Source organism: Cinclus cinclus, chromosome 2 (assembly GCF_963662255.1).
Source record: "Cinclus cinclus chromosome 2, bCinCin1.1, whole genome shotgun sequence".
NCBI lineage: Eukaryota > Metazoa > Chordata > Aves > Passeriformes > Cinclidae > Cinclus > Cinclus cinclus.
In genome coordinates, this window is record NC_085047.1 from 81,684,109 (window position 1) to 81,756,197 (window position 72,089).

Sequence of the window (72,089 nt, forward strand, 5' to 3'; positions counted from 1 at the left end):
TAGGACATTTCTCAGTATCATTGTATCTATCACATATGAATGCATGTATGCACCTTTCTGTTCTCACAACTCTCTAACAACTGTGCTGCCAGTGACTGTATTCAGCTACCAGTACTTCTGATCGTGTTCTTTGTTGTTAGATTAAGATTCTGTATTTTTGAAGCCTAATTTATCATGTTATAATTTCTCTCAAAATAGAGAAGTATCTTCAAAAAGTATCTCAGAATAAATCCATTTCAGTAAAAAAAAAAAATAAATGAGAAAATTGTAGAAAAGTAAGCTACTCTCAAAGCAATCTCTGTCTTTTAATGAACACTGAAAAGGGCATGAAATTTTTGCAATCCTAGGAAAAATACGACAATGAAAATAGTAAAGAAAAAGCACATGAAAAAGACAAAATTAATATTTTAAAATACTGTTAGTAAGATTCTAACCATAGTTTCGATTTTAATAGGTTAAATTGAACCTGTAATTTTGTAGGGTTTTATTGATTTAGGGTGGTTTATTTTTTGGGTTTTTTTTTTAGTTGGGACAAGTTTGGAGGTAGGGTGGTATTTTTTAAAAGTCTATTTTTTCTCCTTTAAAATTGTAGTTTATCTGCCACAACTTTTAACAGCATTTTATTAACTAATTACTGATTTAATGCATGCAGAATATTTCTATAAACCTAATGCTTCATAGGGCCTGTTACTTTTGCAGACTTATAACTGTTTCATTTAATAGTTTGCCCATATCTGATCAGTTAGAAGTTAATAGAAAGCATCATGAATCTAAGGAACATGACAATGCTTTAGCAAACATGGAGGGTGAGCTCAGTCTTTGTGTTTGATGAGTCAAAGGCTGTCTTTCTGAGTCAAACAAAGAAAGTAATACAGATCTGTGCAGCATTTGTGTAAGCCTTGAATACAGCACTGACCATGTCAAGCTGATATTTCAGAGGTTTGATAAACATCATCCATTTTCAAGCACGGGAAAAGTGGAATTCAAATAACCTTACTTTTTTCTTCACATAATATGGAAAAGTTAGGTTAGAGGTTACTTTTTGCAGTCAAAGACTCAAACCTAAAACAAATGGCCATGAGGGTTAAGACTTGTGGTTAGATCAAAGAACAAACATTGATACTACAAGTATCTACACAATCCCTGTCTTACATACAGTCAGAGGTGAATACGACCCACAGCTTTTTCTCAGGTTTCTGTCATAGCAACTGTAAATCACAAGGATATTTGGGAAAATATGACTACGCTGCTGACTCATCCCTGGCCTTAGGTTACCCTGTGAAGCAAGATGTGAGGAATAAATTGGTGGATGGTCACGTTTTAGTGGAACTTGGCAAGCTTTAGGCTTGTTGTTGTACTCAATCTTAAAGGTCTTTTTGAACCTAAAGGATTCTGTGGTTCTAAAAAGCACCCAGAGGTAGCTGTTAGCATCACGAGAAAAAGATGAATATCATGAGCACATAAGGGGGAGTTATTTGAAAAGTGACTCAGCTTTGTATGAAGTTGAGGAAGAAGACTGGGAAACCTTCTGGAGAGCAAAATCTTTTAAGGCCAGTAACCTAGGCAACCATACCAGTAATAACATACAAGGATGAGATTGCCAACGTAACTGTATCAAAAATACTTATTTTTCTACAGATAAGAAAACTGGGACAAGCCACAATTACAGACTCATCATAGAACTGTTACAGTTGGGAGAGACCTTCACAGGTGAAATTGTTATGCTCCTTCTGCCATGTGCAGACATCTTTCACCAGATCAAGTTGCCCAAAGCCTCATCCAAGCTGATCTGAAAAACTGCCAGAGACGAAGCATCAGTGGCTTCTCTGGGCAACTTGTTCCTAGGTCTCACCACCCTAACCATAAAGAATTTCTTCCTTACACGTAATTTTAACCTATCATCTTTAAAACTATTAATCCTTTTTCTATTGTTGTGGGGCCTGGAAAAATATCTCTCTCCATCTTTCTTATAAGCCCCCTTTATACACTGAAAGGCAAAAACAAGGTCTTCCAAGAGCTTTCTGTTCTCAAGGTTTAACCCCAACTCTCTCATCCTTTTTACACAGGCTTGCTCCAGCCTTCTCATCATTTTCATGACCCTCCTTGGGACTCACTATAAAAGGTCTTTCTTACCCTGGGAACCACAGAGCTGGATGCAGTACTCCAAGTGGAGGCACAGTAAAGCAGACGAGAGGGACAGAATTAGCTCACTTGATCTTCTGGCCACAGTTATTTTTATGTGGCCCAAGACAGGGTTGACTTTCTGGGCTGCATGCACATTCGTGTCTTTCAGCATATTGTATGTTTCAAACTTCTGCATCTTCCTAAGAGATGATGAAATAATTTTTCTACTATTGGCAGTCTCCTGCAGAGTAGGCAACTGGTTCTCTAGAAGGGAAACCAATGGAATGGTGAGGATCCAATCTTATCCACGCCAAGCTTGACCAATCAGGATGTCAGAAAAGCTTCAGTTTTACTATTTGAAGAAAGTAGATGGGCTAGCATAAAGTTGCTGCTGTTAAATTTATATTTACCATAAAAAAAGGAAAAGTCACAAAGATAAAACTCCTGTAGAATTTCAGTGCAAAATGAAAACTGACTTCTCTGAAGGATTTTTCTGTTGCTGATAAATATGAGCCTTGAATACTAAAAGAAGAGGCTTGATCTGCAAGTTAACTAAAATATTTTTAAAAACTGAAAAGAAATATAAATAGTATTAATCAGTAATCAGAACAAAAAGACTAAGAGTTTAGAAAAGAGGAGGTGGAATGGGAAGAAAGTTGTGGAATTCCTGCAAACAAGACTCTCAGAGTTCTAAATTATGGTCTTCACTGTCTGTGGAAGGAAAATTCATGGGAAGGAATGTAGGGGCATATATTAGATCCAGTAAAGGCATGCAAGCACTTTTGCAAGGACAGTAATAAACAAGCAAACAAATAAATGACACAGGATATAGGAACTGAAAGATATTTCCTAAGTATTATTTCAAGCCATCTACAAATTACTAATTAGATTAGTTTAAATCTTGAGTTAGTTATCTACTGTTAATTTAGTAAATTTGACTGAAAAGGATCTGAATCTTAAATTTCCTTTTTTTTTTTTTGCATTTAAATTCAAATTTATGCCAATACTGAGGATAGTGTATATAAGAAAACAGTAGTACTTTCAGCCTGAGCACTAAAAGAAATATTTTTTGCTAGTTCCTGATAAAGACATTTGCATTAAAACCTAAAACTAAACATGTAATACTCATGAAGGCTGGAGAAAGAAGTTACAAATAAACATGTGAGGAAATTTCAAGGTTAACTTACTGATATGTCAATTACAACATAAACTAATAGTCTTATAGAGGCTTAGAGAAGAGGCAGACTAGTTTTGCATTCAATAAATCATGCAGAGTGGATTAAATTGTACTACTGTTGTTCACATAGACTGTAGAGATGCTTAAAAAAGTGACACTCAAAGAAATGTGGAAAATCAGGAAGTCTGAGACACAAAATCCCAAAAATAGAGCAAAATGGACAGTCTCCTGTAAGTGAGTATCCCATAATGTGGAACATATGTGATCAAGTCTCTTAAGAGACTTACTGAATCAAGTAAGCCTTATGAAAATTCTAGGAAATAGTCCAAGCTAGAAGAGAGCAAAAGAGTCCAAATGTTTATTCTGGATCTGTGTGGGATGAATTTATGTTAAGATACAAACCCAAACAGCAAGCAAAGGTGTCTAGACACTGCTTCCTAAATGATTATTTATAAATAAATTTAAAAATCAACAAATAAAAACAAAACTAATGAACAATATAGATAGAAGAAAGTAATAAACTTAACGCCTTAAAGACTATCTCACAATTCCTTGTCACTGCATAAAATATTAAAAAGCTTTATTAGCTGAAGAAGAAAGCAACTCAATTGGTTTGCCTTCTTTCTTAAGGAAAGGAGAACTGTTTGGTCATCCTTTATATCCCTGTGCACGGAATACACCCTTAGCAAGTTTTCTGGCAGCCCCAAGGTATGTGGTGCAATTGACACTCTGGAAGGAAGGAATGAATGTCACTCAGAGGGACCTTGAGAGGTGGGTTTGTGCAAAACCACAGGAAGTCCAACAAAGTCACATGCAAGATCCTTTACCTGTGTCAAGGCAATCCCAAGCACAAATACAGGCAGGGAAAAGAATGTACTGAACCCTAGGAAGAAAGACTTGGTGGTGTCGGTGGATAGAGAAATCAGCAAGAGACAGAAATGTATGTTTGCAGCCCAGAATGCCAACTTGTTCTGCATCAAAAGCAGCATGACCAACAGTCTGAGGGAAGACTCAGCTCCTCTTCTCTGTTCTCAAAACCCTGCCTGGAGTCCCATGTCCAGCTCCATGGCCCCCAGCATAAGGACAGGGACCTATTGGGACGAGTGTAGAGGGGGTCATGAAGATGATCAGGGGGCTGAGCATTGTTCCTGGGAAGTAGAGAGAGCTGGGATTGTCCAGCCTGGAAAAAAGAAGACTCAGTGGAGACCTTTTAGCAGCCTCCCAGTAACTAAAGGGAGCCTGCAAGAGAGCAGGAATGATATTTTTTTATAAGGGCATATAGTGATAGGACAAGGGGGAATGGCTTTACACTGAAAAATGGTAGGTTTAGTTTAGGTATTAGGAAGAAGTTCTGTACTGTGAAGGTGATGAGGCATGGAAACAAGTTGCCTAGAGAATTTGTGGATGCACCATTTCCAACCTTGAACAGAACAAGCTGGATGAGGCTTTGAGCAACTTTGTCTAGTGGAAAGCATCCCTGGAACTTGGAAAATAGCCATGTTTTTGCATAGATTTTTCCCAAAGTGGCCCTACTGAAATTTGGGAAGTTTAAATAATGCAGTTTTTCTAAGCTTTTGATTTTCTTTTTGCTTCTTCTTTTTTTTTTCCCCAAGTGTGCTATCACATATAAGACACAGTGAAAAATCATGATACTTAAAATTAGAAGATAATAATTAAATTGTTATAAATACATATATTGTTATATGCATACATTTCTAAATTTCTTCGAACCTTTGGAAGCTCAACATACTATTTCAAGTATTTTCTATAACTCCTTATAGTCTTTAGACACCATATGAATCAAATATATGTGATAAAGAGTGTTCTGCAATACTAGATTTATTTGTTTAACATTCAGGCACAATCTTTTGTTGCTCTATTTTATGCAGGTTTTTTTCACATAAGGGTCTGAAACAACTCTCACATAAACAGAAAATAGGTGATTTATTTTTCTTTTTTGTTGTTGTTTTGGGGTTTTGGTTTGGTTTGTTTTGAACAGACTCAAGGGCTGGACCAACAAGTGAAAAAGAAAGGAGGATCTCTTTGCCCACAATGAGGTTGCCAAGTATATCTAACCATTATGGCAGATGGTCATCACAAAACTAACCCACTTAGATAAAGTATGCAAAGGAGGAACATCCTGAGTTGACAGAAGACATACAGTCTACACATTCTATAAAAAACCCCTCAGTTTTGGTTCATAGCCACCTTCCTGTCCTAGGGTTTAATATAGGTTCTACAAAAAACTGGCTTTTGAATGTTTGTGCTTTGAAAGCATGGGAAGAAATGGGAAAGAGGGAGAGCAGTGCCTGGGAATCTGTAACTGAGGCTGAACAGAAAATAACTTTATGCATGAAGAGAATGATTCATGAGTATTTCATACTCATTCCTGAAGACTTAAAATCTGAATCAGCCAAAAGCTAGTTAGTGCACACTGTCTCTAAAATCTATCAAACCTCCTTGTTCAAAGTTCCTCTAAAAAACTTTTTGTTGTGTTTTATCTAATTATCTAATAAATTATTACAAGGGAGCTCATTAAATTCAGAGTAAGGAAGAAGGAAAAGGTGTTGCTAGAACTTAATTAGCAAGATACAAAGATACCAATTAACACCTATAGCTCAAGAAAAGGAAAAACTTTTTCATGCAGCATACTAAAAAAATACATTCACAGCTGGTTACACATATTTTAGTGGCATGCAACTAATTTTGGTGCTAGTTGATATTAAGTAAAAAAGATCATGTAAAGGAAAAAACAACTTCCCCAGGGCAGCAACCAAGATTCTTTTTTATTGGTATGAATACCACCTATTTAGCTATTCAGATTAATGAGAGAGTAATTAGGAAAAAATTGTGCTACAGAAATGGCTAAGAATGATATAATCTTTTTTCTTCTACCAGATGTACCACACTAATGCATGCCAATAATAATTTAAATATGCAGTTTGCAATTAACACCTCTGAAAAGCTAGAAAACAATTATTTTCTTTTAAGATAATTAACTGACTGCTAGATCCTTCTTAAATATAGATCCTTCTTCTCTTACTCTTGTTTTCAGTGATGTTATCATGAGATCTAAAGGTCATTGAACTTTAAGTATCAGAGGGGGCCATCTAGCTCTGTAGATTCAAAACAACTATGAAGAACCATAACCTATAAAGGAAATAGTGATTATTTTTCACATGCTTTCCAATCTTAGGTTAGGTTTGTTTCTGGAATGAATAAAGGGACGTAAGTGTGTCCATCTTAGAGTTCAAACTCAAGCAAGAAACTGGATGCACAACAACCAGCAAACAGATAGTCAGCAAGCAATACTGTCTTCAGGGTGCAAATGAAATGCAGTATTAGTACAGAGCTAAAGCATGGAAGCCTGCAGGAAATTTTATTATATCCATAAAGGATTTGGAACAAGCCCACCCCCAAGGAAGAATGAATCAAACACTTTTTTTGAACACTGCAAAAAGTTTGCTTTTCATTTTCAAGTGTGACAACACGTGCACCTTTGAATTTTTTTTTTTTTTTTCCTATGGAAGAAGGAGGGCTATCTCTATTTTTTCTGTTGAAATTGAATGCAACACCAGATTTAAAATCCATAAAATGGAAAGAGGAATCTAGGTTACCTGAACTAATAACTGTCTTGCTTAGGAATTAGAAGCTTAACATACTTCACCATTAAAGATTTTTCTGAATAAATAGCAAAAGCAGAGATGATGTTCCAAAGTGTGCGTCTAAGAACTGGGATATACAAAGTACAGAGGCTAAGAGGCCACATTTACTTGCTCATTTGTGAACTCAAACAGTGGATGCATTATTTTCTTAGTGTGTTGCAGGGTTTCTTTGAAGGATTTCTTTTTAGTGCAAATTTAGTTTGCACTTGAAATCTTACAATACACACTTGAGCTATGCTGCTGGTTTTCTCAAAGCAGTTTCCCTCCTGGTGAAGCAGAAGCAAAGACATCCAACAGGGAGCCATCTGTAGATCTCTCCTTGCAAATTGAAAGCAAGATCCTCTAGCAGTTAACACTCTATATATGTGCAATTTATGCCTAGAACCCACAGCTGTCATTAACTTCATTGAGTTTACCTTAAAAACACAATAGGGATGTGTACTCCTAGAACTACAAAGAACTGTACAAATAATAAGTTATGGTCCTTCCTTTACATGCAATGATAGTCCATGATGTAGATGCCTCTGGCACCAGATCAGCTCTGACATATTAAGAAATAGGCAATTTTGGGTATGTACTACCCAATAGACTTTTATTACTAGGGATCCAATAATTAGTTTTTAGCAATTAACTTAATATATTGCTTCTTTCTATTAGCCAAGACAGATATTTTTTAATCATGCAGTTACTTGGCTAAGTAAATCTATTATAGTTTATTACAACTGTACAAGCCCAGGCATAGGATTCATGTACCTGACTATTGCAATCTGATGATATTTCTGAGGCTGTGCTGTATCCTGTTGTCACTCTGGGCTGTTTCAGAAGAGCATGAGTATTGTGTCATATTGGTAATTCCTGCCATCCTGGGAAACCTAAACTGACACCAAGTGTGACAATTCAAGCATGCTAATTCCTTATTAGTGTACTTGACTTAAAGAAGGATGAGAGAGGAGTCTTGTCCCTATGAAAAATTTTATAGAAAATTTAATTCACAAGGACTAGCCTGGGATTCTCAAATAACACAGAACTTAGTTACTTTTTGAAATTAAAGAAAACAAGCAGTTTATTTTAAAAGACTAGTCCTATATTTAAAATCTCATAAAACCCAGAGAATTCAAAATTCACATTTACTACCTCTCAAAAGAATGTTGTTTGCATCAAGTATCTACACCATGTTCTTGTCTTCATTATCTGGATGGCTCCCTCAGTTTTCCTAAACAAATGGGTTAATGTTTGCAATAAAATTGCAAAGCACAGAGGGTTGGAAACATCCTTCTCCTTGTGCATCTGAGCAACTGGAAGAAAATAAAAAAAGAAACCTTGACAAAGGACCTTCCACCACCCTGAATTGTTATAATTTAGTAGCACAATGATGAACAATTTTGAGAGTAACATAGCAAACAGCAAATTATAATTCTGACAATTCAAGTAAAAGATTAATTTTACTTTCTGCTGAAAGTGTGACTGTTTGAATTTCTCAGAGATTTGTTGTTGAAGAGTACTTCTGATGAAGGTTGCTCAGTTTGCAAGCTAGAGATGCAGACTGAGATGTAGATGAGCTATGGGTGGGAGCCCAGATAGACAAGAGGCTGTGAACTGAAAATCCTTTGGTTAAGAAAGGTCATGAAGACAAGTGGCACCAGCCGATGAATGGACACTGAGAGACACCTTCGGAGCAGAAGACTTGGGAGGAGGAGCAAGACTTGTGTGCAGGCAAACTGTGGGTATAAAACCCCAGGGGTTCTTTTGTCCACCTCAGAGGCAGCAGCTTGGGCTATTTGTGTTTATGCACCATGAATAAATGTCTTTATGGAACATAAAAACATCTCAGACTACTCTATGGTAAAACTGGGCTTAAATTGATGAGGAAACCTGGTCTGACTGTGTGAGAGTGTGATGTGGGGGAGGGCTCCCATCACTCCCTGGAACTGCCTGTTCTGAAGGGGCTTCAATCCCAGCAGCAGAAATCTCTGGCCTTGGGAGTGTGACTACCAGAGAATGTTGTGAATGGTCAGACTGGGAAGTTTCCTTAACATGAGTGTTTCTCAAAGAGGTAGATATGAAGGAGAATACTCAAAATGGAATTGCAACCAATTAAGGAATTCCAGCTGTTCTGGATAGTCAGCTTATATAATTCTCTCACAGTGGGTACTCTTTCAGCTCTAGTTCATGGTAGAAAGTTTCATGATTGAATGACTATTTTTCAGAATAAGCTAAGTTAATTGCAGATCATATGCTCTTACAAAATTGCAAAGAGCAGGATATGTCTTTATTGTGCAGGTAGTGATGTCAACTTTCTGGCTGGGGTACTAGTAAAAGACTAACAATGAACAAATGTCTTTTTTAAATAGAACCCAATCAAGACCTTCTTGCATGAATTTTTAATGGCAATTACTTCAGCAGTTATTAAGATATTTCAATAAAAATTCTGAAAAGAATAGAATAAGTAATATATTCCTAATTTGACCTAAACATTTGAATGTTATTCAATGCCTTCATTCTCAATAACAAAGCCAGATTTATCAGAGCTAATTCTAAGAAGGCAACTACATTTTTTAAAGACTTAAAGCAAATTTAGGACATTTTCATCCCACCAGTATTCTCTACCTATTGTAATCCCCTCGTTTTACTGTTCCTTCATAAACCAAACAAAATCCCCTACAATTTACCTTTTTGACAAGCACAGATATGTCTTCACTGTATTCCTCTGTCTTCTATCAATTTTTCCAGTTCTTGTTGTCTTGTTTGTTTTTTTTTAACTTAATGTACTGTTGACTTGAAATTGATCTCAACATTGCCAATTCAATGGCTGTTGCATGCTTTCTTGCATAAAACCCCCATGAAATTTATTGAGCTGAGGAGACTTTGACCACTGCTTCTGCAGCATCAGCAATTCATGTTGCATTCATGAGTTGCATTCATACCTATTCTCAGAGACAAATTTTGCTTTGTTTGTTAAATAGCAGTTTTAAACTTTCCTCTCCCAAAGAGATCAAGACACTATCTTGATCAAGCCACTAGCCACTCTATTCACTATCTAGCAAATATAGACCAGGCAATCACTTACTAAACGTGACTCTTTTTATATGATTTTTTCTGGCAGCTGTATTTAATTGATTCATAAGGACAAATATAAATAATGTAGAAGGTATTAAAAAGTTGATTCTATGGACATGAATTTCATTTTCTTGTGTAGATTAAAAAGTGCATATTCTTCCAAATAGGATAAAAAAGAGGTATTTGTTCATTTTCTTAAAAATACCAACTCTATATGAATTGTCATACTATGTATTCCTTGTGTCACTACTTTCATGTAGCATTAATTTCAATAGACTTTCAGATATAAAATGTTTTTTGATTGAATTCATTATTAACAGCAGACAAGGGTTTCACTTCTCCATACCTCCCTGTCTTTAATTTTACACTATAGCTATATTATTTAAAATTAAATTGGTGAGGATATTTTTATTCGAATCATATCCAGAAATATGGAAATAAAACCTTAATAGCTTGAGAAAACAAGATAAAGACTATTCTGTCATTAGAGATGGAAGTATTGAACACTTAAAAAAAATAAATACACTTTTGTCTTCAGGCAGGAGTTTCTCTTGTCTTCCTATTAATAGCCTTAAAGAAGAACTTTTCTCTGAATATCTGTGAACCTTTACACTTTTTTGTCCAGTTAAATGACTTCTTTCTGATTTCTCTTCTTGTGTCTACAAGTGTTCTTGAGCATATCAAACTATTTTATGCCCTAAAATAGAGGACTTCATGATATATTATTCACTTATTCCCCAGATAATACATGGGAGAAAGACAAACAGGGAAAGGCTGTAACCCAAAAAAATATTTCAACTAAAATTACTGATGAAATTTATTTCACTAAGAGACATGTAAACTTTATTAAAATAAAAATTACTTTGTCTAACTGTTGCAAGCACCTTAAGTAGTTTTCAGGGTTCATTTCTTCCTGACATAATTAACCATAAGATTGAAGAATTTTCCACTGCTTGTTGTCTAGACAATATTTTTTTTTACAAAGACATGGCCCCAGACTTGGGATCAGACCTGAGACTTAGGAGACTCAAGGTCAGTACCTGATATTAGTCAAAATACCATTTCTAGTATTGGAATGAGCTTTATTGTAAATGTTCTTTTGTGTCCCTAAGCAGATTTTGTTTTCTTTTAACATCTTCAGATTGTTGGTAATCATAGTATTATGAAACTATTCTACTTCTTATAGTCCTTTAAAGTGAATTAAAGAAAAGGCAAAATTCCACTCTCAAAGAAATTTCTAAGAAATGTTTGTTAAAGACTTAAAAACTTGTCATCAAAACAGTAATATTAGCAATACATTCTGACCATCATTACATAAACAGCCCACAGATGTTTGCTAAAAATAAAATCTAATGATGTAGAGTACCTATGCAATGTCTTGAAATAATCCAAAAGAAATATTAAAGCTAATTAATAACTTTTTAAAAGGCTTTTTTTTCTTTTTCTACTGTTAATACCTAACATAATGAAAATAAACTTTAGATTATACTTTTGGCATTTAAAATATCGTTTGCCATACCATGTATACTTCTTTATCTCAGTGGATATATGTAAGACCACACGTTCTCCTTTGATCTGTCAGTACTCAACTGGTTACATGGTCTATAGTGTATCATGTCTCTCCTGAATATCTTTAAAGCATGCAAAGAAAAAAATCATATTTTCAAAGCAAAAAATCCAAATGCTTTTCTCTTATCAGAAGGCTAAAACCCAGCTGTATCTTGCTAGCAGTGTTCACTCTTTCAGTTTCCAGATGCATTTTTTCCTTAGCTCATGGTCAGATAAGAAATTGTGCAAGAACCCATACTGTGCCATAGAGTCTCAAAACTTTCTATCCCTATCAGAATCAGCTGCTTTCATGCAACCAACTATAATTCCAGCATATATTTGTATTATCTGCTCTTGAGTTACAGTTGGCTCAATTCGTGATCTGCAAGTATACAGATGTTCATCCCTGCTGGATGAGAGTGGTGCCTCTTAACTTCAAGGGAACTGCTGAATAGGCTATTAGGACATGGTGATCTTCTGAATAACATTGGGTACTCTTTCTAACTCTCCCAGTCTTGTTTTTTATCAGACACAGAAGATTCAAATAAATCCCTTTTCCTTGCTACTTCAACCTGTTTGTGGAAGTGGGTTATAGTCAATATATCTGTTATTAAAAATAGAAATAAAACATACAACAAGAACACCCATTTTCCTTTTTTCCAGCTTTCTTCTCCCTGAGGCTGTAAGGTTTTCTTCAACTCAGCATGAATTATTTTAAATAATAATTTGGGAAGATTGTAAAACACTGTTCCTACAAAACTAACCTAGCCTGACTATTTTGATAACAAAACACAAGTTTCCACTCTCTATTTATACATCATTATCATTGAAATGAAGTCAAAAAGCGATAGTGGTTACTTAGCTGCTCAAAATAAATGGCTCAAAATCTAGCCATAATTTTTCAACCTTATAACTGAGGTTAATGTGATAGGAAATACAGCAACTGGAATCCATCAATGTCTAAATTACTTTTGTAGACAAAGGGAGAATATTTGTTCCTAATATTAAGATGTTCTTAATTTTATAATATTGCCTGACCTACTCTGTATTCTGGTCAAGTTTTAAAACCTTACTTTTACCATATTGGACTGAATCTATAAGAGACATTATAGAAAAACGCTTGGGTTGTGTTACATAAAACTCAGTGGATGTAATCTCTATTTAAAATATTTCAATTATGAATTTAAGTGTTACCAAATATTTAAAAAAAAATCTCCTGATGGACATTCAATTTTCCTGTTCAGATGAATGAATGCTACATGATCTGATGTACAACTAATCTCTAGAGCAACAGTATTCAAAATAATTTTACAATCTGGCAAATTTACAGGTAAAAATGTTGTCTTTAAAAGAACATTAAAGATAAATCTTTTTTCTTCTCTTACTCCTCTGTGGCTGTAATATTTTTTATGAGCTACAAAACAAATGGATGAGGAGAAAACTGGATGCAAAGGAACGAGCTCTATTACAGTCTTATTACTTGGATTTTATACCTGAATAAATTCATTAAGAGCTTTCAATGGCAGGAAGGAGAGTGAATTTTACTGTTTTTAAATGGCTTAGCATCAAAGTGATGGCAACAAGGGGAAGAAAATCTGACTCTTCACTATTGCTAACTATAGTATTCCTTACATTGCACATTGATCTGATAATTGACAAAAGGATGATTGGCTGATGGAAACCACAGCAACACCACTGTATATTGCCATTGTTACTTCTAATACAACTGCCATACATTTCTTACTCAATGACAAATGCAAACTTTGAACCCAGGAAGGAATAATCTCTTGCAATATTACAGACAGGGATGAACAGATTGAGGAACAGCTCTGGGGAAAGAGGCTGGTGGTCTTGCTGGACTGCAAAGCTGGACATAAGCTAGTAGTGAGCTCTGTCATAAACTGTCAAGGCAGTGATAGATCACACCTAGAGTGCTGTGTCCATCTACTTTTGGAAGGACAGGACAAATTTCAGTGAGGTCTTCGGAGGCCACAAAATTTGGGGCTGAAGTGAATGCATGGGTCTTGAATGATTAAATCATCATCTCCTAGATTTACTTACCATGTTACCATGCTCCAACACCACTTATGTTTCTGTAAGCTTCAGAATAATTTGTTTTCTCTAAACCAATTTGTCTCTTGTCAAACTGAGATTGCAGTTTTACAACCACCTGGGGAATAAGTGATCCCATTCCATAAATAACAGTCATCTGCATAATATGTACTAAGATGTCCCTGTAGACATTATATTTTGTATATGAAAAGAAAGATATAGACTCAGTTAAGAGATTTATGCAAGAGAGACTTCAGTTGACATAGCTAACATTTTCTAACACAAATCTTTTTATAATACCATACAGAAAAATCTATATAAGTATTGCAGATGTTAAGCTAGAAAAGTAAAATAAAATACAGTTAAATGGATATTTAAACAATGGAAACTTATTCTTGGTATCAAGATGTCCAAAGTTGAGAATATGAAAATGTTGGTTGTTGGCAAGAGATATGATAGCTATGGAATAGTAGAATGGCCTGGGTTGAAAGGGACCTTACCAGGTCATCTGGCCCCAAACTCCTGCTGTGGGCAGGGACATCTTTCACTAGACTGGATTACTCAAAGCTCCATTCAGCTTGTCCTTTAACACTTCCAGGTATGAGGCAACCACAACTTTTCTCTGGGCAGCATCTTCTAGAGCTTTGCCACCCTCTCAGGAATACATACATACACACATACATATATATACGTGTGTGTGTGTGTGTGTGTGTGTGTGTGTGTGTGTGTGTAGTGTGGCAGATATATGAAATTCCAGATTTGATCCTTTAATTCTCTTAAAGGACTAAGGAATTTGGATTTTGTGTCTCTGTTTTTAAAACTGTTTTGCTGGGATAGAGTTAATTTTTTTCACATTAGCTGGTAGAGGACTATGTTTCAGATTTTTCTGAACACAGTGTTGATAATGTAGAGATGATCTTTGCTATTGCTGAGCAGGGCTTACACAAAGTTAAGGTCTTTTCTGCTTTTCTTACTGCTGTGCTAGCAAGAAAGGTGGGGGTGAATGGGAGGCTGGGAGGAGACACAGCTGGGACAAACTGACTAAAGGAATATTCCAGACCATATGACATCATGCTCAGTGTGTAAGGTGAAGAGTGCTACAGATTTATACAATCCAGCTGGAGATGCAGATCCCTCACAAATTCAAGGTCAGCTGGGAGTCAGTTGCTCATTCTCAGTCATGGTCCTCCAGTTTAGGGCACTGAGACTCTCTTGATCTGTCAGACATGTTGAAGATGCAGCAAAAGAATGCATTAAATATCTCTTCCTTGTCCATGTCCCTGTTTGTGAGTTGATGATCCTCATCCAGTAATGGGCCTATATTATTTTTGCTCTGCTTATTGCCAGTAATATATTTCAAAGAAACTTCTTTTTATTGTCCCCCCACAGTGGACAGGTGGCCCATTAATTCCAACTGAGCTGTAGCTCACAGAATTTTCATTGCAGTGGCAAGCACCATCTCTGTGTTCTTTCCATGTCACCCAAACTTGCTTCCACTGGGCATACACTTCCCTTTTCCCCTTGTTTCCAAGAGGAGATTCCTGTTTAGCTAAGAGGTCTTTCTGCCTCACCTGCTTTATTTCTGACATTTGGGAATTGCCTGGTCCTGTGCCCTTACAAGATGAAGTTTAAGAAGTGACGAGAATTGATGGACTGCAGCATCTGCAAAAAACATTTTCCCAGAGGACTTTACTTACTAATTCCCTAACAGCCTGAAGTCACCACTCCTCATATCCAGAGCTGAGGTTTTGCTGCACTTTTACTTCTGCCAATAGAGATCATAAACTCTATATCTTTGTGGTCATTGTGACCAAGATGGCTGGCAATCTTCTCTTTGTTCACGAGATCCTCTCTGTTGACAAGTAGTGGACAAGGAGGGCATCTTTCCAAATTGTCTCCCTTAGGATCTGTTGAAATTAATGAAAGTTTCATTAACTTCATTTCACTGATACAGTTCAAATGCATCAGTGAGTTCAGACTATGGCAAATCAACAGTTACACTATCCTTAAAGGTAGGTTAGATTAACTAATCATTCTGAAATTATCTAAAATTCTCCCTTAGTCATGTTTGAAAGTAACGAAACAAGAAATTAGTAAAAATATTAAGAAAAATAATGTAAAATTGAATTATTTTAACAAGACAGTTAAATGATAATGCAATAAGAACAAATTTAAATAATTTCAGAAATACTTTGACAAAGACATTTGATAAGCATTCTTAAAACTCGTGGGATAAGAGAACACTGTGGCTGGGAAATAGCAGGAGAGAAGTGTAAGACCACTCAGAAAATTTTTGGAGAAATAGTATGGAAAGGGAATTTAAAATAGTATCTTTTTCAAATACAGTGAGTTTATCCTGTTTTCCCAAAGAAAGAGAAAGGAGCTAAACACTGATCCTGGTAGTTTGGCATATTTTCAGTTTTCATTTCAACCTTAACTAGAGCCAGAGTACATCTGGATTTCCTCAGACATGTCCTCCCTTTTCTGTCATGAAATTTTCTCTGTCTGGGAACTGGAAAAGTTTGTGCCCCCAGCTAGAATGTACAAAATTTCCAGACATATTCACTGTGCATGTAAAGATTAGCTTTGCAGCACAGGCATAGTGAGCTTGTTGCTTCTGGGAAACATCAGTACACAGTGCACATGTGATATTGTGGGCCTGCACACACACAGCAAGCCTAGCATACTCCAAACACACTGTATTTATGACAGTACCTGTGGCAAACAGGAGTTGCTATCCAGGACTTCCAAAAGAGAAATAATTTTGAATAAATTCTTAATTTTTCTCCTGCTTCCTTGACAAAGCAAATTTTGCCATAAGAATGGATTGCACTGAAAAATCTGAATGAAGTAATCACAGAAGTTGAAGAGATAAGATCACAATAACCCTAATAAATGGAAACAGCAGGGGCAAGCATCAGAAACAGCAAGTTGTGATTTACAGATTTGGCTTTATCGAAAGGTCGAACAGAAAGTAAAAGTTGTTTAATGTCTATGGTATCACTATGCTTCTAATAAGGACATCAGTCTACATGGATAAATGAGCTTTTTCATTCTTTTTTTTTTTAACCTCTCTGGCCACCAGACAAGTAATATATGTTACTGAAGTGCAGCAGTTGCATCGTCCTCAGGACAATCCATACATCCTCGTTTTGAGGAGTGCGTTACACATGGTATACCGTTGTAACAAAGATCTGCAGAGAAGATGCCACTTCCTTTTAGCTGACCAAGATACTTCCCTCCTGAAAATATATTTCAGCTTCTTTTACCGCTAGTACTTCAGGAAAAGAGGGGAACAAATAGTCACTTTGCATTGTCAGGCAAGTTGTGCTTGAACTGAATCACATTCTGTATGCAACTCTTCTATTTATGTGACATAGAACTAAGCAGATCTACCCCACAAATTATATTAACAAAATTAATTGCTCAAAGACAATATTCTTTATACATATTGCAAAGGAACTAAAACAGCTGAACTGAAGTACAAAGATACCAGCACTTAAGAGACAATTCTTCATCAGAAATTTCATAAATTTATATTGGGAAGATGTCAGTTCCCACTGGTTTAAATCCATTTAAAGTATTTGGTTAAAGTGATAAAGTGGACCAGTCATATCTCTCTGATAACATTGTGCCTGCAGGATGTTAGTGATAAGTGGTAGATTTACCATTAGCATAATATGACAAAGCTGAATTAATTCTAATTATCTTGACTGTTGAGCACTAAAATGAAAATTAAGACATTAGAAGTAACTAATTTCTTAAAAGGCTACTTCTGAGAACAAGATATGAAGGATTTAAAAAAAAAACCCAAACCAAAAAAAAACCCAGTGCAAAACAATGGATCTGAACTATCTAAAATCTTATAAGTTTATTTACTTCTTGTGAACCTGCTTGGGAAGTAGTATGACTTTTCAGAAAGCCTGAAAAACTTAAAACAGCATATTGCTAATTACATTTTTTTTCATCATTCATCAAATTTATGGACAATATTATTAAATTAACTGATACATTATCTGTAAGTTCTCAAACCTAAAGTCCGCAGTTCATAATGCAGCTTATTGATCATAAAGGAAAAGCTCAAAATAATGCATAGTGGAAATTCACTAATAATAACTATGAAAAATACACTTCTTGCATGGCATTAGGCCCTCGTTGTTCAGCAAGATCTCACAAGGAAAATATGTAACAATTTATATGACAAAAACTTTCTAAAGCAATTTATTTTGTAATTATCTCCAGATAATAAAACACAAATTGCTTAAATCCATTACTATACTACTTTCATGTCAGTATCTGATCATGTTATCTCTTTTTACTTATTTCTAATCCCTATTTCTTCAAAAAGTAGAAGCTGTCATTTACAACCAATCTATCATCTTCTTAAACAAAAAAAAAAAATTGGGAAATCTTTTCTCTCTGTACAAGTAAAAATTTAAAATTATGTGCTTATTTAGTGTTACAGAGTTGCAGAAGGTGTAGAAAATTAGTATACTGCACTTTCAGTCCACACAGAAAAACAGTAACTACAACTTTCAAAATAAAATGCAGCTATTCTACAGCAGCCAGCCTGTTAGATGTGTGCCTGGGCCCTGTTTCCAGCCCTGGATATCTCACACTGCTGCCTGATTCAGTAATGTATTGCCAAGAACAGGCTAGCAAGAATTAGTGTCACGAGGGTTACAACAGCAGTTAAAGGAATTGCATGCAGTTATTGGAACTGTTGACTTTCTAATCACACTTTATACAGTTTGCTGCATTGGAAAGGAGCTGCAAAATCCAAGTTTTGTTTTGAAGTGATTTCATTAATGTGTGGAGCTGTTTTTTGGTTGTTTGGTTTTTTTGGTTGTTGTTTGGGTTTTGTTTTTGGTTGGTGGGTTTTTTTTGTTTTTGTTTTTTGTTTGTTTTTTGTTGTTGTTTTTTCTCTCTATAACAGTTTTCTTAAATGGCTGAAACCTGTTTTGTCTAGGTCAAGTGCCTCAGCCAGTATCAGGGACACTCCTCACCTCCACCTGTTGAAAATACAGCTCCAGCGCTTGAGAATGTACAAAGTTCTCATTGTATTAAAAAAAACAAAAACCGTGGCATACAGTGTTAGTGTAAGTTTTTGAAATGCTTCTGCCCTCCTGCTAGTGTCACAATAAATTTCATTGGAAATCTCTATGAATTTTCAATCTGACTCTCTGTCAACTCACATGGGAGTTCTGAGGCTTCTGATACTCTCTGAAGGAAACAGGAATATGTCCAATATGAAATTGAGAGAATCACTGTTGTATGGCATCATGCTGTAACTCCTGAGCGTTTGAAAACTGATCTGGAATTGTCTACATTTCCTCAGTAATCCACAGGGAAAGCCATGCATCTCTGAAGAGCAATCAAAAATACTCCTCTCTGAGCATAGATCCTGCCAAGAGAAAAATCAAACACAAGGTCAGAGGGATGCAACATCCTCTCCAAAATGAGTCAACTGAACCAGGACTACAGATCCTGTTGAACTGGTCACAAGTTTCTGTCCACTCCAAATGTGAAACTAGGAATCACCTCCTGAGAACAAATATCAGTAATTAATCTTTTTTTTCCCATGAAAATTAAGTAGAAGTGTGGGTAAGGACAACTTTCTATTTAATTAACCACTTTCTCATTGCAATCATCTGTTTCTAGTGCTCAAAGGTCCCCTCCCCTAGGGATTTAACTATCCGTGTACCAAAGCACTGAGAGCAGCCCTGGTCTGGACTAACTGTATATACTGTGCTCACAGTGCTATGAGAAAGGCTGTACAGAGATGAGAAAGGAGAGAATTAAAGATGAGAGTGCCTAGGTGAGATCATCTGTAGCTCAAGGATTCAGAAGGAAACAATATCAGCATGGAAAGGCATGAGACCTAACAGGCAAAGACAAGGAAGGCAAAAGTGATGAGATCCCAGCCAGGAGGTGTTGATGCCATTGGTGGAGATACAGTCAGAGACAAAAGGTAATGCTCTGGCTCTCTGAATCTGCTGTGGAAGCCACAGGGCTGACAGCTGTTTGGGTGCCTTGTCTATTGAAGCAAAGAGCACACAAGTGCTTACTCAAATATCTGGTAAATCTTATGTATCTTTTGTGGATGCTAGACAGTGAATAACTATACTGCATCTTTTGTTTATGTATATAAAGATACATATAAATATTATATAAAATATACAAATATATATAACAAATACAAAATAAAATATTAAATATAATAAAGATATAAATATATAAGTATATGAATATACATATAAATATAAATTTACACTTGTAGAGTAAATTATTCTGTGCTTAAAGACACCTAAACATAACTAACCTAAAAATGGGCAAAACACACAAAGATCCACAGGTTAATTTTTCTATTTTTGAATGTTGGGTTGAACCCCAGCAGGGAAATTTAATTTCAGATAAGCCACTCCACCTGACCCACACCTTTTGGTAAGGAAGAGACAATAAATGATATATTACAAATGTTTCCTAAAAGCACAGTAACGACAACAATATTAATAGCAAGAGTATACAAAAGAGAAGGTGCTTTACCCACAAAAAGATATTCACCACTGAGGGGGGAAAAAGAGGCTTCCCAAAGACAGCACCTGTGCCACAAGATGTTCAGCAAACAAGCAATAGGGCAAGGAGAGGTCCTGCAGCTTAATGTTCCCACTGTTAACCTGAAACACACAACACAGTCTGGGATAAACACACTCTGGAACCTAGTTTGTCCAAATAGGGAGTGTGCTGGTTGAGCTCAGCTCTCTGCAGTTGCTTGTCATGCCACCTGCAACACTCCAACTGCTGTGCATGTACGGGGAAAAACCTCTCTGTTGGGATGTCTTTTTAGAGATAGCCATTCATTTGAAAACAACCAAAGGCTGATTTATGACTTTGATGCTGTTGCTAAAGCTCATCTGGCAGCTAAGCACCATTCAGCCCCTCAGTCACCACCCTTCTCCCCATCTTCTCCAGTGGAATGGGGTAGAGAATCAATAGTTAAAACCACTAGGTTGAGACATGAACAGTATAATAATTGAAACAAAGTAAAATTTAGTAATAATATTAATGGTTAATAATAAATAATAATAATGATAATAAAAATGAAAAAAAAGCCAATTAGCAAATGGAACATGATACAACTGATCACCACCTGCTGGCCAATACTAGACCTCATCCCGGAATCATAATCTGCTCCTCTTCCAGTAGCTTCCCAATTTGTATAATGCATATGGTGTTCCATGAAATATCCCTTTAGCAAATTCGGGTCATCTGTCCCCCCTGTGGTGTCTCCCAATGTTTTTTTGTAGTTTGTTTTCTTCTATTATGTACCTCCTGACTGGCAGAGCACGAGTACAAAAAATATTCTTGATGTGGGATAGACACTACTTAGCACCAAAACTTCAGAGTGTTATCAATATCGGTCTCATACTGAATCCAATACATTGAGCTACTGAGAAGAAATTAACTCTTTCCCAGTCTAAGCCACAACAGATGCTTGCCAACTAGGCAGGTACATTTGAGGTACTTGCGGCACAGAAAGATGATTGATCCACCTTCACCTCACCATGCAGTAATAGAGTATGAGCTGTATTGTATGGCACAAAAAGGACTTTAATTACACTTTTAATAAGTAAGAGTTTATGACCCAAGCACAGAGCATTGTACTGCTTTCAGAACTGAACTTAGGTGTCTCTTTAACATGCTTCTGTGAACAAGAGCATGCAAACCTCGTAGCTAGCATGTATGTCTTTGTATGGTGAACACACGTTATAAGAATCTCCAGAAAAAAAAAAAAATCCCCTTCTCATAGGTACCATGAGAGCAAAGTCTTTTATTAACTTTAGAATTAACATTTTAATCATGGCACTTAGCCACTGAAACAGAGCCACAAGGATTGAGAAATAATATCTTCATTCCCTTAAAATATCATTCCCGAAATTTCACTTCCCAAGATCTATTCCAAGAAAATTAACAGATCACATCATGACTATTGAAAGATATGGAGGCTGTATCACCTGGGTATTTGCTCAAGTTACTACAAAAACCAGATTTTTTAGAAATGCTTCTAATTAAATATTTTCAACTGGCATCTTTCACTTGGACCTGTACTGATATACACTCAAGGATGTTTTAAGTCTCCCAAGGGAGAAAGGAGAAACCAAAAATAAAACAACAGAAAAATGAACAGCGGGGGAAAGAATTAGAATAGTACATTTACTATAATTCATCCTGTAATTACCTTAATTTTGGAATCAATAAAGATTTGAAGTCAGGACTTCCCTTCCTCTACCTAAAACTTTGAAATTACTTGTATTTAATCCTATAATAGCTGACTGTTATCCAGGGTTAAGACTGTTATAGTTTTAACAAGTAGTTTGATATAGTAGAACCTGTAGAAAATGTGGGTGTCTCATAGAAAAATCAAATCAGCAAAGGTTCATTTGAACTGCATTTCAGCATGGCAGTGTTTTTATCAGGTTAATAGCGAAGTTGGCAGTCAATTATAAGATGAAATTACCTCTACATTGTAGCAAAATTCAATCCTTTTGCCAGCTGAGAAATCAGGAATGAGAAAAATACACAACTTGAGTAAAAAAGCAAAATCACTACTGTTACTCTGTTTACAGTTCACTACAGATTTGATGTTAGAATAGCTGCAGAAAAAAGATATCAAGCAGGTAATGAGCTTTCTGAGTACTAATCGCGTGAGACAATCTATAAAGCATTAGTATGAAATAACACACTATTTATGATCAGATATTTACACTGTGCAGCTATAATCACTAGTGAGCAGAAAGCATGACTACTTGTCTCAGGTCATTGCGTACATAAAAAGGAAGTCAATCTATCAGGACCATTATGGAAATAGACCTCAACTACTTTTTCTTATTTTTGTTTGCATTTTGCAATTGAGAAATCCTCTCGAGAACTCTAAGATTCCTCAGAAATGTGTTTCTGATCTTCCTTTCTTCACTATAACCACTCTTTATCATTAGTTTTCTTGGGGAAGCTGAATGCACTTTCTCAGATCACATCATCCTATACAGATTTTGAAAGAAAACTGATCAATTTATTATATTTGCATGATGGATAAGGAAATTACCTGTCTGTCTCTTTCAGAGTTCATCTACCATATCCACATGCATATATCAGTTGAAGACAACTAGTATACCTATTTAGGTTTCCTTAGCCTTCACTTTTAAAAAACCTGATTTTAACTACATCTGTCTTTTCAAAACTTTCTACTTGGTTTCCCTTGGTGTGGTCCATGGCCAGTGCCAGCTTTCTTTGGAAACCTGAGAAACAGCAATTAAACAGCAAGCCTTATTGCATAGGAGGCAGCGTAGGCAGATGCTGGTGAGCCAGGCAATGATTTGGATTCTAGGGCAGCTTGTACACAATCAGTCTTCCTTCCCTTCTTATACTCAGGATTGTAGGCAAATAAATTTACTTTTCTGCTTTTGGTCAGAACATACCCCAGAAACAACCTTTAACCAATTTTTTTTTTTTTTCTAAATTAATTGTACATGTGCAGAAAGAAGCAGATTAATATCTCCCATGGGAAGCCATTTTGAGAATTGACGAATATTTAAAAAAACCAGATCCAATATGTTCTCAGTAACAGCCTAGACAGCCAAACAGGTTTTCATCCTGTCCCTCTGAGCCATCTAAGATTTGGATAGCCTCCCCATATGACGTGGATTCTCCCTATGGAGCATTAGGACAAAAAGTTACCTTCAGAGAGCACAAGAACACTGTACTTTTGTTGATGGAACTAGTATAAGCACCATCTTACAATTAGTATGGTGAGACTATTTCTCAGTCAAAGGCCACCTCCCTTCTGCACAATCTTATTTCTAAATGAGAGAAATATTTATTTCATTTTATTAACACATTTTATGTCAAAAAGTGAACATCTGCTGCTTCGAACAATTTTCCACATTCAGCAAAATTAATATTTTCATTCAAACTTGCATTTCTGATAAAAATCAGTAACTTTAAAGTAAAACAAAGCTGCAAAAGTAGATGTCTTTCATTTACTGTAAGACCTCTAGATGCATCAAGGGAAAGAAAGAATCTCTGTCTCTGTCATTTAAAAAATAAAATAGGCTTTTCCTCTGATAACTGTATTTGAAAACAAACAAACAAAAAAATAGACCAGCACCATCGGTCATTTCAAAGGTTCTTTTTTTTTTGATATTTTTCTCCTGAGAGGATGCATATTATAAAATCCTTTCCCCAGTTGCCTTAATTCAGAAATTGATTTCATATTTTGTTTTCATATCTGAATCATAAACCCAGAACAGGGACCAAGAGCTTAATTTGTATCAAGATACAAAATGCTGAACGCAGTTGAGATAGCTCAAAATTTTATTAGAGCTAAAAAAGAATGGATCAGTGTGAAAGGAGTTGATTTTGCTTCATCTCCGTACTAAACATCAACTGTTTTATTGAAGAAATGTCAAACAATATGCATAGATATAGGTTTAAAATCAGATTATAACTTTTGTGAATGTTTGGAGTTTCTTTTATTGTTTGTTGGTTTTTTTTTATTGTTTGGTTTAATATTTGGGTTTTGTTTGTGTGACATTATTCAGGGCCAAGTTGGATGGAGTTCTAAGCAAACTGATCTAGTGGAAGGTATCCCTTTCAACAGCTAAGGGGTTAGAACTAGATGAGCTTTAAGGCTCCTTCCAACCTAAGCTGTTCTGAGAATTTATGATCTGTCACATTGTTTAAAATTGTCATGACGCTGTTACTTTCTCACTTAAGCTACAAATAATATCAAAGCACAAGACACTTGAAGAAGGGTTACCCCATTCGTCAAAGTGTTCATTTAACTCTCTGGAGAATTTAATGCTGGAATATCTGCATTTATTTTCAGCAGAAAAAAAAATTTAAAAGTTTTAAATCTTCATCTTTTAAACAGCTTAGACTAGCTTCTTGATCTGTTTCTTTTCCGTTTCTAATTTCCTTGTGTTACTCCCTTTCTAATGCAGTCAGAAGGTGCTTAGCTAAACAGAATCCATGTGACTAGATGCCTCATTACAATACTGTCTTCTAGTCTTCCCCATCTGAAATGAAAGTCTGGCTTCTTATTTCTATCTTTGCAAGAAATAGAGGAAAATAAAGAGGAGAATAAAAAACCTTCTTAGTCCTGGTAAGGAAACTTCTGAAGGCAAAAAAACTTTTGCCTCCTTGTTCATTGTACCTCTTAGCAGTGGAAAAAAATATTGTGCCCTTCTTTCAGCTACAGTTGGAAAATGTCTTGGAAACACCAGGGTACCTTCCATGTATATGAGTGAGAAAGCAATAGAGACCTAGCTATCTGTCTGTGTACTCACACACATGTACAGGAAAAAATAATCAGCTTTAATTTCAGTAATACAGGAAAAGCAATTTCTTTCGGAAAAAGAGGCAAAGCAGTAATAAATGAGAGGAGAGTTCTAAAAAAAAAAGTAAATTATAAGAAGAAAATCACAACTTTTTGAGGACTTTGTTCATTAAAACAAATCCTTCCAGGTGCCTTTTATAGCTCTATTCTTAATATTTCAATCCCAAACTGTAATTAGGGTATACAGGTTTCCTACCAGTATTAACATCTCTGGCCCTAACACACTGTCCTTGTTTTAGCTGGGATAGAGTTAATGTTCTTCCTAGAAGTTGGTACAGCGGTGTGTCTTGAATTTAGGGTGAGAATAATATTGATAACACACTGATCCCTCGGTTGTTGCTGAGCAGTGCTTATGCTAGGTAAAGGACTTTTCAGATTCTCACACCCGGCCAGCAAGCAGGCTTGAATTGCACAAGAGGCTGGGAGGGGACAGAAAACAACTGACCCCAACTGACAAAAAGAATATCTGATGCCTTATGCACTATGCTCAGCATATAAACTAGGCAGAAAGCTGGCCTTTGGGGGCACTGCTTAGGAGCTGTCTGGGCATCAGTCTGGTGGTGGTGGTGAGCAATTGTTTTTATTTGCATCAGTTGTTTCTCCTGTGTTTTACTTCTCTCTCTTTTTGCAACGTTCATTATTATTATTACTACTACGTATTAGCAAGTTGTTACCATCTCAGCAAAAGTAAGTTTTCTTTTACCTTCCGATTGTCTCCCTCATCCTATCAGGTAAACAGGGAGTGAACAGACAGCTCTGTGGTGCTTAGTTGCTAGCTTGGATTAATCAGTGCACATCTCTAAAAAAGGTCTTAATATCCTAAGTCCTGGCTATCACAGCCACAGCCTATTCTACTAAGGTCAATTTACAAGCCAGGACAGTTTTACTGTTTGAAAGCTGCTGAACAATAACTCCAGGTTATTAGTTTGAATAGGTCTGAACATGTTTACCCCTGCAAAATGAGCTGCTATCTGTTGGTCATTTCCTGTCACTGACAAAGATGGGGTTGAATAACAAGCATTCAATATCCCTGCATTCAAATCCCACCTATCATTATCTCAGCTTGTGAAAACAAGTTTTACAGTTCCTTCTAACAGTACTGAAGGAAGAAAGGGCTAATCCTTCCTTCTCTCTGATAGGAGAGCTATGTATTTGAAATACTGTAAGCCTAGATACATTTACAAAAATTATGTATTTCTACTATTTAAGCAATTCAGAATTATAAAGTTTGCCTGAGCTTTGCAGATATGTATAAAACTATTGCCAAAGGCAGGAATCACTTCTGCAGTATCACCATATCACTGGTTCACTGCTTCGCTGCACATAAACCTTATTTCCAATTAGTCTGAGCTCCCTGAGAATCAATCGGAGACTGTATAAACATTCTAAACACATACTGTGCATGCCACTTCAAATTTACCACTAACACTTTACTATATTTCTGTCAATTATTCACAGGAAATAGGCCATATTGCACCAAAGTCATGGTTTAATAGTGTTTCATTTTTTTTCTCCAACCACCAAGCACAAGGAAAAATCTACAGATAAACTACTTGCTGTATTTTCTATTTCTTATTGAAGAATTACAACACACAAAAAAAGGCAATATTACCAATCTGATTATCAAGGAAATAAATTTAACATTTTGGTGTGTATGCAGGACCAATGACATGCAAATAACATTACTTAAGCTTCATTCACACAGATAGAAAAGGCAGGCCAAAAGTTTACTAAGGCTAACCAGCTGTTTTCATCCCAGCCTCACCCCAAAACCACAGGTAACACTGGATACCCTAGAGGATCTAAAGGCTTCCTTCCACATAACCAATAAATCCAGGTTGGGTCCTTCTTACATAGTCTTTAAAAATAGGTTTATACATTAAGTTTTACCTCTGAAAAATTATCTGAGAAAATTCAAAGGGGCAAAATCAGTCTGCTAAAGCTTAGTCTTACTTTTCCCTAATGGCAAAAACAACACCTGCAATTTCCCAAGTACTTTAATCATATTCAGGTCTGGGAGGTGACACTTAACAGCTCCTAAGTCACAGCTCAGTAGATTTTCATATGCATTATTTTCTCAGTCAAAATTGAAGCTTGATTCCCATACCCTGATGGACTTGAAGCTTGCCAAATACTTCAATCAAAAGGCAAGGAGAGAGGAATACCATGTTAGTAAGCAATATATAACGATGTGTAAAACAACAATAAAAATCAGATTGCAGAATGACATTATAGAATGTTATAAATTTATGATAAAATATAAAATTCATAAGGATCATACGACATCCTCTCATTCTCTTGGGTGGAGAAGTGGGAATCAAAAGGGTTAGAGGATTATCTAGTCCAGTCCTTAACCCAGCAAGGCCAAGTTCACTGCTAAACCATGTCCATAAGTACCATATCTACACACCTTTAAAATGCCTCTAAGGTTGATGATTCCTCCATTTCCCTTGAAAGTCTGTTGACAAACCCTTCAGGGAAGAAATTTTTCCTAAAATTGAATATAAACCTTCCCTGTAGCAACTTGAAACCATTTCCTCTCATTGTTTATTACTTGGGAATAGACCAGTCCCCACCTGACTAAAACCTCCTTTTATATATTTACAGGAAGCAATAGGCTCCCCTTAATTCTCCTTTTCTTCTGGCTGAACAACACAAGTTCCCTCAGCTTCTCCTTAGAGCTCTTGTGCTCCAGACCCTTCACCAGCTCTGCTGGCCTTCCCTGGACACAGCCCATCACCTCAGCATCCTTCATGCAATGAGGGGCCCAAAACTGAGCACAGAACTCCAGGTGCAGCCTTGCCTGCAGTACTCACAGCTGAGCACAGGGGCACAGTCACTGTCCTGGTGCTGCTGGCCACACTGCTGCTGGCACAGACCAGGACGCCTTTGGCCTTCTTGTTCACCTGGGCACATGCTGGCTCAGGTTCAGCCACTGTTGAAAAGTGCCCTCAAATCCTTTTCTACCAGGGAGCTTTCTAGCTACTTTTCTCTCAACTTATAATGCTGCATGGGGCTGTTGTGACCCAAGGGCAAGGTCTGACACTTTGCCATGTTGAATGTCATATGACTGGCCTTGGCAGATCCCTCTGCAGAGCCTTCCTGTTCTCCAGCAGATCAACATGCCTGTTCATCTTGGTGTCATCTGCAAACTGCCTGAGGGGGCACTTGATCCTCTTGTCCAGGTCACAGATAAGGATATTAAACAGGACTGGTTAAGACCACTGGTGACTGGCTACCAGCTGGATGCAACTCCCTTCACCACTGTTGCAACAAACTTCTTGTTAGGGGTAGAAATGAGTCAAGACACAGACTCTGATTCAACAACACAAAAAGGATCCTGGTTTATTTTTCTTTACAGCTGAGCCATCCTGACTGACTACAGCAAGCTCCTACTCTAGGGTCCAACTGCGGGCTCTGACTGTGGCTATTTCCTGCTGGACTGTGACTGCAAGTATTGGTTTGCAGACTCTGAACTCAGCTTTCACCCAGCTCAGCTGTGACTGCAGGCTCCAGCAGCAGGCTCTGACTCCATCGGACCCAGAATGACCTCACAGCAGATCTTTTACTGCAGCAGCTCTCTTCCTTGTTTTATTCTTCTTTGTGCCTCTCTGGATTACTCCTTTCTCCTCAGGGCTCCTCTACCTCTTCAAGGTCCTCTTTCTTCAGGCCCTCTGCCTGCAAGATCCTGTTACTCAGCCTCAGCCCCCCCCCCTTATCACATTTATCATTATTACTCACAGCTGTGACCCGTTGAGGGCAAGACTGTTCTTCTTCTTTGGTAGTTAGTACAGCTGTGACTTACTGGGGCAAGGTTGTCTGCAATCTCTTCTTCTACACCTACACATCACCACTCTCTGGGCTTGGCCATCCAGATAGTTTTTACCCAGTGAACCATGCACCCACCCAAGCTATGAGCCACCATTTTCTCCAGGAAAAAATGCTGTGGGAGACAGTGTAAAAGGCTTGACTAAACTTCAGCTAGACAGCAGCCATAGCCTGTCTCTCATCCACTAAGTGGTCACCTTTTCAAAGGAGAGCAGGTTGGTCAAGCAGGGTCTGTTGGGCCTGATATTGTTGTCCTGCAGATGCCCATAATGGCACTCAAGATTATTTGGTCCATGACCTTTAGTAGTCCTGAGGCCAGGCTGACAGACCTGTGCTACCCTGGAATCTCCTTTCAGCCATTGTAGATGGGTGTCACATTGGCCAGCCTCCAGTCAACTGGGACCTCCCTAGTGTGCCAGGACTTCTGGTAAATCACAGAAAGTGCTTCAATGAGGATTTCTACCAGCTCCCTCCACTCCTTTGTGTGGATCTCATCTGACACATAGATTTTTGCATCTTAGTGGTGCAGAAGTCAATGACCGCTTTCCCTTGGATTGTGGAGTCTTCATTCTTCTCCCTGTCCCTGAATTCTACCCAGCTCAGTGGACTAGATACCCTGAGAACAATTACTGTTACAGAGTGAGGCAAAGAAGGCATTAAGTACCTCGACCTTTTCCTCATTCTTTGTTGCAATGTTCCTCCACAGCCAATAAAGGATGGAGATTCTCTTTAGCCTTTCTTTTCTTGCCAATACATTTTTAGAAAGATCTTTTTATCGTCTTTTACAGCATTTGCCAATATAGGTTGTAGTTGGCTTTAGTTCTAATTTTCTCTCAGCATAACCTTATGAAAACTTTGTAGTCATCCTGAGTTTCCTGCCTCCTTTCCCAAAGGCTATAAACTCCCCCTTGTTTTAATCTTGAGGTCAAGGGAAAGCCATCTCTCTGTTCAGCCAGGTTGACCTTCCTCCCCTTTGACCCATTTTTTGGTACACAGAAATGGCCTGCTCCTGTGCCTTTATGATCTCCATGTTGAAGAATGTCCAACATTCCAGGATCCCTTTGCCCTTCAGAACTGCACCCCAAAGGGCTCTCTCAAACTGTCCCCTAAAGAGACCAAATTGCCCTCTGGAAGCTGAAGTTCTGCTAACTCACCTTCTTAGTTCTCTGGGAGCTGAAAACTGTCATTTTGTGCCCAATCCTTCAACCATCTCATGACTCACCAGTCTTTCTCTGTGCACAAGCAACAGGTCCAGTGGGGTGCCTTCCCTAGCTGGCTCCCTAACCAGGTGTGTCAGGAACTCTTCCACTTCCAGGAACTTACTAACTTACTATACTGCTTCTATTTTAGTCACTGGAAAAAAGAAAAAAAAAAGGTGTTGTAGAAGACTTATCTATGTGATATAGTGATGTTGTCTCTCTCTGTATAAATAGTTTAAATCTTAAAAGGGATTTTTAAATCCATTCTATTGACTTTTACAAGTATAAGTTTGGAAATGTCAGAAATCAGCTTACTAGTCTGCTTTATCATTTCACTTACTTTCATATCTCACTACTTCAGTATGATTTTGAATTACTTCCCTTTCTTTTTTTCTAAATAAAATGTGCTAAAAAAGTGCCATTCCAACTCCACAGCTCAATTATTTGTGCAGAAAGAGATGAATTTCACACAATTTCAGAATTTGGCAATATTTTGATTCTGCCTTTAACTACAGAAGAATAAAATACCCTAGGGAATGCAGTGATGAAGAGTGGAGAATAACATTCTGTTGTTCAGTCTTCATCAGAAAATACTGTGTATCTGTTTATGGGGTACATTTCCATTCAAACCACCGGAAGCAGAACTTATGGTTAGCCCTCACAGAAGCACTTGCTTATCATCCTTGGGGATTTTAATTGGTTTTTCTATTTCTTCACCTCTATGTATACATTTTCCAGAGGCACAAAATCCAGGTTTTGAACTCATTTGAGTCTAAGCTCATCTTCATCCTTCCTTCTCATAATGAACAAGAGAAATAATTACATGTATTTAAATTATTAAATTAACTTGATGTCAGTATTCTTCAATGTTAAATTGATTTTTGACTATCAAGAATGAAAGAATGAAAGAGGAAAAGGAAGATTTAATAGAGAGAGTTCATTATTTTAGTTTAAACCTCAACTCATAAAACACTGAAGATGTCTATGGAGTGGAACCCTTAATTAATTTGTAGTTGAACAGCTAAGACATTACCATGTAAGGCATGAGCAGGTCTTAACTTTTACTGTGGGCAAGACAGTTAAAGATTATTATCTACATTATAGTAAATAGGCTCAGGGACAAAAGTACCATAGCAATTATTTTTTTTTAATTTTCACCAGGGTAATCCACTCAAGATTCTTCTCCCTGACACTAAGTTCCTAATCTTGCTGCCTACCCTCCTTTTTAGCCCTTTTCTCTCTTTGATGCTTGCAAGCACAACTTTTTTTTCTTTCCCTTATGCAGATAAATAATATCACGTTCCTCACAAGGAGATGTGATTGAGACCTCCTCCTTGGGATGTGGGAGTTGTTGTATTATAATCCCTAGGCCTAGGGCTATCACTTCCTTGGTAGATACCCTTAGAGTCTTAGAGCTGCTGAATTAGACACTGACATCTCAGGAGCTTAGTAAAGTTATGCATGGATTCCCATCTGAATTTCAGAAAACTGATGCCCCAAATCAGTGAGCCCAGAATTTTACCTAATCTGAGTGGAAAGGGACCCATAATCCATTGATATCTGTACAGGGAACTCCAGACAGTTGTCTTAATGGTGTAGAGAATTTATTAGCCATTATTCAGCAGTCTCTGCCTCCCTCACTAACTGTACAAAAACCACATTGACTTAATATGGTGTATTTGAACTGATAATTAGGGAACTACAATACTTAGATAATGATTTTTTTCAAACTTAGGTGGTCTGAATATCACCTGGGATATTCAAAGAAGAAAAAGAAAAGTATTTAAAATCTCCTTGAAGCCTGATGGGATGTTTTCCCCTGCCAATGACGTAAGATGTTTTCTCATTCGATATGATAATTTCTGAAGACAAACTGTAAAAAATAAAATATATAAACCCAAAACCACATTATACAAAAATAAATGTAAAAATTACAACACAAAAAAACCTGACTTATCTTGAAAGTTTGCTTCATGTCAAATATTTTCATTTTCATTTTCAAGCTTTTTCAGTTGTGCACATTATACAAACAAATAAAAGCTAACCTGAAAAACAGAAACTTTAGTGTCTTGTGAATAAGACCATCCACATAAAAATAGACAACTGCAGTGAAATCTTTGTTTCTCAGCAGAAGAATGAAATAAAAATAGGCACAACAACACTGCAATTTGTTGAGACTGTGAAGCTTACAGCCACCTGAAATTTTTCTGCACTGTTATTTTTTAATTTTAGGTTATGGTAGAATCATTACCAAAAAAACCCCAAAAAAACAACAAGATAAACACATGGTGTTTGGTTTTTGGACAGATGTAGTTTGAGCAAAAAATGAGAAGTAAACAACAGCAGTCTAAGAGACATTAGGAGGGAAAATACTAATTTTCAAAATTGCTTTAAAAGGCATATTTTAGTTATGTTAAAACAGAGACTCAGATGTTTACTGATAACTCCTCAATAAGTAGTTTCCCAAATATTTATATTTCAGTGCAATCTTATATTTTCAAAGTTGATCTTCATCTAAACAGTAAAAATGTTATAATATGATAAAAATTTAAAAATTGAAGTAAAAAGTATTAGGTGTGTATATATATTGTACTGAACTTGGTTGTTCACTCCATGCAAATCACAAATAATTGTTTTAGTTTAGAAAGCATGCCTGCAGGCTGCAGTGGCATAAATGAGAAGTACTTAATAAGGAATTGAGTTGTTTTCCATCTATCACAAGGCAACTTCTGCTGTGAAAGATATTCACTTCATATAGTAAAATATGTTCACTTCATATAGTAATTAAAGGAAAAATTCAACTGTGGTATAGTATAAATCCTTTCTGGTTTAGTGGTTTTTGTTTGTTTGTTTGTTTGTTTGTTTTGTTTTTGTTTTGTTTTTGTTTGTTTGTTTGAACAGTATGTATTTAACTTTTTTCTTGAGAGAAGGCAATGTACTATATATGTGGTTAAAAGAGGAATGCTGCTAAGGAGAATCTGTCCTACCACAGTTCTGTTCCAGTAGCAAACACAGTAAATGTAGGGATGACTATCACTTTGTCTAGTGTAGCTCATCAACGCCTCAAGTTGTGATGCTTCCTTTAATCCTTCTGGAAACTGTTGATTTTTTAATTTCTTTGGTATGAAACTTTCAGATTTGTGGGAACCGCATGGCAATCTGATTCCAGTTAAATTACTCTACATCATGTATCTTTGAGATATACAGACAACTCTATTATTAAATGAGACTTTAAGACATTTCATTACAAATGAACATAAAATTTCCACAGTATATATTATATTTCTCAGCAGAAAAACAGATCAAAGAGTCTCATCATCAGAAAATGCCGTATTAAATGGTTGTTTACAAGAAGCCTTTTAACTCTATCTCTTCAACAAGAAATCATACAAGGCTGAATGGCTGCAGACATATTACAGACTAAGTGCAGACAATTTATTTGCTGCAACCCTGCATTCCTATAATGTTTCTCTGTGTGTCCTTTATAGTAAAGTGGAAACACAAACAGGAAAGTGCCTTGCTTTGTGATAAATGAATGTGTCTGAAAACATGAGACAGTGAGAACAGCTAAAGTAAGTGATCCAGGGCTGTGGAACACATGAAAGAAAATTGTGGAGAGTTTCTTTATAATGCCAATTGAATCAGACCTTCAGTCCCAACAGCCACAGGAGCCAACAGCTGAAATGAAGATATCATACTGTTATTCATGTTTGGAATTAGATCCTTTTTTGAAGGAAGGACACATGCTCTTATTCATAATGTATCTTTAGGTTTAGCAAGCTCTAAATAAAATTGTAGTGCCCATTACTGTGTATCTGATCCACTATCACTCCTAAATATCTCTTCCTAAAATACTGATGCTAATATCTACTATCATACTGGTCTTCCTGCTCCTTCATGATATCATTTCTGAAGAGTCAGATTTGATAAAACAGGGTTAGCAACTCTTTATGTATAAGGACTAATAATTTTATATAGGCATCACATAATGAATATGTATCCACTTATCAATAATTGATTTCCAGTTATCCTTAAAAAGAAAATATCATTTCATAGTTTCTTTGTGTCAACAACATTGTTAGATTGTTGACTGTGACCTTACATATGCACTGTGTTGACCAGGAGTCCCTGAGAAGTTATGGAAGCTCCATGAAGCAGATAGATTGGCAAGAGACTGAGGACTCAAAGTAGCTAACATTTAATCACATCCTATTGAGATATCAATGTGATGGTGACATCTGTAGTGACAGGTCACAAGTTGTGACACCAAACATAACACTGACCCTTTCTCTGTGACCCACCTTTTGCTGGTTCATTAACCACATGAACCTCTATGGCAGTTGGTGCTCTATATAGCAGGTTCCTTGTGTTAGTAAATAGGAGGTATTCTGAAACTTCTGTCTTGACAACTTGTCCTTAAAGGGCAGAACTCATTGTGATCCTCAGTGCTTTCAGCCTTGAACAACAGAATGATGAATGATAAGACCACTTTATTTTGTAGCAAACAAACAAGAACTGGGGCCAGGATCTCCTCAGAACCTCAATACAAATTATTTTACCCTGGGACAGATACATAAAGAGAGAATACATGCCTTCAGAGGGAATTTCTAAATTCAGAGGCCATAGGTAACAGTGAATCATCCAGAAGTAAGTGTAGCAGAGGCAGCCAACATATGACTTTCTGCATGACTCCTGAGCCAGTCTGGTGTCCTGAGTACAGCGGCACTCTTAGAGGAGAATTGACATACACTAGTCAGTTTAGTCAACTAGTAAAATTAGGTTACTCTGCAACTTTGAAACAATCTGTCTTGAATTCCAAAGTTCTGCAAAATGATGGGGATCAGTGCCAATAGCTTTCTAAAGTTTTGACACCTAACACAGTGGAGGTCATACATCGCATTTCCAGATTAAATTGTTTTGGTGGCAATAATAATCTAACAACTCTTGGACTGCTACTGTTTTCAGGTATTAGAGAATTGCTCCACTTGAAAACCACTGAAATTACAAACACATCTGAAATTACACACACATCTGAAATCAAACCTGATTTTCAAATGGAAGTTTCAGTTGATGCTAGAGATGCTAAGGAAACTATTTGTCTATAGTTTGTATTATAGAAAAGTAATGATAAATTAGCTAAAAGTAGTACTAGAATCTTATTTGGTCAAGGAAAGATACAGGAAGATGAACACAGAGAAAACTGCTAATGCTTTGGTGTTTGGGTAATACCAGATTTCATTTCCTTTTGGTGTTGTAGCCAGGACTTTGCTAAACCTCATCAGCACTGACTTATGAAGCCAGATATAGATAAGATGGGAACATGTGGAATAAGCACTTCAGTATTAACAGGGACAGAATATTGTAGATAGAAACTTATCTCACTGACTGAAAAGGGTTTATCTTGGGAAGTTTCACTGTGTCTCTGTGTGTACAGGCAAATTTCACTGAAATTCTAAAGTATTTGCATATATGCAGACACACATCATCTGAATGCATTATAAATATTTAAATTATTTTTAGTAATTAAAAGAGAAAATCATCTCCTGAAGGAACACAGTTCTACCAGAGATGCTCAAAATAAAAGTGATGTGACTAATAACCAATCATCTGACAACATACTGGTGTGCAAAATATCAGGGCTTAATTTTCTTGTTGAAGAAATTTTCTGGACTGCCTGCAAGAAGTTCTCTTGTGGCAGTTTGCCTTTCTGAAATTTATGGATTGGATATGTGAAGAAAAAAAGCAGTGATTTGTCTCTCGTAAAATGTATTGATTTAAATACGCTTTCCTGTATTTGCTGTTTGAGAATAATGTAGTACCAATTTAATGGTCTATATAAACTGTTTCATCTGTTATTGAATTTCAATGTATTCTTTCTGGAAAGACTTTTACTGTAATTAGGCCAGTAGGAGTAACAACTTCAACAGAGAGATTTATTAAACTAAAAGACAACTTGGGCTTATGAGGAACAGTGCATGATAACCAAATAAGTGAAACTTAATCTAACCAGTATGGAGAGAAAAATATAAACACTACAGAAGAGACCTAAATTCAGAGGTAAAAATATGAAGAAATATTAATAGTATTTTTTGCCTGTTTTTCTTCTTCCCCTTCTAATTCTTTTCCTTTCTGACCTCTATATCCCATTGTGAAACAAGACCAGATAAGAGTGGAAAGGGTTTTCTCATTCTTCCACTTCTTCAGAGCTGCTTCTACAGACTAACACTGGAGTTCTGGAATGATTCATTTGGGGACCACACTTGAACTGGCACCTAAAAAAAGAAAAGGTCATGTTCACGTGATTTTACAGGCATTTTTAGCTCATCAGCAGTAAAAAATAAGCACAGTAATAGTTTACAAATATCGTGTTTCTCCAACAAGTCACTAGGCACTCCTCCTACCACCCTTGCTCTGCCTTGCTTGTTACAGTAGCTATGCTTAGAAGTTGGCTTCTCTTTGCTGCAGCATTGTCAGCAGTTGTCCCAGTTTCAGCATTCACAGATTCAGAGTGAGAGGAAAAGAATAGATGACTTGGATATGCCACTCTCAATCTTAACATATTTTGTCCCAAAAAATCCAGCCAAAAGCAGAGATGATCTCCTTCCTGCCAAGATGAATTAGCAAGGGCTGCTCACACTTTCAATGAACCAAGACTTAAAGCACCTCCTTGGCCTTTGAAATTCTTATCTAGCCTTTATTTTGTCACTGACATGTATGAATGTATGTATATAAATGATTTTGGAGTAATGCCTGCATGACAGTTTGAGATACTAAAGTCATTGAGACTGTCCTAATATATTTTGCTTAGTGGGGCACTTTTTTAAACAACATGCTTCTTGGTTTTGCTTATTTTTCCATCTGCTTCAGTGACATATTTACAAGCAAAGATGAGAAACAATCGTGGAGCATTATCGCATTATTCCTACATAATTCATACCCTAAATCCAACCTGAGCAAATCCAATGAAAGCAAAATCTCTTGCAATATATTACCTACCTTTTTCTTTATGCAAAATACATAACAAAGGTGTTGTTTAACACATACTGTACATGAGAAGATCCAGGAATCTTCTGATAAAGACGTTCTACAAGACTGCTACTGTACCATCCTAATCATACTTTCAGGATCTATAGCTCGAGCTGCTTACCTTTGACGCCCATCAGACTGTGTGGTATTCTTGCCAGACAATTGTTACACAGAGTTTGAGATTTGTCTAAATTCAGGGGCTCATCCCATAACACAGGCTAGATCACCTGGCCCATTTTAGATGACAATTGGCCTGATAATATACACCTGAACAGGCACCATCACTTGGCAGCAGTGCCAGAAGCTCTTTTAGCAAAGAATCTATCCAAGCTGCATAATGAAGAAGGGATGTTCTGGCTTGACTGCCGACAGGACCACTGCAGTGTCAGGTATTTCAAGAGTAGTCATGGCATGAATTGACATAAAAGTGTCTCTCTCATTTCATTTTCTCTGTAAAATGTAAAGAAATGTAAAAATCCCTGTCCTACAAGAGTTTTATGAATGCAAGGCACTTGGACGATTTGCATGGTTTCTTTTATGCTCCTTGAAAAAACAAACAAACAAACAAACAAACAAAACAACAACAAATTACGTAGCATTTAACCAGAGAGTTTCTTCTTACAAAGAAACTTCCTTGTCCTTCTGGAACTGTAATATGGTCTAAATCAAGCTTCAAATGTGATCTGCGTGTGTTATAAAATTATGGTCCTTCCCAGTAGATATCAAATTGAGACCATGTTTTTCTGAAGAAGACCATGGTCTTCTAAAGGCCCGGGAAAAGTTGCAATTCCAGGCAGGTGGGATTCTACAAGCATTTTGGAGCAGTCTGGAAAGCAAATAATGGCAGAAAGAAATTTAAATGAAGCAGAGAAAAGTTAGAGGATTATAAAAGCCACTTCATGGAAAAACAATCTGTAGGAGAGATCTACAAACTAGGAAGTTTCAGGAACAGTAAAAATTGAGCAGAGCTCCAGAACTGGCCTTTGGCTGGCTTTTGCTGTGCTGTTGGAGATGGATAGGCAATGTCTAAAAATATAGAGATAATGTAAGCCAAGATATGGGCATAGGCATACATCTAACTGTCTATCCTGTGAGAATTTAGACATGGTTATCTCTTCTTTCCAAGCATATATTGCTTGAACTTGTGAAATTAATTTTTTAAAAAAATGCAGATTTCTGAATTCGCTATGTTTATGAAAACGTTAAATTTTTGTCAGTGTATTGTGGAAAATTTAATGCATACTTAGTTGGAAAATAGAATTTGAATTTGGAATGCATAGCAGGGAAGAATCTTTTTGTTATTGTTGTGCTTTGTTTAAAAAAAAATAAAAACCATCATGACACATCTATGCATTTTTTTCCCAGTATTTCATGCATTCTGGCAAAACATCACACAGTAGCTATCAAGATAGTGAGCAAATCTGTTGAAGATAAGTATATATTCTGTTGAAAACTTTCCATGGTTTGAGAGCTGTTTTCCTTCAGGTGAGTAAATATTTAATGTGTGAAAATTGCATATAATATATTAAAAAAATAGTATTGATAAATTTATTAAAAAGATTCTAGGATGTAATTTATCAAATTATAGGCATTACTGTTCATGAACTTTTGAGAGATAAGCTTTGACTCCCAATAATGTGTGCCACTCCTCTCCATGATTTGGGTGGGAGACATTCCTGTGATCATGATGCAAAATTCAAATTTTTAATTTGTAGATGAATAATTGAAAAATAAATGGATCTAGAAAATCTATCTTCTAAGGAAGCAATTTTATTATCCATAACAAAATAGTTGAGAGCTGCTGAGAAAATACTAACATTTAATAATCTTTTAGAAAGGTGGTAGTCTTTCACTGGAAATTGAATATGTGACCAATATGAATATGTGATGGCGTGCATATTTAGAAAGCAGCAAAACCTTTTTGTTTTATTTGCATAAATGTTGTGTTGGGAATTTAAAACATTGAAATATTTAATATCTAAAAAATTTCAGCATTGTTTTGCATTTTATAATTTTACCTAAAAATGATGTGACATTTTGAAATTTGGCCATTATCATTATCATGGATAAAATAAAATCTCAAAAATATGTTTTAATCCTTATTTAAATTAGTATTTTGCATTATATAATTAGATTTAAATTTTAGCTAGTAACAAATATCTGCCGTATCCTTTCAAGCTTCAATATTGTTTTTCATCTTTTTCCTGCTTCAAAACATGTTTAATTAATAATATGTTTTTTCATGGTTAAATGCAACTCTAGGAAATTTCTTTTTCCATCTGCTAAATAACTCATTCCATCAAGTGGAATGTTACTATGTTTTCAAGCATTTTTTTTTAAATAACTCCTTATATAAATCTATTCTATGATTCTAATAAATTCCCATTTTTCCTCTCTTCTTGGGTCATGCTTTGTATGTCCTACCACAACTTGTGTTAAAGAATCACCATATCTTTTTCCCTCTTATAAGAAACCAGAACTCAGTGAGAGGTGAATCCTATTTTGTGTGGGATGTATTGTTTCTTTCTACATTCTTCTCTTGTGAATAATGTAGAACTGCCATCTCCTCTCCTATCCACCATTTTCACCCTTCCCATTTTTGTAATCAAATTATGAAGGAAATAATTCTATGCAGTTTCACAACAGTGGTTGTAACACATCAGAGAAATTGGTGCATTTCTCAATGATGTTACTCTTTGCTGTACATTACATATGGGAAAAAAATTTAAAACAAATGTTAAGAAGTGCTCCTACCCAGTGCTACTTCTTCCTCACTGGGTAGCTCTCTAATTTTCAGTGTATATTATGTTCAATTAAAAGCACAGTTTCAGCACAATAAAAATGAACACTAGAGAGAAACAAAAGTCAAAATTAATCCAAGACTTTAAACCTCAGTCACAGCAGAAATTATCTCTGACTAAAGTCTCTTTTATGGAACTATACTACTCTTCTTCTGCAATCCATATATCCTTTTAGGCTTCCGTTTAAAAAAATATATATTTATTTATAGTTGGTTGGCCTGTACTGAATACTTTTCATGTGCTTTTATTTCAGAAGAAAAAGGAGGTAAAAATATCCCAAGAAACAAAATCCAAGAGTGTTATTAAGTAGACCTCAACCTTTTACTTCATTCATCCTTTTGAGGAAAAAAAAAGCAACAACAATACAATATGAACAAATTAAACAAATCAGTTTATAAAAGAATAAAATATTTTATCAGAATAATAAAAACTGCTTCCTCAACAATGCACCGGTTCTAGACTTGCAGGTTGGGGATTTTGTGTGTCTTAGTAATTGTAGCAGGCAATAGTTAGGGGTTTTAGCCACATCTTGTCAATTCTGTCTTTCATCACTCCCTCACACGTTCAGGTCTTGCATAACAAACAAACAAACAAACAAAAAAAAACCTCACAGATTTCACAGATTTACTATTAAAATGATATTTAATTTTGAAATCTCAATAAATTTAATGTATGAAATAAGTAAGAACTCTTGCAAAACTGCCTCTCATAAAAATTTTGCCTGGTTGATTAAGTTGCTATAATTGAAATTTCATCTATGTGGCAGGCATGTTTGATACGGCTCATCAATATTCAGTCAAACGAATATATATTTGAAAAATACTTGTCACGTGGGCTCAGATTGTCACATACTGGGAATGGCAATGTGGTGCTATATTTCCTTGGCAGCACAAGGGTTATTCAAGTGAAGAAAATGAAGTCTGATTATATGCCATGTATTTTATTTCTGAAAAACTACACCAGTATCATTAAAATTATGTCATTAGAAGGAGAAGCTTTTATTCAATGATTGATGGATAATTCCCCCTGAGTAACAGATATAATAGATATAAGCCATTTTTAATGTGTGTAAAGTCCACTGAACAAAAACAGTAGTAATAGTATCTGAAAGCATTTATATATGCCTGTTTCTTTAAAACATCAAGCCTCTTGTGCCAACATTTTTCAAAAAGGAAAGCACCGTACAACTGAATTTATAGTGCTGCAAGTTGCTGAAAATAGATTTTCATAAATAGGTTCATATAGACATTTCTATTGATTTACATATATTTTGATATTGTTATCTATTTGGTGATGATATTTAGAACTCTAATGGTAAGTTTGGCTTTAAGCCAAACATTAAAACATTTTTATTCATTTTCTGCTTTATTGTTTTGATTTTATCCGTTTGATTTACAAAGCTCCAAAAGTATTTTAGAAACTACTTTAGAGATCTGAACACCTTTTAATAAGTCTTTACTTATAGAAAAAAAGCCTCGGAGCAGAATTACTTAGAATTACAGCAGAATTACATGATACCATGTATGGAGAGATAATTGTCTCAGATATGTGAAAATTATTTAGGTGTTTTGCTTTTAATAAAGCATTTTTCTGCAAGCAAATCAGTTTATCTTATCTGATGACTTTTTCTAAAAGAGATTTTAACATTTGTGATTTATTTCTTTGTACAGTGGTGAAGCAGTACTACAGAGGTGTGTGTGACAAATAAGTACTACTTTGAAACTGCAAGCATAAACATGCCTAGATATTCCAAACAAATGAGAAATATAACAATAAACATGGAAAGCATTATATACATGTCAAGATTTTTTTTAAAATAAAAGGAATGTCAAGACATTTAAACACAATTTGTGTTTTGCCATCTGCCCCATGTTATTAAAACATGAGGGTGTTCAGAAATTACTAGCACCAGCTCAGGACTGGGCTGATGCTCAGTCCTTTGAAGAAAATAACAAACTAGTCAAATCTGAAGGCTCTTGGTACTTCAAGCATAAATTACTACACTGTGAAGACAAATACTGATTGCTATTTACTTTGGATATACAGCATGAGGTTTTATCATTTCTTTATCATTCCAAACACTAGATGGTTTTGATTGCAGTGTAAAAGCATAATGTCAGCATGATGCTAACAATATTCTGTTCTCAAACCATTATCTACAGGCATTCTTTTTTCTCATTTTTTCTGTTCAAATCTAGAACAAGTAATGATAAACCTTTTTTTCTCTCCTCCTCCTTCTTTTCCCACTCCCATACTTTGTCTTTATTTGTAGTGACAACACGTAAGTACAGAAAGAGCAATGGCTTGGACTCATACTATCTCACTTGTGATTCTAAAATGACACAGACTTAGGAAGCCTTATAATCCTAGAAGAGTCTTCAAAAGCAATTGAGAGCAGTAAGGATCTAAGTCGCTCTTGTGAGAGGTTTTCAGTGTCTTCATAGGGTGTCTTTAGCAACTCAATCATCTTCAAAATTTGTTTTAGGAGCCAGGTCTTGGTTGCTTCAGCTAAATGCCTAAAGCTGGCCATAAACTGGAATGAAACCAGGCCATACGTCAGGTTGTCAAGTTTAGAATTGAAAACAATTAGATCGTTCTGAAGTTTGTAGAGAGAAGAATTACTAAATACCACTTCTTCATTCCAAAACAAACAAGAAATCCTGAAAACATTTGAAGGGTTGTTAAAAGTGACACGATGATATAATAGTGTCTCAGGAGTCACATTCTTTACTAAAATCAGGCATGTAAAATACCTTTCTAATGAACAAGGTATGTTGGTTACAGCTTTTGTCAGGTTTTTTATTTAGTATTGAGTTTACTAATTTTTTTGGTTTTATTTCTTTTTAAGAGCTGCAATAGATTAAATGTTGATGTAACAGGTCTATTTTTTTCTATTATTTAACTGGTGGGTAGTGGGAACATTCCACTACACACATCTCCAGTCTATGCTTCTGACATTCCATGTGCTCTAAAATATGAATTTATGCCAGCTTCCATACTTCAAGACTAAACTCTAGAAAAAAAATACATCCACATTTCAGCAGATTGCAGTACCATTACATATGATCAGATAAAGGAATAAACTGCATAATGTCCAATAGGAGAAAAATACAGTAATATATCTAGTAACTACACTGAAAAGAAGTGCAATCTAAATATGCAACTTCATAAAAGAGGTACAGAGGACTACAAGTCCTCCAGTGTTCTGCCTGTATAAATGTTGACCAGGAAACATTTCTATTAGTGATTCTGAGTTGTCATATGGAAACAAAGGTCTTCAAGTTAGGAGCACAGTTTTCTTCCATTTCCTCTATGCACAAAACTGATAGATGAGTTGTAAACAGAAGTATTCTGTGTCAGAGAAACTTCTGATTTATAAAAAGCAGAAAAGCACCTAAAATTAGATCTAGGGAATGTGATTTACACTAAAGTTAAGGGGTCATACCTTTGGTAAAAGTTTTTGCAGTGTGCTTTGTCTTGACCACACACAAATAGAACAGCTTTTAAAATACACTAGTCATATCCAAGATGGCAACTACTACGTGATTCCTTTATTATACAGCTTTAGAAAAAGTCCCTTACGTTTCAAATGTTTGAAATATGCAGTGATATTAATCAGCCAAAGTCATAGAATGTAAGTAAAAAGAGAGTAGGTTGCAAAATGTGAATCTTGATTTGTTTTCTCTAATTGTGGTAATATTATAGACCACCTGTGTTTCAATTAGCTCTTCAGAAAGGTGTTTACTTGTGGAGCATATGATTTGCAACAGGAGATGTAAATTTCAGTCATCAAGTGATCTGCACTAGGGACCATTTTGATTTTCAGTCGTATTTTTAATTAATCTATCTAATTATTTTATTTTCAACCTTTTTTTTTTTTACAAAATACAGACTCTTTCCTTTTTGCAAAATGTTAAAAGGAGAAGCTTTAACTTTAGATAATGTATATGTTAGGGACCTAAAAATAGATAGCTGGAGCTTTTAATGTAGCTAGATACAAGTATAACTTGCTTTTTGTCTCCTTTCATTTTGGAGGTCATCTCCTTCTTCAAATTATAATGAGGTGTCTGTAGATATTTATTGTAGGTTTGATTTAATTATGAACCATGCCTGTTAATTGTTTCAGGAATGGATGTAACTTTTAGTAACATTCTAATGTTGTGGTTTTGGTGTTGATGACCAGATATTTATGATTCTGTCAGCCTAATTTTAATGTCCCCATAATGTAAAGAGTTGTGGTTATAGCTCATATAAAGTATACAACTGGTATCTAACCAGAAAATTATGATTTATAAATTTAAATTAAAGAATTGGCCAGTGTGGGTGGGAGGAGGTTGTCTGTGCATTTATCTATTTCTTCATATGGATATTTGAGAATAAGAACAGAGAGCAAGGGGAGAGAGAGAAAACAGGCAAACACGACACGTGTTCAACACAACAAAATAACTGTTCAGTTTCTCTTTTGTTTGGGAAAGGATAGAGAAATTCCTTTCCTGTACATTTGATAGACCAATACCTATATTAGTAGAAAAATAAAACATTTGCCACCTAAAGACAAACTGGCGTCAACCTACACGAAGGCTCATTTGTATATTTTCCATTGGCCTTTGTGAGATAAGAATATTAACTGACCCTGCAGAGAATATAATTTTCAAGTTTTTTGTACACAAAAGGTGCCATGCTTTGAGGTTGTGTGAGGAAGTCCTGTAGAAGGCCATCAGGAGTTTGTATTAAAAATCCAGGACTGAATTAGCTGTTGTCCTAGCCAGATACCATTGTGATGTCCTACCATTTCATAACTATTTTACTTCTTTGAAAATTATGCCACAGAATGAAGAACTATGATACATATGACCTCAATCCTGCCTAGTTTATCTAGCTGTTTTATTGCAACATTTTGTAAAACAAACTATATAAAAAAAAAACTAAAGAAAAAAACCTATACAACTTCTCTAATAAATATTTAAAGAATGTTATATTCTAGGGCTCTACACAACTCTGTGGAGGTACTTCTGTAAATTATTAAAATAATAACAGAAACCATCACAGTTATTTGAGCAATATTCATATTATTAGTATCTTCTTGCTGACATTAATACATTCTATTTCTCCTTCTCCATGAACAGATAGGGAAGGAAAGAGAGAGAAAGAGAGTCTGAGAAAACAAACCTTGCTATATTCTAAACTGACATAGTTTTATGCATTTTCTTTCATAACATGAAATTATTGGGTGTCAAACGACCTGCTAAACAAAGAAGATAAGCAAGCCACTTAGGTATAGTTAATAGAGTGCTAACTAAAACTCCAGCAAACTGTTATAGTTCACCAGCTTAGTAACACCATGTAGGAAACAATGCTCCATGACCCTTAATTAACATTATAAAATAGATTCACATGTTCTGGAGATGGTAATTGCGAGATTTTGCAAAGACTAAAGTGGTTAAAACTTACCGTGCATTGTTGTGTACTGCATATATAGGTTAATGAGATCTAACAGAAAACATTATGAGTCCCAATTACGGAACAAAAACTACCTTTTCTGTTCACGATGAGTGTTCTCCATAGACCTTTAAATTTTATTTAAAGGCTAATTTCTGCTCAACAGCTTTTCCTAGGTTTTATAGCAGGCTGATATTAATGCACTGCATAACATTTGGAGACTTAAGGGCATTCTTTAAAATAAAATAAGCATTTCTCCTGTATATTTTTTTCTGCATAAGATAAAAGTCATGTTCTTAAATTATTATTGGGTGAAAATATGGTTTTGTATAAATAATTTGAGATTTTCATTTATGAGCTCCTTATTCTAAGTATTTATGTGTGTGAGTGGAGGGGAGAAAACTTAGATTGTTTCTGGTTTTAATCCAGAGTCTATACTGTTTCTAGAGATCTGCTACTGTAAAAAATTATATGTATATCACATCAATTAATTATTGTGTTTTCAGTAACATGAAAAGATGATGTTCTCTGAGTACATGAAGACCAGGAAGTCACAAAACAGAAGAAAGTAAGATAACAAAATCAGTGATGATCAGTCTCTTCTCCCAAGTAAGAAAATATATGATAAGACAAAATTACTTTCATTATTGGATATTAGGAAAAAAAGATCCCTTAAAGTTTTGTCAAATACTGAAACAGGCTATCAATGGAAGTGGAGGAGTCCTCACCCCTGGAGATATTTGTAAGGGGGACTCTTAGGAACCTAGTTTAATGGTGGACTTGGTAGTGTTAGTTTTGCAAGTGTTTGGACTTGATATCTTAGATGTCTTTTCCAATTTAAATTATTCTACGATTCTATTATCAAGAATTAATCTGATTAAAAATTATTTGCTTCATCTTAAAATTTAGATTATGTAAGTTATATTAAATACTTTAAAAAATAATTCAACCATAAATTGATGTTTCCAGATGTCTGATGGATCCCCTTTCTTAGGTTCTTCTACTTCTAATGTCCTAAAGAAAGACTAGAGTGAATAATTTAGATTTACAGATGCAGTTCTTAAGCATCATAGGCCAGTCCAAATGAAAGTCAGTTCCCATGCAAAATCAAGCTGATGTTTTCAGGTGCAAAAAGGCACTTGCCAATCCAGGGGTACATACAGTGAATCTGCCTCACAGAATGGGTCAGGTTGGAAGGGACCACGGTGGGTCATCTGATCCAGCCTCCCAGCTCCAGCAGACTCATCCCAGAGCACACTGCAGAGGATTGTGATCAGAGGTTATTGAACATCTCCAGTGAAAGAGACTCAACACCATCTCTGGGAAATCTGTTCCAGTGCTCAATCTTCTACAAAGTAAAGAATTTCCTCCTCATATTCAGGTGGAAATTTCTGATCATCAGTTTCTGCCTGTTGCCTCTCGTCCTGTTGCTTGGCACCACCGAGCAGAGCCTGGCTCCATCCTCTTGGCACTGTCCCTCCAGATACTGACAGACATTGATAGGGTCCCCTCCCAGCTGTCTCTTCTGCAGGCTGAACAGGCCCCCTGAGGCTCCTTCAGCCTTTCCTCATAACAGAGATGCTCCAGTTCCTTTATCATCTTTGTTCATCTGCTGCACCTGATCCAGGAGCTCCATGTCTGTCTTGTGCTCAGGAGCCCAGAACTGGACACTCCAGATGTGGCCTCACCAGGGAAGAGCAGAGGGACAGGATCACCTCCCTCAGCCTACTGTCAATGTTTTTCCTAATGGACCTCAGGATACTGTTGGCCTTCTTGGCCCCAAGGGTACTTCTGGTTCCTGGACAGGATTTTGTGCACCAGAACCCCCAGGTCCTTCTCATCAAAGCTTCTTTCAAGCAGGTCAGCCATCAGCCTATATAGGCACATAAGGTTATTGTTCCCCAGAATCCAGAATCTTATGGATTTCCTGAGTAAATGTTTAATCAGGAGATGCATTTTATTTTCTCCGGTTAGTATTAGTCAAAGTGATATCACTTCACCCTCTTCACAAGTTTATATACACAAGGACCAAAGCTCAAAAATGGACGCTTGAGAAGAGGACAATAAAAATAATTTTAGCAAGTAGCTACTCTAGCAAAACAAAGAATGATATCTGATTCAATTTCTGCTTTCTTTTGGATCTATCCCAATTTTTTTATAAAACAGCTGGGGACCAGTATGCTGCAGTAGTGCTTTCTGTTTCAGACATTGTGTTTGAGTAACAAATAGATAATTTACATGTTATGTTGCTACTTAATAGGTTTCAAATAATAGCAGCCCATTTTCTAGCAAGTAGCACTTTTAATCATAATTTTTGCAGTTATATGTGTTGTAACAATGGCCACAAGTTATAAATGTTACTAGCACTTCATACGTGCTCTATGAAATGTACCAGTCTTCTATATTGTACCTTTACCACTCCAGCACTTTGCATCACCATTTCAATATTTAAATTGCATTAATTAAGGAAGCATTTCTGAAGGCACCTGCGGAATCTTTATTAACATAAGACTGAAGCTCATGAGAAAGAGCCTCTCTGATCCCTTTTCTGAAGGTTTGTAGCACAGCCATGGCAGAGTGTTGGACCTCCCAGCCAGGCATGAAAGTCTTGCACCAGGAGAACAAGCCCATACCAAGTCAGAAATCTGATTGCTGTATGAGAGGGACTCAAATGCATCTATACCTGTCTGGGAAAGCAGTCTGGAACTTGTGCAGCTAAGTGCCTTATTTTTCTGCTAACTGAACAGCATTGAATGAGGTCCTGTATTTGTTAAATCAGTGCCATCTGTGTTATATTTCCTCCCATCCTCCTCAGTACAGGCATGATTTGATATTATTCTACTCTGGCATACACACTTTATTTTTTAGTTTTAATTACTTTATTCTGTTTGCCATATGAGAAAAAGGACCAACCACATTTTATGTGGATGATACTTAGCACTTATTAAAGTTTAAGTATATAGGGTTTTTTATACATCTTCAGTCTAGAAACTTTATATTAGTAAAAAGGTTATGCTAATAAACTTTAACATTTTTATTAATAATGCTTTAGTCAGCTGCCTGGAAAATCCTAAATTATGAGCTTATTATAAATGTTAGAAGATTAGCTAGATCAAATAATTTCTTTATTAATTTAGCCAGTCTCAAATTATGAATGTAAAAGTGTTTATTTTTTTGTAAAACATAAACTGATATACTGTAAGAGACAGATTACATTTCTGTCTAGTTTCATAGATATTCATACTGTTAATCATAGATTTTATTAAATTCATCCTACATGGACTATATTAACACCAACTTCAGAGCTAGACTTGTTCAGAAGAAATCAGTCCATTTGTGATGCTTAGGATCAATAGGTGACTAAGTTAAGTAACTGTCTGCATATGATCTTTGCAATGCACATTTATAACATGTGTCTAGATAATTAGTTTTCTGTTTGCCCTGCCTCGAACAAAGACAACTGATGGCCTGTGATTTTGCATCAGTATATCAGAGAGATAAAATTTTTACTGATCACTGGAAGAAAGACATTATTTCAGTGAATATTGAAGAAATGGGAAAAGATAGCAGTGATTTTAACCAAGGTCCTCCTGGTTAGTAAGAGGAGACAAGCTGAAAGAGCTTGTCTCAATCTGTGGAAGTGGGAAGGAATTTAACCTTAGATCTTGTAGATTTCCAGAAGTATAGGAAGAAAAAGTACCTCTTCACAGCCTCAGGTGGTCATTCGGACTTTATTTCAAACTGAAGTCAATCAGAATGGGTCTGACCTTCTCTTGGATTTTTTTTTTCTAGAAGGATGAATCTGGATATAGTAGTGGTAACTGTGTAATAAATGAATTTTCTGCTAGAAGGGTTCAGGTGTTTCCAAAAAGACATAGTCGCATTTCTTCTGTTCTGCTATTTCCCTCCACTCCTCAAACCTAACTTCTGCAATGATCTATAATGAAATGATGGAATAAATATAATGAAATGAAAGAAGAAATTATTGAATAAGGCAATTCAGGATATTCATCTATGACAGAATTCTTACACAGCCAAGTTAGAAAGTATCCTTCCATGTCCCAATTCACACTGTTAGTCTGACACTAGTTTTACCATATTAGAAATGTTTATACACCAAAATAATAAAATAGTTTATCTGACTAAACTATTATTAGACTGTATATTGCTTCTATTAGTCCAAGCCCATATTTTATTTTTTAGAGAATAATTTCAGCCACTAGTAAGAATTTCAATTCCATCTAATGAGCATTTTTAATCAAAAGCAATATGTTATTATGGCAGCAGGATCTTTATTTTTAGCCAAGAAGCCCAGATTGCTTAGAGGAAGAGATTCAGCTGGAAAGTCTTCATGTTTTTAAAATCTAAACATTATGTGCTTCAGTATATGCAACAACTGGCTAATTTCATTCCTCCCTTCCATCCTCCCTTACCTCATTCCTTCTTCCTCCCTTTCTTTCCCTCTGCATTTTTTCCTTCCTTACTTCTCTTCACATGATGAAGCTCAGTAATTCCTTTTTCTCATCTTACAGAATCACCAAGATACATAATACTTCAAAATACAAGAATTTTGCAAGTACAACACTTGTAAAATCTCTGTAGGTTGATTTTATTTCAAACTGAAGTCAAGTGCATTAATCTACATCCTGGTTTTAAAGCCGTGCAAAAATAGGAGAAGGGTTATTTTCTCTTCTTTCCTTCCCTTCTCCCCAGAGCATGAAATTATTGTGAAATGCTGCATAAACTGGAGAGAAATTTTCCACTGAGTGCAGTATAACTGAATATAAAGGTAATTCCAGTTTATGCTGCACCAGAAATACACAGTTAAATTCATCAAACTCTGGGCAAAACCTTAAAAAATTGAAGAACACATATGATGCCAAGATATATCTTAATATGCAATCTTAATTCATATTTCCTTTCCTTGTATTTCTGCGGTCACTATCTAAACATATGTAGGCATTTCCTTTTCCATACAGAAAAATAGTTCCTCTCTCCCTCACTCCTAAGAGTCTCCTAAGTGTAATAGCTTAAACAAACAGAAAGGAAATGTTCAAGAACATACTGACTTTCTGATAGTTCGAGCTAACTGAAAAATAAAAAGCAATATAGTGGTAGTGGTAAACAAAAACATTTTCATTACCAGAGCTTCCCAATAGCTCTTCACATGAAAGAAGAGAAAGATATAGTTACTGTCTCCCTAAATAAACTGGATACCTCCAGGCCTCACTAAAGAAAACTAGTAACTCATAGTTAGTTCCTGAAAATTTAGTTTATCTGTACCTTATACCTCCTGCAGAAATATGTAATCCCCTACAAACATTGTGTACTGAGAACTAATCAGAGAATTATAGAGTGGTTAGGGTTGAAAGGGACTCTAAAGCCTGTCTACCTCCAACACCCTTGCCATGGGCAAGGAATGATCCACAGGAGCTGTTACTCAGATCCCCATCCAGACTGGTCTTGAACACCTCCAGGTGTGGAGACTACATAACCTCTTTGAGCAACCTGTTTCAGTGTGTCACCACCCTCACAGTAAAAGTTTTCTCCCTAGTATCTAATTTCAAACTACCCTACTTCAGTTTAAGGCTGTTTTTCCTAGTCCTATCACTACATGCCCTTGTGAAAAGCCCTCTCTAGATCTCATGCATCTCTCTTGAAGTACTGTAGGAGGGCTGCTGTAAGGTTTCCACAGAGCTGTCTCATCTGCAGGCTGAACCGTCACAACTCTCATAGTAGAAGTGTTCTAGCCCTGTGACCACATCAGTGGCTCCCCACTGGACTCATTCCAATAGATCAAGGACTTTCTTTTGTTGGGGGTCCCAGAATTGGACACAGTACTCTAGATATGATCTCACAAGAGCCAGATAGAGGGAATCACCTCCCTCGATCTGCTGGTCACAGCTCTTTTGATGCAGCCCAGGATGTCATTAGCCTTCTGGGCTGCAAGTGCGCATTGCCAAGTCATATTGAGCTTTTTGTCCAAAAGCAACAAGGCTTTCTCCCAAGAGCTCATCTCAGTCTGTTCTCCTCCCAGCCTGTACTGCTGCTTGGGACTGTCCTGACCCACTTGCTGGAAGTTGCACTTGGCCTTGTTGAACTTCATGTTGAGATGCCTCTCAAGACTGTTCAAGTTCCACTGGATGGCAGCCCTTCCCTCCAGCATGTTAACCACACCATACAGCTTGGTGGCATCAACAAACTTGCTGTTCACCTGTCCATGCCACCAACAAAGCTGTTAAAGAGTGCTGGACCCAGTACCCATCCCTGAGGAGCACCATTCATCACTGTTTTCAACTTGGACATTGAGCTGTTAACTGCAACTCTTTGAGTGTGACCATCCAAACAAATTTTTATTCACCAAGTGAATCTACCCATCAAATCCACATTTTTACAGTTTAGAGACTAGGGCATTGTAAGGGACAGTGTCAAATACACACTGAATATTTTGTCTCCATCTTAATCTCTTCTTATTTGCCATTCATTGCTTATTTCTGTTATTGCTTCCACAGCTTGGCAACATTTCCTACTAAGCCTAGGAATGGGACAGCTGTGATTCTGAGATTTGTTGATGAACCCATTTATGTCCTAATCTTTGAGTGAAGCAATCAATCAATATAATTAGAAATCTTTCTTCATTCAGTTGTCTGAAAGCACTATCTTTCACCTAGCAATTATTTCTCGTGCCTAAATAAACTCATGCCTCTGACAATAGAATTTTGTATAATTTACTTTATTTTTCAGTCTGTGATGTATTATGCTTCTTAAACATAGGTTTTTTTTATTTTTAATATAGTGTCTGAAACAAAATTCATAGCACAAGCAAAATCATTAATGATATAAGCATTAACAACACCAAGAATGTTTTTACAAGTATCTTAATACTTGTATTGGCCTGAGGTATGAAATTCCTTATATTCATTATTGTAGTTTCTAAGTACTAGTGTGAAAGCATATAAGAAAAAGCGTGATTACAGATAAGTACTGTGCATATCTACAGTGTGTTCAAATGGAAATTTCTATCAGTATAATATAGGAGAACTTTAAAAAGCATGTATTCGCTTGCATATTCAAGAAACACAGCTGGTGCATGCTGAGTTTTTTTAAAATTTCATATACTTAGGAATAGATTTTTGTATTGAATACTACACTAAAGACATACTTCTAATCCATTTTTGCAAAGTATGATATTTTATAATGACAACTCAATGAGAAACAGAGTTTTGAGAAAGTAATTGAATTAACAGCATTGAAAGGTAAACATGCAATCAATCTATTACAATGTTTTAGCTATTAAAAGCACCCTCAGAAAATTCATACGGACATTTGCCTAACAGTGCTAAGAATATTTAGTTTATGAGGACTGCACATGACAAATAGCTAAATATTAGTGAGGTTACCAAAGAAACAACTGTAAAATAGTACTACATGGAAACACAAGATGAACTTTGATCAAAATTATTCAGTCGCAAGAAAACATATAATCTATTTTTCTTATTTGACTTTATAGATGACCCGATCATGAGCAACTACAGCAACAAAACCCACTTGCATGTTATTTTCATATTATTTAGTACTAAAATAATACAGACCAGCTAGTTATCATGCAACTGGTGTTCTTAAAGACTGGCAATATTCATCCTGTAGTATACTATATAAATGTGTGCTTTACCAATAAAACAGAAAAATATTGTTTACACCATGCATAGAAAGAGTAAATTTACATTTTCTTTCCTCAGTCTCTGATAAATTATGTAACTACCTTTACTCCATTTTTAAAATTAAGTATATTTCTTATGGAAATTATTTTAAAAAATAAGTTTAGATATCAAAAGTCAAGAGAGAAATTAAAATTTGATCTAGAAAGTGTCTCAGTATATAGTCCCTCTAACTTTGTTCAGCAAGGTAGCAGGTATTTTACAATTGCCTTCTAATGAAGGTGTTAGAGGCAAGCAAACATTTTTCCAGGGATCTGGCAGACAACAAAAGCAGCATGACTGTTAGCAGGTTATAATCAGGTGGAAGATAAGGACATTCATGATGGATCCTGAATTATATTTTGTAAATGAGCCTGGATTTTCTACCATGTACTGGTTTCTCTACCCTGCTCTCATGAGACCTCATCTGATCTCCTGTCCCCACTGCAGAAAGGACAAGGACTAGTTGGAGCACGTCCAGAGGAGGACCATGAAAATAATCAGAGGTCTAGAACAACTCTCCTATGAAGAAAGGCTGAGAGGGCTGGGGTTGTTCATCCTGGAGAAGAGACAGATCTGGGGAAACGTTATTGAGGATTTTAGCACTTAAAGGGATCTTACAAGACAGATGGAGAGAGACTTTTTACCAAGGCTTGTACTAACAGGAGAAGGGTCAAGAGTTTTAAACAGAAAGTAGTTTCCTTCAGAATATAAGGAATTTTTTTTTTTTTTAACCACGATGGTGATACACTGGAAGAGGTTTTCCAGAGAATTTGTTGATGCTTCATAATTGGAAAAGTTCAAGTCCGGTTTGGATGAGGCTTTTGTGCAGTGGGAATTGTACCTGTTCATGGCAGGGAGGCTGAAAGTAGATGATCTTTAAAGATCCCTTCCAACACAAACCAGTTTGTGATTCTGTGATCCTAAAGGAGATACTACTAAAAGAACTTTTTAAATTCCACTCCTCTGAGACAAATATAAAAAGTTAAGTAAATCAGTAATTTTTTTATAGTTGCTGAAACTGCCATAATGAGTCTTAACAAATCTAGATATCAAGGCTTATACCAAATCAAGTTTTATTTGAACTCTGTGGCTTAAGTATATGTTTAAATGATTCAAAATAGATACTCTGAAATGTTCTGGTGTCTAATGTGAGATGTCTCATTAATTTTGGGCTCACCGTCTGTATAAATTCTGATTTATGCTTATATGCACACAGAAAAAAAAAGCATAACTCATTTGTTTTTAACATTTTTCTGATAGATCAGCTGCCTGTTTGCATCTTCTCATCACTGTAGAAGCTAGATCAAATGCTTTAGTTACATATTTTAGATTTCCTTGTCCCAATGAAAATTCAATATTTTTGACATTTATTATAATTTGATATACAGAAATAATTTGCATTATCTTATACTGACATGCCTTTGAAACTCCTAAGGAAACAGTAAGAACTTTTTTTGCTATTTTTCCAGCAGTCTGTGAGAAGACGGTTGATGTTGATTTCCATGGGAAGAAAAATACACTTCTATTAAATATATGTCATCTGATCAAAATTTGAACAAGATGAAGCAATGTAAGAGCAGGAAAGTTGACTAATCTTGTTAATGACTTTTTGACATGAAATTCTAAAAATATACTCCTTTTTATTTCAATTTTCATAAGTACGTTTAGAGAGAAGATGTATTTTGTTTTTTATTTTTAAAAATGTCACCATAAGTGAATGATAAGAATATCCATGCTATTTTAAGACTCTTATTTTTTAGAAAATGAGGAACATATGAGTGTATGTGCATCCATGCGAATACTCATGGTTGCACAGAAGCATCTGTATGGAAAAAAGGGAATGCATACAAGCATTGAAAATTTTTAGAAGGATTTATGCTTTGTCCTACTGTACTCCAACAATATTGTGAGAATCTTGTTCACAGTGGGAGTCAGCAATTATCTCTCATTTATCTGTTAAATATTGGAAGAAACAGTTGCCTTCCCTTTTCTTGTGCTCTATTCATCCCAGGTGCAAAAATGAATTAAAAAACAAATTATTTTTCCTATTATACTCTTACTAATTCAACTCCTTGTTCACAGGGCATCTTCTAAAAATTAATTCCAGAAACTTTAAGAAAGAGCTGAAAATAATTGAGAAGACTTACTCGGGTTTAATTGATGGTGAACATTGAGAAGAGAACACTACTTTTAGACTTTTGTGCTTTACAAGACATTTTCACATACAAAGGGGAATCAAAAGTCATAAATAAGTCTAATTAAACTTTCTGAAAGTGCCATTCTGAAATTAATAGTATTCAATGTTAGACCTATCTGTGGAAAGTAGGGTCTTTTTTATTTGTCTGGCTGTTTGTTATTGTTGATTTTGGCTTTGGGTTACTTTTTTATTTTTTCCAAATATGTGCAAATAGTGAGTGTTTTCAAATATTTATGAGAGCTCAAGGGTACTGAGAAGCCTACAAATAATAAGAGAGCTGTATGAAAACTGAGGCAGAGAAATTTTCTATTTCAGTTTTGAATCTGTGAGTTTTGGATCTGTTAGTACCTCTACAGGTACTTTTACTGTTGCACTTTTTTATTATTATTAATTTTCTGAAAAGCTGGAGTTCAGTATTATGAAATTAAAACTTTTCTGAATGGGTCATGGAAAATGCAAAATATTGTGTGTCCTTCAAGAAATGAAGAGGGGTTAGAATACATCAGGCATAATTGCACTTTTCTCAGTTTAAATTGTTTGCTAGTTTTAAACCACTACAACATTAAAAAGCAACTTCAAAAGACAATGGACTATCTTGAGTGAGACACTAGCTTTTCTTTCAAGGAAGAAAACACTCTTCATATAATATTGAACTGTTAATCTATGCATATAGCTGATCTTTTCTTCCATTTTCAAGTGTTAATTATACTTGCTCATTTTATTGTTTTTATTTAGTCTCTTTTATCAAAGTGTAGTGTGAGTTTTCAAATACAGGGTTAGCAGTTAAACACCTAATTAGCATCAAAAAACAAAGGTGGGAATGTGTTTGGTTGCTACCTTTCACTGGTACTTCTAAATTTTGATTCTTTTCTCATGTGTGTTTTTCACAGTCTTCCCACATTCTTACGCAGCTTCTAGAGCAGCTAGCAAATAGAATCTCAGATACAATGTTTATCCTCCTTTTTTTGTTTCTATTCTAACGGGGACATTCCAGGTACTTTTGCCTCTTGTTAAAAACAGCATCAAAAAGGGCTGTCATGTCTTCTCCAATAAACCAGTCCTGTTCATTTTCTCTCATTCCCATAGCAAAGAAAAAGACTTTACTCTGGGAACTCTCACAATAAATATTTTTTGGCCCTCTTTCTTCAGTACTTACTCTTTTCTACTTAATTTTTATTCAGCTGGGGGGGGGGGGGGGGGAGGGGAGTAGATATATTTTCTTTGTGAACATTTTGAGTGCAGAAAGCTTCACTAAAAAGAGAGCTGTGATGGGTTTTTTGCTGGAAAAGGCCTAGATCCACTGAACCACCACAGAGCTTTACCAGATTTACATGATGTTCACTGGGTGATTATCTTGATCCCCTTACACAGTTTGGCCTACAGTGGTTGTCAAGAAATTGTCAATAAACAGTCAAACAATTGGGTGCCCAGAAGAGCAGAGCAGAAAGCTGTACAACTAAGCAAAACCAGAGAAACTGGGTTTCATTCATATGGCATTTCTGAATGCTCTATAACTGACACATGAATAAACTTGTATTGTAAAGCAAAAGAGAGCAAAAATGTACTTTTTCAATATTCAGTCCTGTAGTGAATTTGGGCACATTTGTAGTGATACCAGATTTTAAATTCTTGTCAGCTTCTCTTGCCTGACACAAGACCTTCTCAGCTGCCACTGTCAAATTCTGCAGCCCTTGGTACCAATGCTATACATCTATAACATTTGTGTTTATGAAATCAGCAGAATTTTGGAGAGTTTACATACCTGAACTTTATTTTAATTACCATAATTTCTGTAATTCCAGTCTCTTCCTTGCAGAGTAGCATTCCTTGTATAAATTCACTATCTTTGATAGATATTACTTACTAGTATTTCATGCAAAATTCAGTTTGTTATTTTTAGTCATGTGAGCTGTGAATCATAAAACCATTTTCAGTTTTTACAACTGCTCTTAGAAAATGTAAATGATAGTCACAGGAATGCAAGCTTGGCCGAATCTTTTTTTTTCCCACAACAACCCTAGAATTATTTTTTTCCCTTTCATTGCTTCAGGCCATAAATACTGAAAATCCTAATTAAAACACAAAGTTTGACTCTGTTCTCTTCAGGGATTACAGAAACTAAGTGAGAGGAATGTGAATTAAAAAATTATACTGTTCCCAACAAAGACACCCTCAGAGTTTTAAATTGTTAACTTTTCTTTGCTCTGGGATCATGTACCTTGTAAGGGAAATAGTTACTGTGGAAAAACTAATGAATGTCGACATCATTCAAACCAGTTTCACACATACATGAAGTGTCAATGTGAATAGAATTTCAGACAAAAACATCTAAGCAATTATGCAAGGAGGAAAGAATTATATTTGCTAGATACAAAGGCAGCTTTGTTGCCTCTGACTTCATAAGAATAAATGTACTTGTGTTTGCATGTGTATGTAAAGTATGCCTTACAGTAGCAGTAAGGCTTCACCACTTGAACAAACCAGGCAAGAAAACTGACACATTTTCCAGAGCTGATATCAAGAGTTGCAGGCCAAGGTCAGACTGAACACAATACCTTCTCCCTGTACAATGCAATTTTTTTGATTGTTGCCTCTCTTCATTTTCCTTTATTTTTTCCCCCCCTTAGAGGTAACACACTCAAGTTGAAAAGGGCAAAAAGCAGCTCTATTTCCCAGAACCTTGCCCGGCTGCAACCTCCCCGGTGCTAAGAAAACAAAAAAAACCAATCTAACCTTGTGTCTGGATTATTCTTACAACAGATACAGGAAGGATAGACAGTTTGCTTCATTTTTGGTTAGTATGTTGTACAGTATTAAAAATCAGTACTAACAAGAAATCTGGATATGGACAATTAACCATATTCTATGTCTATTATTGCATCAAAATAAATTAAACACCAAATGACTCAGGTTTTCCATGTGGCCAGTGATTTTCCATAGTATCTAATTTGCCTGATCTTATAGTATTTGATAAATGATCCTACAAGATTTTAAAATAAGTGATTTAAGCTTCTTTAAGGCTATCAAAATATTTGGAGAAAGATGAATAGAATAGAATAGAATAGAATAGAATAGAATAGAATAGAATAGAATAGAATAGAATAGAATATTTAAGTTGAAAGGAGCTTAAAATTCTCATCTAATCCAAGTGCCCCATTAATTCAGAGCTGCTCAAATATTAAAGCATGTTATTAAGGTCATTTTCCAAATGCCTTTCAAAGACAGATGGCCTTATGGCATTGACTGCCTCTGTAGGAAGCTGTTCCATTGTTTAATCACCATTTCAGTGCCAAGAAATGCTAATTCCTTGTGTGGGGAAAAGGATGAGCAGACACTGATATCTTCTCTGTGGTGACCAGTGACAGGACCCGAGGGAATGGCCTGAAGTTGTGTCAGGGAAGCTTCAGGTTGGAAATCCAGAAGAGGTTTCTCACCTAGCAGGTGTTTGGGCACTGGAAAAGGCTCCCAAGGGAAGTGGTCACAGCACCACCCTGGCAGAGTTCAAGTGTTTGGACAATGTTCCACATGGTGTGACTCTTGGGGCTGCCCTGTGCAGGTCCAGGAGTTTGATTTCTATAATCTTTGTGAGTCCCTTCCAACTCAGAATATTCTGTGATTCTGCAATAGATTTGGGTTGTTTCCCCTTAGGCTATACAAATTTTTCACATTCTTTCCCAATCTACTTTTTTTTCTACAATTTTTATTATCCTAGTTGCTCTCCTCTGGTCTGCTTCTACAGCTTTATTTTAACATGGAACTGGGACTTTCACAGACTACAATGTGCACATATTTATGTCTTTCCATTTTACAGATGAGGAATGCACAGACAGAAAATTCAGGGTTCGAATTTATAAACAGATAAAGTTGTGACATGATTCAGAATCACTTTGTGTTTCTTGTCCTGTGCTTTAGGCATCTTTTTTTTTTTTTTTTCAAAATGAATTCACAGCCATTTAAATGCCTCCTGTGAGACAGATCTATGTTAAGTACTAACTTTTAACTTTTATATTTGCCTACTTATGTGAGACTTCCACAAGAGTCATTATCCAATCAAGAATCTAATTTACTCAAATAAATGAATCTGATTCACAACTCATTACTTCTAAAATAAACTATGTAAGGCATATAATATACCCCACTTTAAAGTGCTAGAAGCAAAAGTGATCCAAAAAATAATTGCAAGACATCTAATGTGTACTTGTAATAAAAATCTTTAAGTTACTAATTTATAATTGATAAGAGTAAAAAAAAGCAGAATTGGTTAATAAGTCCTGGTACTTAACTGAAACTGTTCAAATGAAATAAAAAGTACTGGAATAAAGAAAATTAAACAGGGTAAATTTAGGTTAGAAGCAGATCTAAAAAAGTTTGAAGTTATTTTTGGAACTAAGGTTGATATTAAAAATATATATTATTTTTAAGCAGAAATCCAAATTATAAAGTAAGTTAAATATTCAGATGACAACACTTTTTTCAGTTTTGAGAAAGTTATGAGGAGCTTCAGAAGTCGAGTTAATGCCTGGTATCTGGGCAATGAAAGCAAGTTCAAACCACTGTAGAGAAATGCAAGTTAATGTACAATTGAAGGGACAATGTGAAGTTGCACAAACTGGTGGATTCTAAATTTACATTAGCCATCCTAGAAAAAGTAAAATAACAAATGAAGATAATTTTGAAAACCTCAGGGAAAACATCTGTTGAATACGCACTGGATCTCAGTAAAAGAAAGCAAGTAGTAAAGCAAAATTAATAAATTAAAATACTGTAAATATTATGTCTGAGGAGCTTGTCTTTGATATAAGAAAAACAAGTGTTAAATTCAGGGAAAGAAGAAAAAACTTCAGAGTTATTTTACTATATTACTGTAAGGTGATATTAAATAGAACTCTGAAACCAGATGAACAGCTGATTAAAATCGCTGGAGTGCCTTTTATTTTGTTAGTACTGTGCAGTTTACAGCAGCTGAAAAGTTGCCTACTAAGTTTAAAGAAGAGATGAATACCAGATGACTGACTCAGTAGTGTAAAATAACAAACAGTTTAAAAGCAATTATATGTTCTTGTTTCCCCCTTTAGTTACAAGAATAAAAGACCAAAAACTTCAATAAAAAGAAAGGAAAAAAAAGTAGCGACAGTGAAAAAAAAAAAAAACAAATTAAAAAAACCCCACATATGGAGTAGGGCAGGCACTAAAAGCATTTTATTAGAAATTGGTACTGCAAAGCAGTGAGGTATGCATTTTATTCTCTGACACTTACCCCATATATAAATGTTTTCAGTTCAGATTTTGTGATAATATTTTTTTTCTTTTCTCTTGATTTGAAATCTCTTTTCATTCTCATTTTTTCCTTGTATCTTTCTTAGTATGACCTGCCATAAAAATGTTTTTTTTGCATCAACATTAAAATAAATTTCTACTGAAATAAACATGTTGCAGAAGAAAATTCCTAGTTAGTCCTAAAATAAACAAACAGGCAGAAGACCCAAATAGAATTCAGACAGCAGTAAGACAAGTAGAACTACCTAACTGATGTAATAGAAAATGTCATCTGGGGTAAAGTCCTGAAAACACCTCAAGAGTGTGTGATTTCTTGTGGCACCATCTGTATATCAATTAATTTCTCTGTTCTTTATTTTAAAATAAAATTAATAAAACTTTCTCATCTAAAAAATTAAATATTGTGTGGTGCATTTCTAATGTGAGGCTATCTTTTGTTTTCTTTAAAAAGACAAAATTATCGTCAAGTGAAATTATTTAAATGAACCTAATTTTTCACTGTTTGGTGAAACTGCCTTCATAATCTAAAAGCCAAGTCAGTCAGTCAGAGATGGGTCAAGTAGTAACTCCATTCAGTACTAGAAACATAAATTCTGCTAGATAGCATAATCCTCTGGAGGTCTGCAACATTGCCTGCTTCTCTCTGTTCACTAGAGAAGTGCACTTATATTCTGTAAAGTTCAATGAATATCCAAACATTACATGAAAACATATTATTTAAGATAACAGGGCATAAATCTACAGAAAAGAAATTATAACATTATAACTTGTTTTCAAACAAATCTTTCTTTACAACATTATTTGTACCTTTCTGTACCTATGTTTTTATTATTGTTATTGTTATTTATTTTAAAAAATCATAGACAAAATCCAATTGTTATAGAAGGGCAAAATTTTATTCTCTAATAATTAATAAAGGAAAAATCACATTAGATTATATTCCTGCATTATGAATATACCAATCAATTGTAATGATTACACAGCAGGAATTTTTCCAGTGTTACTGGATTTGGACATGCAAGGGGATCCAGGTGAGGTTTGCAATGTAATTAATATCAGTGCCTCAGGTCCATTTGTGTATCTGAAATGTTGGAAATTATTTAAGTGAACCAAGACTGTGCAATTTTGGAAATATATGGTCCAAAATTATTTTAGGTCTGGGCTTTTGTTTTGTTTTTTGTTTTTTTTTTTGTTTTTGTTTTTTTTGTTTTTTTTTTTATTATTATACTGGGGAACATACTTCAATGAAAAACAGTAGAACACCTTAAGTTTTGCTCATGGTGAAATTTATTTTACTCAGAAACTACCACTTTATGCAGCAATCTTGAAGTCCTTGTCAGAACACACAATTTGATCAATATAAGACTCTGAAGTTAAAATTCTGAATTGCCTCTTTTTACCAAATATCAGAAGGTAGATGGAGCTGAGATCAGACATTGATGAATTCCTCCCGTGTGAAATGCTTTCAAACAGTCTCAAAATAGGTAACTTGCAGGAAATAAATATCCTAGCAGCCATTTTTATATAATAAAAAAAAAATAGTAAAAATCAAAAATAGACATATTGCATTTATGTCCCTTAGCTACCTGAGTAGTTAGAATAGAAAATACTTTGAATGTAAGTAGAACAAATGAGAGAAACGTTAATGATCTATAGCTGTATAAATAGCGTGACATAAATGAATCGCATATTTTGCAATTAGTCTGTTTCAACTGCCACTTTTTTTTCTCTTTGATATAATTGAAATAACTACATAACTAAACAAGGCTAAAATGTCTTCTCTTTAAGATCCCATTTTTCCTTTTTAAATTTTTTTTTCAAGGGTTTCCCCCTCCATCACATAACAACACTATCCGTTTGTTAATATAGTTTAAAAAAAGTTTTGTAACTAACAGACTCAGATTTTTCAGCTGTCTTAACTCTTTAGTAAATGTTTTGTTTCCATTTAGAAGGAAAAGGGTGAGGCCCAAAGCTTTGAAGAAGAGATCACATAACCTGTAATGAGGTTTCTCAGTGTTTCAGAAAGAGGGAGGATAAAGATGCCTTTAACATTCCTGTGGTCTGGAGTAGTTTCACTTTTGGCATCGCATTTGTGGACATTTACAAATATTTGTTTACTCTCTGCAGAGTGGAACTGTTTGTGCATCAGCCATTCCACTGTGATAGAAAGAGCTGTATTTTTTTAGTAGCTCACCTAAAGCCAACTGTTTAAACTTTAGACTTCAAGTTAAAGCAAGGTGTCTGGGCTCTGTCTCCAGTCAATGAGGGCAAAAGGAGAAGCCTCTAAAGGTAGGCATTTAGCACACTGGAAAAGACTCAAACTCTTAATCCATCTTCCTCCCCCAGTCTCTCCCCCTCCATCACCCCACTCCATGACCTCAGAGATAGCTTCATTAGAGTCCAAATTCCTGCTGTTAACAGCTCTTGTCTCCTCATATCCAAGGTGTCTTTCTTCAACACCTGGAATGCTCAAAATATCTAAGTTTTCTTCTTAGAGCAGAGTTAGTTTTGTATTATGATTTTTTTTTTCTGTAGAAGAACTCTTTAGAAGACTTAAAGACAGTGTGGTTGAACTCCTACACGTAGTAATGTGGTATGTGGTTATTCCAATCACCTTGTTACCTACTGCATTTTATCTGCTGATGTACCATATTTGGCTCAGTAAAAAGTTGTGGTAAGATGTCTGTTATGGAGATCTTGAGATGTTTCTGTTGTTAATGTTTCCTTTGATATAGGATCGCTAAACAATTATATAAACTATAAAGATACTGTATTGGTAAGAAAGACTAACCAAAAATCAGAACACAAGTCTGAATTTCAGGCCAAAGTTTTATTATAATTGTTTAAAAACAAAATAAAACAAAACAAACCCATCTTGCAGCATTTGCGCTATACAACTTAGTCATGACATCAGAAATATTCTAAAGCTATAATAAGGAACATTTAATACAAGGAATCCTCCATTTATCATGTTAGTTTTGTCTGAATTAAGGGACAACCGAATTTTCCGCTTAAAACTAAAGAGAAAATGCACTTATTTACAAGAAACCATTTGCAGGTTTCATTTGCATGCTGGAAATGTTTAATGATCCCAGTGTGAAAGTAGAAGTCAGTGACTAAGGAAGACAGTTGTGAAGAAGAGCATGCAGAGTGGCACAGGATGAAATGGAGACATTTCCCAACATAAAAAGCAAGAACTACAACAGAAAAAAATTTCTATGGACAACAATGAATGCCTTGATAAGGAAGCATTGTCTAGAGAACAGCCTTTGTTAGTTTTTGTCATTTTTCTGTTATCCCATTTTGCTAAAAATTAAATTAATTTTAATTTTGCACATACAAAACAAAAGCAAAAAAAATAAATACCAAACCAACCACCACTGCCAAGCAAAATAGAAATAACCCTAACAACAAAGAAACAAACAAAAAAAAAAACCCAAACAAACAAAATATAAACAACAAAACCCACCTTTCATACTTTATTAGAACAAAAGCAGAAAACGGTTCAGAATAAACCATGTGAGGAAGATTGAAATTAAGGTCTGAAAATGTATCACTCTTGGAATTTCTTATGGCTTCCAGAGCTGTAACAAGCCCTGCCTAATTCTGTCTCCATCTGTAGGAAACTTCTTTATTTCTCTCACTTAAGATGACTTGTTGTCTACATGCTACTTGCTGTTTTCAAGAATCAGTCCTCTAGTTTGGCTGCAGTCTGTTACTGTGTGTCCTGAGGCTTCTGCCTCATCCCCTGCCTTGAGGCTTCACCAAAGAATCATGCATATGTGCTGTGATAGAGAATATGCCATTCAGAATATGTCATTCAGAAAGTCACAGCAAATGTGTTTGTAACAGCCAGAAAAATACAAATATTCAAGTTTCCTCTCACTTTTTAAGCCATTCCACCTAAAAATGCATAGCATTTGGTAATAAGCTTTAAACAGTAAATAAATACAATAAACATCAAAGAAGTTGATATGTTACCTGATGCTGAGGAATTGCCACTTTATTTTGTAGTCCATACTTATCCCGTTCTGACCCGTAACCTTTCTGTTGGTCAGAGTACTCCTTGGAAATCACTATGCCTCAACACCATGATGAAAACACATCTGAGGATTTGCAGAGAAATCTTTAGCCCATTATTTCTTTAGCAGCCAAAACCATGAAGTGCACCTTGCAAGTATCAGACAGTAGAGATGATATTTGGAATTGGGAAGTGTGCTGTAAATCTCAGATACTATTAGCAATTACCTTAACAAAAAGCACAAATAGCATGTATTGTCAACTCTTGGAAGAGCAGCAAACAGTGCCAGTCACAACTTTAGAGTAAGTCATTGTTTATTTCCTTTTATATATGTATATCAGATTCATTTTTGCAAACTATATGAATATGCCCCTTTAGGACAAATAAAGATTAAATCGTAGTCTGAATAATAAAATCGAATAGCTGACATATTTGGAAAAAATATATTCAGATCTCCCAATAGACAGTAAATGCAATGAAACTTGTTTTTCCCAGTTTTCAAAGCATAAATATAAAGGCATTTTCTGTATCTTTTTGTGATGTTCTTCTCACTGTACCAAGATTTAATTTGCATTGTTATTTTACGGTATAAAATGACAGTGATGTGGGAACTCTACATATATATGCAATATAGAACTGTTGTCTTCTGAAAAACTACTTAAGAAACATAAAAATAAAACTCCCTTGGTGAATTAATAATGTAGATATTAATCCATTATTTGGATTAAGTATTTTCCAGAACTACTTTCTTAAGACAGAATTAGGTCATAGTCTATTTCATTTAGACATCTAATATTTTTTCTGATTTCATGTGCCTAGTGCACTGTTCCCCCTAAATAAATTAAGTTCTACAATAAGTAGAAAGTGTCTTTTAAAGTCTGACAAAATAAAATTGTTTCAGTCAAACATGGAGGCCTTTGCCATTGACTATGAAGTCTTTATCAAATGTCAGAACTTTCTGTATGTGATGTATCCCACTGCCAACAGTAGAATGTTCCATGTTTTTCAATCAGTCTGTGCATTACAATAAATAATGCACCACTGAAGTTCTACTGTCTGCATTCAAAGATAATGCAATAGACATGGTCACTGACACCTTGGTCTTGGGGAGACAAATGAGTGAATGACCCCTCTGACCTCTGGTTTGGAATTATCATTGTAAATAAATAAATAATTTTATTTTGACATAGAATGATTGGCCAAATCACAGAATCCAGGGATTTATGGGGGATTTTATGGCACAGGATAAGAGTTGTGATATCATGTCTTCTTGTGGACTGCTTTCTAAACAAACAATTTTAGAAAAAAAACCTCATATTGTTGTACTTCTGCTATGTGCTGTGTAATTACATCAGGTGTGGATGTAGGTCTTAAGTATCAAGCTCTAACTTAAAGGGGAAAGAGTCTATAACATATCCAAAGAAAGAATGATAGGATTACTGTCCAGAAGTCCATTTCAAATATGGAGCTGTGATACATGCAGACCAGTTTAAAATAAGTAATGAAAACAAAGCTCAGAAGAACTCATTTTGCTATATGATTTGCTTAACATTATTTGTTTAATTGAAGTTCAAGAATCTTCTCTTATAAATGCGTGATAAATTGCAAGTGGCAGATGCTGAAAATTAATCTGTTCCCTAATTTCTTTCTGGTATCTCTACAATAAGAGTTATTATTGTGTTGCTATTGTTACTTTAGAAAAGACTGGTAATTTTGGTAACAGTGAGTAGATTATAACAGCCTTTCTGGCTTTGCTGCACAGAAAGGGGTCCAAAAGGAACTGAAGCCAGCAGCAAGGCTTTATGCTATCCTGCCATAGGGAGTCACTAATTTTTCATGTTTTACTTTAGCCGTTACCAGTGTATTTTTAAAAACCAATCATTTATTTGTTTCTTCCTGGAAAACGTTTTAAGAATAGTATTCACTATTCATGGCTGAGTTATCTGGCTTTGCATGGAGTTTTTTAGAAAATCACATCCTTTGGGCCACACAGCATGGAGGAACTCGTTTACAGTGCTAAGGAATAAGCTCTCTTGGATCAGGCTTCTTGCATCCATAGTATAAACCATTTGGACTGCAGCTGTTCTGACTCTTATATAGTATCCCTGAATCATCACTGTTTTTTTGTGCAGGTTTCTTCAGTTCAAGGAATGTAACATAATGTGGAGGTTGTATTACAGATCATTGCTTTATAATGGATGAAATAAGGGTCTCGTGTCAGGGTATAAGGAGGATTCTGGAGATGCACAGATTGCTGGGATGAGCGTTGGTGGGCTTGGAAAAGGGAAAAAACCCACTTGCTTTTATCCCAGTGTGAACAGATCTGAAGTGAACCAGCCAATGCCCAGATATTTTCCTGGAGAGCATGTTGTTAGCAATCCAAATCAGTCATGGAACAAAGGAACAGCTAACTAGTGTGAAGAACGGATTTCAAGTTCGTGGTTATTCTCTGGCTTTTTTTATTAATCACAGTAATACTCAGACTGCTTCACTGTGTTAACATAATTCACAACAGAAAAGGCATAAAAAAGAATCCTGTATTTCAAGAAATCCAGATACTGAAGGTATTCTTTACTTATTTTTGTGAAGTAATACAACATCACAAAGTTCATCATGTTTGTATGGAAAAACAAACTGAAGTCTTGCTCAGAAAGTGAAAAATACCAATAAAAGTTCATGAAGTGTTATTTTACATTTATGTTTGTTGGTTTTTATTTTTTTTAATTTTTTTTATCTCCACATAGTAAAGTACATTAATTTCCAGTTATAAAAGCCATCCATAACAATTATCTTCATGTAATTATCCACCTCTGGTCTTTTTTTGCAAATGTCACTACAAACACTGAATTCAACTATGCTTCTTTTTTCTTAGGAAAGGCACTTCTCAGAATGTGTTTGCTTATATTAGTTTATGGAAACCATTAAATACCAAAATTTTTATGTGTCTGCATTTTATGCAGTGAGTTCTTAACTTAGCCTATACCTTGAAACTCAGTATTAAATCTTAGAATTTCCTTGCTCTCCCTTAAAACCTATGCCCATATATTGTGAATTTCACTGGAAGGTGTTAATCATACCTGAAACAGTGTATAATGAAATCTTCATTGTCTATCACTGGTGTATCTCTGTTAACAATAGATGCAGATGGAAAGATGGAGGAGAAGCCCGTATTTTTATGTTGGTTGTTTTTCCAAGATGGTTTATCAATGATATTGAAGGAATTAGCTGCTAAATATTAAATGGTAAACACTTTTGATTTTGATGCATCCAGAAGTTTATTTGAAAATATATAAATCTTTTGTGCATTAAGCAATTTGTAGCTGAAATAACACAATAAAATCCAGCTAGCTCACAGTTATAACTTGAAGGATTATTTTTGGCTGTTGACATTTATGTTGTAATTATAGAATAAGCTTGACCTGAATGGATATGTCATATGCATTGTTTCAGAGACTACAGGAAGCAAGTAAAAAAGTAAAGCTCCTAGTTGTTCGTTATTTTAAAAAGTAAATTTCCTAAGAAATACATAGGGATGATGATATTTCTCAAAGACACGCAGCACTGGAAAAAGCTTATTGCATTCTTAGGAGAATGGAAATTTTATAAATAGAATCTTCATACGAGTTATTGAAAGAGAACATACCCTGCCCTCAGACTATGGGTCTTATGGAATAATTACAAAGGTACAAAAATCTTCTTTCATCTGTGGTGTTCATTTGTTGCAATGGACTAGACTGGGACTATAAGCATCGATGATGTGGAGAGTCCTTTCTTTAACAAAAGCATAGGCGCTCTGGTTTTTTTAACATTCCGATTTCTTTTTGCTTTTTTTTTTTTTCCTTGCAGAAAGCATGTTACTACAGGTGTTTATCAGAATACTTACAGCAAAGATTTTGACTAGTAAACAAAATTTCCCGTTCTCTCACTAGGGCCCAGCTGCAGTTCTGCTACAGAATCTGTCAATAGTTGTGCCTGTCTTTGTTGAAAGACAGAGAAAAAGAAGACTAGCAATGAATATATTTTTCTTTCTCATATTGTTGTCCCTTTGGTAATAGGCACAGAAAAGGGGTTCATGTTTGGTCATTCTTGGTAGCACACAGACACACATTCTGTTGTTTGGTGTGCTTATTGACTTTCATTTTGGAATTTGATGTAAAGAATGGTTCTAAAATATATAAAAGAAGATGTAAAAAAAATTAGGTTAGTGAACTGAACATAACAATATGTTTTTAGTACATTGTGTTAAATAGATGTTTCTACAGAACTATTGATCAAAAGTAGTTCATATTTGGAGGAGTACTCTCTGATTAATCTCAGACAGTTATGCCTGTCATGTCACTTTGTTTCATTTTACAGATAATAAATGAAGTGGAAGTTAATTTTAATCAGTATTACAGATGCCTCAGACCATCCACAATGTGAAATAATTTATGATTCTAATGTAATCAATAGGATAAATTGATGTGCAGATATTGCTTATGATTGCACACTAGAATAACTGTATTCAAAATCACATTTAGCCTATCTGTTTAACACAAACAGAAATTCCACAGACTTGTTTTTCTATTTAATTTTCAGTGCCTTAGGGAAAAGCAAAACTAATGGCAACTTACCATAGCATTAGTTGGAGAGAATTTACTCTTCCTTTCCCAAAAGTGTTCCATTTACTCACCTCTTTTTAAATGTACCTAGCAAATAAATGTTCCTATGCATTTAAAAATACTGACAACCGCTATCACTGCTAACAGTTGTGGGTTTCAGAGTTAAGGATTTTGGAGCTTAATATATACTATCAGATTCTAGGATATGTTTTATTCCAGCTGGGCCTAGAATAATTTTCTGCTTGGTCATTCTTCTTTTCATGACCTGCAAAGCCAGTTTGAGCAAGTCATTGAAAAAAATTAATTGCATGGATCCCTAAAAATCCCCTTCAATAGCTCTATGTTTGTTACTGGGTTGAGTGGGTTCTTGTTGTCTTTATTGCCACAAGCTGCCAAAAAATAGCCTTGCACAGTAAAAAGAAGATTAAAGACAGCTAAGTGCTGTAAATTGAACAAAATGCCAAAGCATTTTAAAGATAGAACATATATAACAGCTTACAATTAAAATATAGAAAAATCCTAAATATAACCTGGGTGGTAAAAATTTGAATACTCACAATTCTTGTTCTTAAAAAGATTAAATTTTGCTGTGACAAACACTAATGCATTTTTTCCCTACTTCCTTCCCGACAGCAAGAATATTGTTACTATGAATATTCCTGCTGATGGAATAAATCTCCACATTTGATTCAAATGCACAGTACATTTTATTGCATACTTCAACTTCTTCAGTAATAAACAGGAGAAAATGCATCCCAATATTTTTCCTCTCATCACAAGTCCAAATGAAGTTCTTATTAATTAAAATGACAACTGCCCATAAAATGTGATGTTAGGCTTCCCTTTTTTGAAATCTTTCAACAGCATAAAAACTTATACCCTCATTCTTCTTACAAAAATTCAGTTATGTTTGAGTCTACTAAACTGCTTAGCTTTAAGACCATGATGTGACAAGTTGTTCTATTGATACATTGAGTTACTACCCTTTTACATTCACAGCTCTTTGTTAACTTTTCATTAAATTTCCAAAGTGTTCAAAGACAGGAAAATAGGACATATTGTTCCACCTTGTCTGCTGTATGTTGATATTATGAGAAAATTGTCAGAAAATAATGGAAAGTGCTTCTTGCTCTTCTCTGAACACCTAAACAGGAGTGAAAAGTGTTAAACAACTGATGTTGTGAAAGGAGGCACATCACTGGGCTGCGTAATCAAATAACTTTATTCCACTCTGAATAACCATTTAGAGTTTTCATCACTCCTTGGAGCAGTATTGAGGGCACTCTGAAAAATGCCTGAAGGTGCATACAATGAATTGGCACTGTCACTGGACACTACGCTGGCATCATTTCCTAATCAAGTCACTCAGGTTTTTAGGTTGATGTGGCTGAATGTAGGTTAGTGTCAGAGTTCTGCAAACTGTGAAGCAAAACTGTGGCTGAATCCAGCCCTGTGCACAGCTGTAATCCTAGCAGAAATCACCATGTGAGGTGGCCAAAGGGAAGCCTGTAAAGGACAACAAACAAAAACATGCACTAAAGCCTGTCAAAAGCCACTTAAAATTATGGCTTATTTCAGCAGACCTGTAAAGAGAAGGAATGTTTTATTACTTTATGACTTTTCCATCAGCAGCTCTTTTGCATGATTTAATATTTTCTCAAAGCACCATAAGACAAGTATTGCTTGTATCTCTCAGTCTGGGATGATAAATATATTTCTGATTCTAATCGCCTCCTAATATTTATAGCCTATCATTCTTACACACAGAAAGAAAGAAAGAAAAAAAATATAATTACTATTTTTAATTACTTGTAAATCCTTTTAAATACATTTTCCTCTATCTCTTCAAGCTAAGTATCTTTCTAAATCAAGACAAAAAAATTAGATTTGGCTTTCTTTAGTTCCCATATTTTCATTTTTATAGTTTATTTTTCTGCTTTAATTTTGATGAGAATGTATCAGACTTTTGTCACGCCCTTTGAAGTCTGTAGGAGACAAGTTTTGCTTACAAAACTTGCGATGAAATTTTAGTGTACAAAATTCACTTCCATTAGCAACTTACTGTTTTTCACGATGTTGTGTCTTCTCACTAAAATACCTGCATCTGCCAGCATACCTGATACCATGATAGCTACAAATACAGTTCCCTCAGCTGCTTATCTTGCATAAAATATCAGAATAACCCAACTTCATTCTGAAGCATGGTCCCTTTGTGCAGCATGGGTATTTACCTTTCATCCATCCCATTTCCCTTTGAGCTAGTTAAGTGTTTTTTCCCTGTTTGCATTCAGAGTTCCTCTTGTTTAATCCTGGAACACTGTGGGCTGAGCAAACTGATACGTTTTCCATCATATGATCCAAATGAGCTTGTGGCCAGGAGAGCTGAGAAATATTGTTCTTACAGGTTGTCAGTAATGTGTTATCACCTTCCCAGCAGCAACTTCAAAAAGCTTCTTTGAATGAAAGCCTAAGCTAATGTTTGACTCAAAAAGAATCAATACACAGAATTCCAGCAAATCACTATACAATCTTCCAGTATAATTTTTAAACATTGCATGATGTTTGAATCTGTGTTCTCAGTCAATGGAGACTAATGCATTTTGGTACAGTTTGAGGTGTTCTGATGTGAAATCCAATGGATGACCAGATTATAACATTGTTTACATACAATAATTATTTTTGGTGGCTGATCATGGCTGGATTCCAGGTGCCCATCAAAGCTGCTTTGTCACTCCCCTCTTCAGCTAGCTGTGGAGAGAAAATATAATGAAATGCTCATAGGTTGAAATAAGGACAGGAAGAGATCACCCACCAGTTACTGTCACAAACAAAACAGATTCAACACAGGGAAATCAGTTTAATTTTTTTACCAATGGAATCAGAGTGAAATGAGAAATAAAATCTTAATCTTGAAACATCTTCCCCTGGCCCTTTTTCTCTCTGCCTTCCCCTCAGCAGTGCAGGGTGATGGGGAGTGGTGGT